This window comes from Quercus lobata, chromosome 12 (assembly GCF_001633185.2).
Source record: "Quercus lobata isolate SW786 chromosome 12, ValleyOak3.0 Primary Assembly, whole genome shotgun sequence".
NCBI lineage: Eukaryota > Viridiplantae > Streptophyta > Magnoliopsida > Fagales > Fagaceae > Quercus > Quercus lobata.
Window position 1 is genome coordinate 37,378,565 of NC_044915.1, and position 70,518 is coordinate 37,449,082.

The window sequence follows — 70,518 nt, forward strand, 5'->3', positions numbered from 1 at the left end:
AATTGGTTTATGCTTTCATTTTTCATAAACCATTTTCCATCTTATCCAAAACTCATCAACCAAACCTCCACCCCTTTGTCTGCCACCCCCCACTAACGTTCCTAATCTCTAGTGGCCGTTGCTGGTACCCAATCACAAATTTTTAAATCTAAATTTTTACTTTAAAAAAACAATTATATATGTGCTTAGAAGATGAGAAAATGTGGCAAAGTAATAAAAAAACATGTCTTTGTAATAAAAAAACATGTCTTTGTAATATTTTTCATGATTGCAACTAAACACTTTAAAATATTTTATGATCGAAAAATATTTTTCATCAAACCAAAAACAACTTGAATCTGGTCTCTTTGTCTATTTGGTAAGATGTCTTTTCACTAATTTTGGGTGACTTGATTCAATGGTGGGGGGATGGGTTATAGCTAAGGTTTGTGGTAGTTTTACGGCGGAGTTGTGTTGTGATTTCTTTGGGGATTGATGGTGACAACAAGGTATTGTATTTTTGTTTTGTTTTTTTAACTAAAATTTTTAATAGTTTTTAATATTAAAAAACTATTTTTTAATGTTTAATAGGAATTATGGTTGATGGATGGAAAAAGAAAAACTAACAATGATTGCAAATACAGACATGGAGCATTAGCACCCAAGATTGTGAAAGGATTTTTAATGTTTAGGGGTTGCTAAGATAGCATTTTGGGAGTATTTAAAGCATTAGCATTGGGGGGTGTAAAGCCCCCAAGTTGCTATTTTACCCACCAAATCCACAAAAACAAGCTCCAACCAGGTTTCTATATCTAAAAAAATTTGCAACCCAAATATAGTACGGTTAAATATAAGAATATTAGCATTTGAGGATGTAAAAACTCAAAACGTACTTTATTTATTTTACCATCTCATTTTACAACTCGCTTCACATCCCAGTTTCTTCTCAACTTAGAATTGCTGACATTTGTGTTGAGCTTGTTGCTAAGCTTATTGTTTTACTTCTCAATAATTACTCGATAAATAATCTCATGCTAGAGCCTTTGCTTGGTGATTGCAGGACCCTATTGAAGAAATTCTATAGTACAACTGTCTAGCACATTTTTAGGGAGGCAAACCAATGTGCTGATGCATTGGTCAAGTTTAGAGCCACCCTTTCGTCGGATTTTGTTAATTTTGTTAACCCATCGCCTGTGATGGAGGATTTGCTAGCTTTTGACAAAGCCGAGCTTTATTGTTACAAACTTATTAGTACTTAATTTATTTCAGTGTGGGTTAACCAAAAAAAAAAAAGAAGAAGAAAAGAATATGGGAAAGAGAGAATGGGCATAAAGAAGAATAAAATATAATAAAATGATTTTGCAACTAGCTAAGGTGAGGTTGGGAATGTACCAACCCACTGTAGCTGCGTTGCAAATTTTTTTACATATGGCAACCTAGTTGTAGAATATTTTTATGGGTTTGGTGGCCAAAATAGCAACTCCCCAATGCTAGTGCTTTAAATACAACCTCCACTGTAACAGTTGCTTGGCTTATTTAATTATTTTTTTGCTTCTCACCTTCCCCTCTCCTTCTCTCATTGGCTGCCTCCTTTTTTTTTTTTTGTTTTTTTTGCTCTCTCTCATAAAGTAGTGTTTATACTCCTGTTGTCTCAGTTTGTTTGTCCTCTATTTCATTTTAAGATGTCCCAAAATATTGTACTGTTTCTAAAAATAAAAGTCATTAATTTACTAATTTTTCTATTATACTCCTACTTTTTTTTCAAAACTTTTTTTTTTTAATACAAGATAGAATTCTACTTTAATCTAATCTAAATGTAAATGTGTGTGAAACTCCCTCCTAGAGATTTGAACCCTGACCCTTGCCCCCCACACTCCACAAGCACTTATACTTGTGAAGTAACCATTGCACCAAGGATGTGCGGTGACTACTTTATTTTCAAAATTATTTGAAAAGAAAACTAACAAATATTTAAAAAAATCAATCTAATTGGGGAACTTTTTTCATTGCTTCATTAAGAATAACTCTTTAAAAAAAAAACTGATAAATTTATTTAAGGGTAGTTTTGTAAACTTATATATTTTTATAAAGCAGACAAGATAATAAATAATGTTCCTTTAAAAAATTTGAATTTTCAAACATGATAAACAAATTGGAACAGAGAGAGTATTATATTATTTGGTAGTTATATTATTTTATTGGGTTGTATATAAAAATAAGAACCGAATGTTGGGTATTTTGTAAAATGAGTTAGTAAAATAGATAATACTCTTGGATACTAGTGCTCTTAAGAGACCACTACCACAAAAATAAAAACTTATTGGATCAAAATGACAATTAACCAAACTTAAATGCGTAATTTGTACTTTTGTAAAATATAACACACACACATAAAAAAAAAAAAGGAGAAAAAAAAAAAGGTTGGAAAAATCTTTCGGCTCGTTTGAAACTCGGCTTCACACCAGCTAAAATAAATTTTTTTTTAAGCTGGAAAGTGGCGATTATATTAGTAGGTGAAGAAAAAGAACCCTAAAACTATAATAGTATATCCTATAAACTGCTCTACCAAATTCAGAATTTCCAGAAATGCCCCTGAGCTACCCCCGCCACGTCTCTTCTACCAGACACCATTTCAATATCCCACGCCCCTCAGCTCTAGCCCACATACATTGCCCCCAGATCCTTTTATAAAAGCCCCCTCTATCTCACATTACTCTTCCTATCTCTTCAGCCTCAGGTACAGGTACCCCTCTCAATTCTCAAACAAACATCTCTCTCTCTCTCTCTCTCTCTCTTAAATATTTTAAGAAGCCAAAAAAACAATGGCTCTCTCAAGCAGCAGTGCTAGCAGCGCTGTGATTCCCACCAAATCCTTCGTTCAAACACAGTCTTTCATCAAACCCCACCAACCCTCCATTTCTGTCAAGCCCAGATCAGTCCCTTCAATCTCGGCCGTCCACGCCGCTGAGCCAGCAAAGAACCCCATCGTCTCTGACAAAACACCGAAGCAGCAGATAACACCAACGAAGACAACCACAACGACGACGACGACCCACAATGCGGGTTCAGGGAAGTGGGCCGTGGATAGCTGGAAGACCAAGAAGGCGCTTCAATTGCCTGAGTACCCGGATCAGAACGAGTTCAACTCTGTTCTTGAGACGCTCGAGGCTTTCCCTCCGATTGTGTTCGCTGGTGAGGCTAGGAGCCTAGAGGAGAAGCTTGGTGAGGCCGCTTTAGGCAACGCTTTTCTTTTACAAGGTGGGGATTGCGCTGAGAGTTTCAAGGAATTCAATGCCAATAACATCCGTGACACCTTCAGAATCCTCCTCCAAATGGGTGTCGTTTTGATGTTCGGTGGTCAAATGCCCGTTGTCAAGGTCCCTTCAAAATCCAAACTTTTTATATATTTTTAGTGAAATTTAAAGTAAATTAAAATCTGGGTTTTTATAAAAATTTAATCTTGTGCATGAATTCGTGCTTTTATAGGTTGGTAGAATGGCGGGTCAGTTTGCAAAGCCGAGATCAGAGCCGTTTGAGGAGAAGGACGGTGTGAAGCTGCCGAGTTACAGAGGAGACAATGTGAACGGAGATGCTTTCAATGAGAAGTCAAGGATTCCAGACCCTCAGAGGTTGATTAGGGCCTATTGTCAATCTGCAGCCACTTTGAACCTTCTCAGAGCCTTTGCTACCGGAGGTTATGCTGCTATGCAGAGGGTCACACAGTGGAATTTGGATTTCACTGAGCACAGCGAGCAGGGAGATAGGTATGTTTTATGGGTTGTGTTAACGGGTATCGGAAGGTACCCGTTATCGGCCCCTTTTCAGCTTTTTGAGCCACTTTTGATAATTTTTTTGACAATTTTTTCTTTTTTTTTTTTAAGTGAGAAAAAAAAAGAAAGGTTAACAAGCACCGTCGGTGCTTGTTAACATTTCCCATATTTTATTTCAGAATTCAGATTCTCTTTGATTTCCTTTATTTTACTTTTTTTTGTTTGTTTGTACTTTTTCTGTTTCGTTTGATTGGTCTTGGTTGAATAGTACTTTCTTGGAACTATCTGGGGCAGAGAAGTGAACGAGTTTTACACCTAATATTTTGGTTTGTTTGCTCGTTTTGACATGTTTTATATTTTTTTCTTGCCATGTCTGCTTGACTGCTTTGATGATCTGCTGTATGCTAATTAGTCGTTTAGAACTGATAAAGTGAAAATTTTCCAACCATAAAAAACATATCCATCCTTATCACTTGCTGCTTTGTTTGGTTGTCGGTTGTTTGTTTAGGTTATATGCAGAATAACCCTCCTTTGGGAGTAAAACAGTGAAAGCACTAGTAAATTTCTTATTGGTCCTTTCTAAATCTGGGCATTTGGAATCATTTCACGTGTTTTTTGTCAGGTAGGTTTTATGTAGTTGTTGGTTTGTGGATGAATTAAACAATTTAGATTTTAGATCCCTGATATCATCCATTTTTACCATGTGAATTTATTGTTCCGAAATTATCCAAAGGAAGATTCTGTTGGGTATTCAATACCTATACTTTAATTGTCTAATGATAATTCATAATTAGATTCCTAAACTATGATGAGCTAAATCAAATTTGGAGATTCAAATTTGGACTGGGTTTAAGCTTACATTATCTTTTGTGATTAATATTAGGCTGTTAATCATTGTCTTGGTGTGGCAGGTACCGCGAACTAGCTAATCGGGTTGATGAGGCCCTTGGATTCATGTCTGCTGCTGGACTCACAGTTGACCATCCTATCATGACAACAACCGAGTTCTGGACATCACATGAATGCTTGCTCTTGCCATATGAGCAGTCACTTACTAGGATGGATTCAACTTCAGGCCTTTACTATGACTGCTCAGCCCATTTTATCTGGGTTGGGGAACGTACCCGGCAGCTGGATGGTGCCCATGTTGAGTTTCTAAGAGGGGTTGCAAATCCACTAGGCATTAAGGTCACTATACTTTATGTTCTTCTAATTCAGTCACATAAACATTGGTTATATTATAATTTGATACTGACAATATTAAATTAAACGGGTGAATGAAAACACCCAAGTCAAGTTGATTTGGATGCTGGCCAAGCTGGTTTTGTTCAAATTACTAAATTTCACATGGCTCTAGCACCCACTTTGGGTTGGATGCTGTTTGGTTTTGATATTTGTGTATCAATGTGTGCAAGATTCTTATAGATGTTATTTGATAATAGTTTCTGAGGTGAATAACATATAGAGTTGTGCTTGTGCTGCAGGTGAGTGATAAGATGGATCCAAATGAGCTTGTCAAGCTCGTTGAGATTTTGAATCCTCAGAACAAACCCGGGAGGATAACAGTGATCACAAGAATGGGTGCTGAAAACATGAGAGTGAAGCTTCCCCATCTAATTAGGGCAGTCCGCAGAGCAGGTCAAATTGTCACATGGGTTAGTGACCCTATGCATGGAAACACCATAAAGGCTCCCTGCGGTCTGAAAACTCGCCCCTTTGATGCCATCAGGGTATGTCACTCATTATTAACTTCTATTTTATCAGTTGTTGGTGGAAATAATTCTTAAGAGTTGCGTGCTGCAAAGTAATGTTTTACTAATGAACCCACTTAGCTTTATTTTTCATAATTAATTGGAAACGCCAACATGTTTTAGAATGAGTTTTATATAAAAGGGAGAGATGGGGGGTTTTTTTTTGGGGGGGTGGGGGGGATATGAATTATTAAGCATCGAAACTGGAAATGAATTAAAAATGTGTCGTTTCCCTGAATTAAATGCAAGAATTTTTATTTTTATTTCTTTTAATCACTATAAAAATAATAGTAGTTTTCCACCCTTGAAGTCATGTCGTTATCTAGACATTAAACCCATTTGGGCATTTTGGTTGCAGCCAATACAATTTCTGTCACAATTTGCCTTTAGAATCAATGCTTGCACTTCATATATGGCCAATTCTATTGCTTATCCAGTTGGACGGCCAGCTTTGAAAAATTGGATAATTAGCTTGGGAAAATAGTCAATTGTCCTAATAGTGGACATTCAATAGCTTTAAGCACAAATAACGTCATATCATATCAATGGGCTCATATGAAACAATTTAATTTAGGTGTGGTAGGTGGAATAGGGACAACTTGTATGATACGTTTGGGTGAAACAGTCAATCCAGGTTTCTTAAAAGATATTTTTGTAAATGATGACTTTGGTAGGTGGGAGTGGGAGGTTATGTTTCTCTATAATGGACCTTGAAATTCATTTTGCATTATAAATATGCTAGATTTTGCCATATAAGATTAAAAACTCGTTTTCCTATTAAAAAAAAAAAAAAAACTCGCTTGACCTGAAAACAGTCTAAGTCAGCTTAACCTATCTAAATGGAGCCATCTAATTGGAGCCAGCCATACCATGGTTAAGTTATGCAATGGTTGCAAAAAAAAAAAATTGGGGGGACTGGGGAGAGGATGGGGCTTATTGACAATTGAAACAGTAGAAGTTATTATTAACTGTGTGTATGAAAAGTTGTTTTAGGCAGTAGAATGCAATTGAACCTTCATTTTTTTTGGACAGGCGGAGGTGAGAGCATTCTTCGATGTGCATGATCAAGAAGGAAGTCACCCGGGAGGAGTTCATCTAGAGATGACCGGCCAGAATGTGACAGAGTGCATTGGCGGGTCACGAACGGTGACATTTGATGACCTAAGCTCACGTTACCACACCCACTGTGACCCTAGGCTCAATGCCTCACAATCTCTTGAGCTTGCCTTCATTATTGCTGAGCGCCTAAGGAGGAGGAGGATCACATCCCAGAAAGCTCTTGCTCTCTAGGCTTCTACAGTGAGGCTTTAAGAGCCCACCAATGTGCTCTTTTTCTTACTATAATAGTGGTTATATTAGCATTAGCACTATCGGATTTTCAGTTATTTATGTTGTGTATTGTGTGTATACTAAAAGGAAGAGTGATGGTTTGAGACACTATGAAAACACACTGGAATAAATGGATAACAATTAATTTATTCCATAAGAATATAAGATATGATTGCATTTTATTATTGGTTGTGTGGTCCAGATAGTACAGTCAACAGATAGTACAGTCAAAAGTTATTTCAAAGCTTATTATTTCAGATTTTTCTTATTTGAGATACCATTCAATTGATTCTAAAAATAAAGAATAGGTTTTTTTATTAACCAAAACTCTTCTGCTTCAATGTCATTGTAAGCCCTTGCCGTAGTATTCAACTTGGTAGGATGGCTGTGATTATTGAAATAGTAATAGCCTACTTTAGGAGAAGGTATTTCATGCATTAGATATTATATATCCTCTCTTTTGACAAGGAGATCAAAACACAGGAATTGGAGGCTTACCCTTCATTGCTTACCAAGATTGGTGATGGTCATTATACACCTTTTGTGGGCTTCATTTGCAGCATTCATTGGGACAGACTTACTCTTCACTTCAAAGAAACTTCTTTCCAACTTTCTTTTCGTCCATGCTATATCACTACGTACTACTACAAAAAGATTAAGTTTCCATGATTCATCCCTCTTGCGGCCTTGCCTAGTTAGAAAGTGACTATGGTCCTTTTAAAAAAAAAGAAAGTGAATATGCTGGAGAATGAATGAAGTGCAGTTCGTGAAGTAGATAGGTTAGGGAGAATGGAGCCATAAGATCCACTTCAAATTAAGAGTAAAAAAATGGGCCGGTTTGGCCCATTTTCACTGGGCCCATGGGTTGGAATGTTGGTTCAAAGAGAAAACCCCAACCATTGCCCAACCTATAGGCAATGCCCATTGGGCCTTTAGCCTGCTAGACATGTGGGCTAGGTCTGATGTGCTTTCAATGGGTTTTCCATGGACTTTTAATGAGCCTTTATTGGGCTTTAGCGGGCCTTTTATTGGGCTTATAAATTTTAACATAAAATTATTATTATATTATTTAACACAGAACACAACATGTCAAATTAAACTATTAAAAATACTTAAAAAAAACCATTGACTAACTTTTGTTGGTTGAAATAAATAAGTGAAATGATATATTCCTTATTCGTATTAGGACGATAATAGTTGCTTCACTATAAAATGTGAACATCCCAACTAAGTTAGCACTTACACAAATTTGCATCTCTCAATCCATTTGTATATATCAAATAACTTTATTCTAAAAATATATATATATATATTAAATATAACTTGTTACAACTAATACCAACTATCCATTTAAAAAATAAATAAAATCGAACTACAAAATAAATATTTATAATGCTTAACTTAACATAACCACTTACAATGTTTCAAGAGTCTCTCTACTCTTGTGTCACATGTTTGAACCTTCCCACCACCCCGCAACGTACCCCACGGTCAGGCTAGTGGGCTAATGGGCGGTATTGTTGGACTAGGTTAGCGGGCCAATCCGGTTGGCATCCATAAGTAGAAAAATTAGCCCACAGCTTGAAGCACTATGCTAGTTGGCTACTCATGAGCTTCAATAGTAGTAGGTAAAGGCACCATTAGCCCTGTGGGCTGATAGACTACTAGGCCAGGTCGTGGACTTTCTAGTGACTTCAAACCTTGATGACGAAACTATTTTAGTTGGCATTATATATTTATTATATGTTAAGGGATCAATTTCGTTGAAACGGTTATTGTTGTCACACCAATGGGATGACTAATAAGAGAAATGCCTGCTAGCTTTTGGCACCCACATGAATCTATCCAAATGGATGTGCTTTTGTGCAGTGAGCGGCTTGTCTCGGTCGTGGGCCTATTGTGTCTTAAACTATTGGGCTTGGGGCCCGCGATCCTCCAATGCCCAAGGCGTTTATGTATAACTTGAAATTTGGCAAGGATTGAATTTATGGTTGGTTCTAGATGTCCATTGCCATCATCATTTTCTATTGTCAAAGCAAGTCTCCCTTTTTACCAATTTTTTAAATGACATATTATTATATATATTGATATGAAATTTAATCAAAATAAATGAAAAATGATCTTTATAGAGTGACCTCGTGTGGGAGTTTAATGGTAAGTGTCAGTTTGCCTCATTATTAAGAGTAATGTTAGTACCACAACTTTTGCCATAACTTGCCACATGATGAGTTGTGACAAAAGTTGTAGTACTAACATTATTCCATGATTAATGTTTTGGTTCAAGTCATCCTTAATATCCATCGTCTATATGTCAATGTGGGATTTGTCAAGTAAGAAGTGATTAATCTAATAATCCTACTTTTTTTTAATTATTTATTTAGAGAAAGAGTTATATATGTTTTGATATTAACATTTTTTGAAAATTAAATAATTTATTTTCTTGAAAATTATCTTATTTTATTATTTTTTGTAGCAATTTTAAAATAAGTTGGAAAATAATTTCTTAACTTTCCTTTTTTTTTTTTTTTTTTTGAGGGAATTTCTTAACTTTCCTTTTTTAGCTTAAGATAAGATAAAATAATTTCTTGAAAATTTTTAACAAGTTAAAAACAACTCAATCTCATGCTAGGCTAAATAAGGCAAGTCAAGTGATAGTTTTTCTTTAACCCATTATTTTTGTACCACCAAACTCCATTTGTTTCGATGGAAAACCTTGTGTAAAGATAGTTTTCTGTGTTTTCTAGTGTTTGGTAGCATAAAAAAAGATGAGTAAAAGGAAAACTATCTTTGGTCAACATAAAAAGTATGGCTTATTTTTAGACATTGTTTTTCATTAATTTTTTTTGGAAAACAACTTTATCTCATAGCAAGCTAAATAAGGGAAGTTAGGAAATTGTTTTTCAACTCATTTAAAATTGCTACCAAACATTGGAAAATGAGATAGTTTTATAGAAAATAATTTTTGAAAAATGACTCATTTTCTAGAAAATATCATTGCTGAAACAAACAGAGTAATATACATCTTCATATAATATTTTCCATCAAAGCAAAAGAGGTTAAAAATAAATCATATCATATACTATATAATAAAAGTTGGGCTTAAAAACCGTGGTTGCGCCAAGTGGCTTCACCAAATTGTATAAATTTTTTAAAAATTAGATATATATATATATATATATATTGGTCTTATCTTCTTCTCCTATAATTTCTAAATTCATAAGAATCTTAATTTGATTACAATCCAAATTATAATCCTTTTATTATTAATTTATTTTTTTTTACTATTTTTTTCATCTTCATAGTCATACACGGTTACATTTTTTTTTTTTTAATCCCAACATGCATATTTAGGAAGAGTTAGACATGTGTATAAGTTGGAGAGTTATAACTTATATCTATTTGATTATTGAGATAAACCAATCTTCATTGTGATTTTTTCCTCTTCACACCGTTTCTTTTTTTTCTTTTCCTTTTTACGTGAATAGGAGTTACAAACACATTAGAATATGCGTACACATCCAAGTCTACTTGGTAACCCCCATAAAGTCATTTATTTATTTATTAAAAAAAAAACATAAATTCATTATCTATTAAATGAATTATTATGATTATTATTATTTTTTGAGATTATCTATTAGATGAAGACTTTTGAATCCTAATTGAGTTAGGATTTCTAATATATATGGAGAGTTTTTTTAGTATATTCTTATATATTTCTACCACAACTGCTTCTTCTTCCTCTTTTTACGGCTTCTACTTTCTTTTTCTTCTCTTTTCTTTTTTTTTTTTTTTGATAGAAAGTAGAAACACTACTTATTATTCTAATTAGCTTGTAACCCCATACATATGCATAGATACACTTAAAGATATATAATAAAATGCATAATATAATTCCTATATATATAATTTAAATACTATTGATAGTCATTTTTATATTTTGTTAACTCTTTAAAAAATGTTATAAGGATATTGTGGGTACCTTGGATGTACTGATTTTTAGCCTTTGACTTTTACACAGCATCCTTGGAGTTCCACATCGAAGAGAACTTCCTCCACTTTCTGCCTTATAAGCTCTGAAGCGAAGGAGTAATGTACCATTAGTTAACTGATGATACACTACTCCTTCGCTTCAGAGCTTATAAGGCAGAAAGTGAGGGAAGTTATGAGGGTGCTGTGAAAAAGTCAAAGGCTAAAAATCAGTACATCCAAGGTGCCCACAGATATTATTTGGTAAAAAATGTAAATTGTCCATGTTTATTTATTATTGTGAAGCACTTTTTTTTTTTTTTTTAACGATTCATTTATTCTAAACTCTTTGGTTTTTGTTTTTAATAACTCATTTGAATGAATATTTATGATGTGGTTCTACATTTGATTCTAAAATTAAGAAATAAAGCTCTTTAAGAATAAATAATTTAAGATACATGACGCAAAATTGAAACTCTAATTTAGAATTATAATTTGAGTTTCTCCCAACTTCACCTATTATTATATATTAGAATATAACTCCGTGCATATGCACGGATACATTTAAAAACAATCACAATTACATATATATAATTTAGAATCTAATTAGATCTAGACTCTTATGTTCTTGCATTCAATAATTTACTTACCACAAAAATTAAAAAATTAAATGGAACACATGCACAAAATTGAACTCCAATTAAAATTCAATTTAGAATCTAATTGAATTTAGACTCTTTAATTTTTGCACCAAATAATTCACTTGACACACAAATTTATAAATTAGACAAGACACGTGGCGGAAAATTAGACTCCAATTTAGAATTTAATTAGATTTTCTTTTAGTTTTGGCTATTAATATATATATATATATATATATATGATTTATAAACTTGAATAAAAAAAAAAGACTCATAAATATAAAATCATTCAATAATTATATTTTTGATGATTTACTTGTATTGGACTCCTCGTTTTTTACACTAAATTAACTCATTGGACACAAAAATTTAAAAACTTAGATTAGATGGGACATATGGCACAAAATTAAACTCTAATTGAAATCCATTTTTTACATTGAATTAACTCACTTAGCACAAAAGTTTAAAAACTTAGATTCGATGGGACACATGACGTAAAATTAGACTCTAATTTAATTCAAATTTGAAATCTAATTGAATTTTCTCTCAGTTTTACCTATTATTATATATATAGACTAGCTTGTAACGCCATGCATATGCATGGATATACTTAAATGTGGGGACTATGGCCCAAAATAATGTATTGGGCCTTAGGCCTTGTCCAAGGACAATAACAAATCCGAGGAGAGAAACACGACTTAGATTATCTACGTTACAAGCCTCATCAATGGGAGACAAAGAGAAGAAGGTCCGAGGAGGAACTCCTCCTCAGACACGGCAGACCCAGACCAGGTGTATACTCAAGCAGTTAAAGTACGCCCCCTGAACACGTGAAAGGGAAGAAGACTCAAAATATCTAGGGAAAAGTTGCCATCACCACATTAAATACACTGCAGCTACTTTTCTGACAGCATTAATGTGGAGAAGATCCCTGAACAGTGATGCCTTGGCTGCTGCAACTCACAGAGGACTGAAAGGGGTGACTGATGGGATGGGTGCTCAAGTGGGGGTCCAGGTGATCAACAAGTGTAAAGTCCAGATGATTAGGAAGAACCTATATAATGTGGAAGAACCCCCATGAAGAGGGGCAGAAAAAAAGAAGAAGAGAATACTGTAGCATGTAAAAGAACCTTGATGTGGTGATCTGTATTTATAAGTAAAATTATAGTCTCCTCAGATGGAAGGTCCTTTGGTAATAATAGCTTTTATTCGTGTCTGATTGCTTCTTAACCCTATGCAAGCCGTTGCTCAACTCATCTAAACCTAGTTTTTTGACCCATACTCAACAAAATTCATTGTATTGAGTTTTTTGGACTAGGATTCTATACAGTTTGGGCTTGGGCTCTTGGGCTCCAAACTTTGTCCCTACATTAAAATATACACATTAAAATGCATAGTATAATAATCTTACATATATAACTTAAATATTATTGATAGTCATTCTTATATATATATATATATATTTTAACTTTTTAAAAAGTCTGTTAAGAATGTTATTAGGTAGAAAATGTAAATTGTCCATTTTTAAATATTTTTATGTTTATTAATTCTAGACTTTTTGGTTTTTGTACATGGAGCAAAATTGGACTTTAATTGTAGAAGCTAATTGGATTTTCTATAAACTTTACCTATTAATATATATATATATATATATATATATTTATATATATAAAATTTTTGTGTCGAATGAATTGTTTTTAGTTATAAAAAAAAGGTTCATAAATATAAAATCATTCAAACTCTCTCTTTCTCTAATTTTATATATAGTGTTAGATATATAATTATGTTTTGTATGATTTATTTATATTGGACTCGTTGTTTTCTATTCTAAATTAACTCAATTGGCATAAAAATTAAAAAACTTCGATTAGATGGAATACGTGCCGTAAAATTAAACTCTAATTGAAATTCAATATTTACACTAAACTAACTAATTTGGTTAAAAATTTTAAATTTTTTTATTAGATTGGACACGTGACACAAAATTAGACTTTAATTGAATTTCAATTTAAAATCTATTTGGATTTTCTCTCAGCTTTACTTATTAATATATATATATATATATTGATGACTTATAAACTTGAATTGTTTTTAGTTCTACAAAGAAAAAGGCTCATAAATATAAAATCATTCAAAAATTATGTTTTTTTATGGTTTACTTATATTGGACTTCCCGTTTTTTACATTAAATTAACTCATTTGGTACAAAAAAAAAAAAAACTTAGATTAGATGGGACACATGTCGCAAATTAAACTCTTATTAAATCCAATTTTTACATTAAATTAACTCAATTGGTACAAAAATTTAAAAACTTAGATTAGATGGGACACATGGTGCAACATTAGACTCTAATTGAATTCCAATTTGAAATCTAATTGGATTTTCTCTCAGCTTCACCTATTATTATATATATATATATATATATATAGATATAGATTAATTCTCTCCCCCATTATCAATAATTCTCCTTCTCTCATAATTTTTATGTTGATTATAAATCTAACTCTCTTTTTGTTTTGTTTTGTTTTTTCTTATTACTTAGGCAATTTGATGTTTGTGAAATCCATAGTAGAATGCTTTATCAAATCTACCATCCACTCTATTGCAAATATGTATTTCTCTTATTCATTTTGTGTGTGTGTGTGTGTGTGTGTGTTTTTTTTTATTTTTTTATTTTTTTATTTTAGGTTTTGCTTATGAGTCATGAAAGACAATTTTAAATCTATGAAATCCATGATATAAATGTCTATAAATATTTACACTTTATCTATTTATTATTTAAGAATTATCAAATTTTGTATTCTCTCTTAGAAGGGTTTCATCTTTTTATTTTAGCTAGTTTGTATTTGTGTTATGTTTATATTTGCCTTATTACATTTTTATTTTTGTTCAAAGAGTTAAAATCTCCTTTATAAGTTCAAAGTTTTTAATTTAATTTTTTTAGACAAATAATTTAATCATATTATTGAAATAAATTGTTTAATTTACATGTACTTTCTTTATTAAACCGTGCATCCCACGAGCAGATCGCGGGCGTGACGCGAAGGTTCGAGGGCACACAGTAAAAGCGCGCACAAAGAAATGAAACACGGTCCGCACGCGCAGAGTTGTTGCGTAAGCTATCCTCTTCACGCGAATCCATAGCCCGCCATCTCTTCTCTCTTCCGAATCCCCGCGTTCACTTCTTTCTTCTTAGTTCTGTTCTTGCCAAATTAAGACACACCAAAACCACATTACACTACAGAGAGAGAGGAGACCCTAAGTTCCGATTCCAATCACAATTTTATCATAATCACAAAACAAAAAGAAAAGTTGAGAGCAATGGACGAGCCTCACGCTCAGAGTTTGGGGCCCAGAGATCGCAGAACCGACGCTCTCGGAGACCTTTCAGTCCTTCCCGACGAAACCGTCTGCGTTATTTTGGAATACCTCACTCCTCGCGACGTTGCTCGATTCGCTTGCGTCAGCAGGTTTTTTTCTTTCTTATATTGTTTCTTCAATTATCATAATTGTAATTTCAATTCACAGTGATCTCACTCGGCATTGACACATTTCTTCCATTTCGTAATTCCTAATTCATAGCTAAACTCGACTTTTGAATTTGAATTTGGACTATTTTGAATAAGCGAGAGCTTGTGTGAGCATAAATTTCATGAAACGAGGTGAGGCATAGCAGCAAGAATTGCAAATTAGGGAGACATAGTAACGATTACTTGCATTTCAAATGGATCCATTTCATGATTCGGATTAAATATTAAATATTAGGAATCTAAAGTTTTTCTAGTATAGACTTTCAACCTATGGTGTCCGCTCCATGATGATTGGCTTTTTATGTAGTCTTCCTCTGCATTTTCAAAATTGTAATATACAAGGAATAAAATCTTAACCCTGAAATGGACTCTGTCCATTTGACTTGAAAAGGAGATGGTCCCTTTCCGACATGCTTGTATGCAGTCTTCTAATTCGGGAAGCTGAAATTCTATTAAAAATTGGCATATATCAGCAAAGCTATTAGGTGTTGAGTCACGTGTTAGAAATCGGGGCGTTAATGGTCTGTAGTGATGAGTGGTGTTTTTAGGAATGTGCCCCAAGTTTCGATATTACAAATCTAAAAGTGTATCTAGTACCACGTCATTCTGTTGGATAGAAAGGAATAAAATCTTTTCCATGAAATAGAGTCTCTCCATTTGACTTGAACTCGAGAGGATCATTTTCCAATGCTTTCCAATGTATTCATCTAATTCAGGAAGATGAAGTTTATTAAAATTGGCATGTTAGAAAGCTATTAAGTGTTGAATAACATGTTAGAGTTTGGTGTGTTAATGGTCAGTATTGATGAGTGATGGTTTCAGGAATATGCCTAAATTTAGGTATTAGTGCAATTTTTATTTTTATTTTTTGTTCCTTACAACGAGTGGGGATGAGGGATTCAAACCCAGGTGCCCCCTATGGAAAAAATTGGCATTTGGACAATGCCAAGTGAAATTTGGTTATGAATTGAGTTCCATGGTTTATGGAATCTTTGTCTATGTATAACTTGCCAAAAAGTGAATGTATTTTAGCGACATAAAAGCAAAATGTAACTCCTGGGTATGATTGAATTAGTTTTTGTGTAGAATGCATACATTCTAAAACATATTAGCTTCGTGGTTATTAATTCATTTCTTGGTCTCATTACTTTTCACTACAGTGTCATGCATTTTAAGATAACGACAGAGATCTCATCAGCATCATGGGTTTTGTTTCAATTAGTGAATTTTGCTGGGTATTTGTTGATCTAGTTGTATGTCACTTACTGCCTTAAAGAAGAATGAAGTTTATGTGGCTGATATCTGATCTCCCTCCTAGTACTATAATTCCTTAATTTTTTTTTTCTTTCTAATATGCAGTGTGATGTACATACTATGCAATGAAGAACCACTGTGGATGAGTCTGTGCCTTAAAAGTCTAAATGGTCCTCTTCAGTACAAAGGCTCATGGAAGAAAACAGCTCTGTATGTGTATGTCTTACAGTTCATGCTATAATTTTTCTTAATATTAGGGTCATTTGTTGGGGTTTGAAGCTAGGTTTATTGTTTTGTTGGTGTCATCAATTATTTTTATTCTTGGGATTTTCATGAGATATTAAAATTTGAATCCAATTTTTTGTTTTATTATGTATTATAAATTGTTGTCATGCCTTTGGACGCAGGGAGCATCTGCCCAGTGAATATGAAGAACCTTGCAGAAAACCACTGTATTTTGATGGTAACAGTTTTCCTACATTGTTCAATAACTCTTCCCAGATATTCTTTTTCTCAACTTGATATTGATTTGCACACAATTGCTTCTGAAGGATTTTCTACTTAAAAATTAAAGAAACTCTGAAGTTGTTAGGTCATTGTTTATAACTTTATATAACTTCTTGCAGGATTCAACTCTTTATTCTTGTACAGAAGATTATACAGGAGCAATACCACATTGAATGGATTTTCTTTTGATAAGGGTACCGTGGAAAGAAAGGAGGACCTTTCTTTAGAAGAGTTTTATCATCAGTACGAAGGGAAGAAACCGGTAATGTGATAAGGGTTCATATTCAATTAATAAGATTGTTCTGATTCCATTGTCTTCCAAATCATTAACTGCAAAACCATTTCTCATTAGTTTTATTATGTCATACTTAAACGGTTTGACCCACTTTTCTCTTCATTCGATTGATCCCTTTCTTGTAATGATGTCACATCTATGGACGCTAACCTCATTTGATGTTCCTTATTTTATATTAATCTATGTTACTGCACTTGACTACTAAATTTCTTTGTTGCTCTGGTGATATGTTTTCCTCTTAAAGAAATTGCCACAATTGCCCACAAACCATCAACATGCTTGCCACCATAGCCACACAGACCGCTTAATCAATTGTCACAGCCACTGAAGCCATCGCTTCACCACCATTGTCAATGCATCTGCACCACCACCACCACCACCACTTCAACCACAATGACATCAGCAGCTTCCTATTGCTAATGATGCTGCCGATATCATTCACATGCTACCACTACTTCTTTTATTGTACCAACACTGTCATCACATTACATTGCTGCCACCTCTACTTGGCACACACCACCATTACCCTGCCAACCACATTTACTAGCATAGTCACCACCAAAACACCTATGCCTCTTGAATGTCTATTACTTTTTTTCCCACTTCCACCATACCACTTATATTAGAACTACAAATACAGACATTGCTAATTCCAATGTAGATGTTCCGACTATGTGTGATTTTAAACATGTTTTTGCTGTTCTTAACTATCATACCTGTCGTATTTATAATTTCCAGTCTAACTGGCTATTCTTTCTCTCTTTTTAATGATAAATGGAAAAGGGAAACTCAAGATGAAATCATGAAACCAGCATATTCTACCTTCTTCTCTGTAATAGATATTTATTTTAGTCATTTCTGAGTCTATTTTATTCACATGGATTTTTGTTGAAACATGTACCAGGTTTTGGTTACTGGACTGGTGGATACTTGGCCAGCAAGGCATGCATGGACAACTGACCAGTTATTGCTGAACTATGGAGATACAGCATTCAGGATTTCTCAAAAGAGTGCACAGAAAATCTTGATGAAATTCAAAGACTATGTCTCATACATGAAACTTCAGCATGATGAGGATCCCCTATATATTTTTGATGACAAGGTGCTCCTCTATTTGTGCAAAACTACTTACTCTTTTATGTTTTTTGTTGTTTCTTTAATGATCTGAAGATATTCTCACTTTCTTGCAGTTTGGGGAAGTTGCACCTGGTTTGTTGAAGGATTACAGTGTGCCTCATCTATTTCGAGAAGACTTTTTTGATGTCTTAGATAGAGATGAGAGGCCACCATTTAGATGGCTTATTATTGGGCCAGAGAGGTCTGGTGCCTCTTGGCATATCGATCCAGCTCTTACAAGTGCCTGGAATACCCTTCTGTGTGGTCGTAAAAGGTAAAATCACACAACTGCTTAATAGTGTTATCTGTGCATTGGTTCTGCCCCACTTAATTCATGGCTGTTATATCTGTCACAGCATATGCCTATTTGTACTTGGCAGTTGATGAAACAGTGTGCACATAGTGAAACTATTTTTATTTTAATTTTTCGGTGGCAGTCCAGATTCTTGCATGTTGATGTGATTCCATAGTGAGAAAATAAAAGCATGTTGACTCTGATACTTCCATTCTATGATTAATTGGAGTTCTGTCTTCATGATTTATTTTTCTGTAGATCATGTGAATTTCACATAATTGTCTGCATAAGTTCTTTCACATTTTGTCTTGCTTCACTGTGATCGAAATTACTGGCTATGATGTAATAAGTCAATCATGTTGAATAGGTGGGCGTTGTATCCTCCAGGAAGAGTACCCTTGGGAGTCACAGTACATGTAAATGATGAAGATGGTGATGTTAATGTCGAGACTCCATCATCACTGCAGGTATTTAATGCAGAAACTGCAGTCTTCATGATTTATTCTTCTATTTTATAGCTCATTCAATTTAGCTTGATTGGCTCTTTTTTCTTTTCTTGTGGATTTGTTTAGTGGTGGCTAGATTTCTATCCGCTACTTGCTGATGAAGACAAGCCAATTGAGTGTACCCAACTACCTGGGGAGACCATTTTTGTTCCAAGTGGATGGTGGCATTGTGTCCTAAATCTGGAAACCACCATTGCTGTGACACAGAACTTTGTGAATTCCAAAAACTTCGAATTTGTATGTTTGGATATGGCTCCTGGTTATCAACATAAAGGAGTTTGCCGTGCTGGACTGCTTGCTTTTGGTGAAGGTAGTTTTGAGGATGCTGACAAGAATATATTCTCTGGTGAAGATGATTATAGTTGCTCAGAACTGACTAGGAAAGAGAAGAGGGTCAGAATTCAGAAAGCTAGAGATGACCCTAATTTTGAAGGGACTATCACCTCTGCCTCTAAAAGATATAATATGTGGAAACAAGGTTTCTCATATGATATAAATTTCTTAGCCATGTTTTTGGATAAAGAGAGAGATCACTACAATTCTCCTTGGAGCTTAGGCAACTGCATGGGACAACGAGAAATGAGAGAATGGTTATCCAGGCTTTGGGTTGGAAAACCAGGAATGAGAGAGCTAATATGGAAGGTAATTTTTTTCCTTGTTGGCCTATTTCTTTACACTCATCAAGCTGAGAGTTGAATTTATTAAATGAGGAAGCAAGCAGTAATATTTAACAAAGCTACGGTGTTAATATTGTACACCATAGATGATCTACAAGCGGAATTGCTTGTTGGTTCCCTTTCTTCCTAGAGACCTTAATAATCACCTTCTCTTAGAGTGGACCCGCTGATCCTACTTATGGGATCTTTTCTGTCATATTGACAGTCAATCAAAACTCTCTTAAGTGACAAATCAGTGTTGGTAAAAGTGCGGGGCACACTTAAGCACGAAGGCCCCCAAGAGCCTAAGTGCAAAGTGTAACTGTGTAAGCACATGTCTAATTGAAGTCAAGTGCAAATTTTTAGAAAATAATGTAATAAATTTGAAATAATTATTAATATAATATAAGAACCAAGGGATCAATAGGATGTTAATTGACGATTTCTATGGCTAACAAAAACAATGCAATGCAGATGCTTCTTGTTTTCGGTAAAACATCTGGGTTAAGAAATGTTTCAAAGATTGTTCGGTGTTGGGATATACATATTTTGTTAGAATTCGAACTGGTTTATGGGTTTCGGGACCAAGCAGAAAGACCACAGGGGAAGGGGAGGAAGGGAGGTTGTGGGTTTTAGGATAAAGCAAAAGACCAAGGGGAGGAGAGTGGGTGGGGTTGTGGGTTTCAGGATAGAACAGAAGGACAAGTTAAAAAACATAGTGGTGCTATCTGTTTGATCAAGCGGAGGGGAGAGAGAGAGAGAGAGAGAGAGAGAGTGAAGCAAGAAAAATAAAAAAGATGACAGAGAAGAGAAGGGAGAGAGAGAAACGTACCTGATAAAAGAGAAAGTTTGTCTTGCTTGAGTCTCCCTTTGTGAGGATGAGTGGTTTGTGGAGTGCAGAGCTGAATGGACTTTTTTTCCTTCTTGAATTTGTGAAGGAGTGCAGGGGTGGGCTTATGTGTATGATATCATACCATAAAATTGACTTTTGTATAACAAATCCACAGTGAATATCAACGGCATTAAGATTTGACCACTACATTCAACATGTAGTTGTTTATTATTAATATTAATTAAAAAGATTCTAAAAAGTGCGCCTAAGGTGTGTTGCTGTAAATGCACCTTGCTTTAGAGGTGTAAGGCCACAAGCTTATGATGCTTCATGCTTTGTGCTTAGGCAAGCTTTTACCAGCAGTGAGACAAATAATTGATTCTTTTGCTTGGACTAATTATGATCATTGAGGTGGCTTGTTTTCCAGGGAGATCTATTTTGAGGGCTACCCTTTATGCATTTTTCCGTGCCTCTTATATTTGCCAGTTCATTTACATAATTTTTAATCCACCTTACTGATTTACAAGTTTGTCTACTAGAAAATTTTTTTTTTTTTTGGGACTTGCCTTGTTTCTTGAAGTGCCTGTTATACTTTTCTTCCTGTCTCTATCGTTTCATTTTTTGCTCTGAAATGTCTTAGGGAGCATGTCTTGCACTAAATGCGGACAAATGGTTAGAACGCCTGACAGAAATTTGTGCTTTCCACGATTTGCCTTCTCCCACAGATGATGATAGGCTCCCTGTTGGCACTGGTAGCAATCCAGTAAGTTAGTTCATCAAATGTATAATCACTCATGGTTCTCTAAAGATACAAATGCTTTCTGTTTTAACTTTCAGATTCTACTTTTGGTAATATGTCCAAAATTTTCTCAACAGGTTTATCTTATGGAAAACCACGTAATTAAAATATTTGTTGAAGGAGGGTTGGAAGACTCACTTTATGGTATTGGCACTGAGGTATGATCTTACATTTAGGTTTTGTCCGATTACACCTTTTATACGAATCTAATTTTGTTTTTTGTTTTTTATACTGCCTGTTAACAGTTGGAGTTTTACAATCTACTACATAAAGTCAACTCCCCTCTGAAGAATCATATTCCTGAAGTTTTGGCAAGTGGGATTCTTTATCTGGAAAATGGGTCTTATACAGTTGTTCCTTGGGATGGCAAAGGAATTCCTGATGTGATTGCTACGAGCAATCTGGTTCCAGAAAGGTGCAAAGTAGATGGATATCCCTTTGGCGTATGGAACAAGAAACAAATTGAATATAGAAAAGCTGGGATGTCAATACATGAATCAAGTAGTTCAGCAAGATGCGCTGGGATATGGCCATATATTGTAACAAAAAGATGCAAGGGGAAGATATTTGCTCAATTGTAAGCTACTAGGATGATTATTATAGTTTCTATTTTTAGTTGCAATGCAGCACACTATTGGGTTTATCAAAGTTCCATAATTGAACTTGATGCAATTATGTTCTGTTTGCAGAAGAGATGGACTGTCATGGGAAGAGACACTAAGCTTAGCTTCCTTTCTGGGGGAGAAGCTCCATAACCTTCATCTCTTGCCTCTTCCACCTCTCGATTATTCAATTTTTTCGGATTTTGAACAGCATTTGGAATTGACCCATAGTAACTGTCATATGGAGGCTGTTCCTAATAATTCAAACATTCAAGTAGAATGGGAAATTTTCATCAAAACTTTAATGAAGAAGAGGAAGGGTGTAACCAGCCGTCTGTCTAAATGGTATGCCTATGCTTTCACATAAGAACATCTATCTGCAATTGTTAGTTAATGAAGATATACCAAAAATGTGAGGCAAACATGGTCCTAGTTTTTATATCTTATTGTTAAACACAACTATCTCCAAACAATGAACAACACTGACTCTGCCGAGTGTTGTTTATTGTTGGAGATAGTTGTGTTGGATAATCCTGTATGTATGCTGGACAGTAGACAGACACATAGACCTTCATAGTTATTTTGCTTATGGTACTCATTGGTACTTACCTGCATATCTTTGTTAAATATGCGTGTTCTGTGGATAAATGCAGTTTTGTGTATGTTACATGAAAGGTAGTTAGACATGACAAATCCCAAATCTAGCTATTAGGACACACTTTTGTCTTGTGTGTTGATTATTTTATGAATTTTTTGAGCTCTATATCTATGTTTTGTGAGTGCTTGCTGAAAATCCATAGCGTAAATTTAGAAACAAATACTGTGTACTAATAACATAACAAAAAGGCATCTTTTGTTTTGCACATTTGTAGGATAAAATAAAGTGGACAGTTCTATTGGTGTCAGAACAGGGTCCAGTAGCAGTGCACATGGATGTCTTGTTGAAAAGTGACTAATATAACAATTGTGGTGAAAGAGAAGTGGCATATATGTAATAGCCTTAAATTGATTGGGTGTGCTCAGTTCTTGATCATTATATTTATATTCTTGAGGGTAGTAATCCCGCATTTGTGGATCTTCAAGGAAAAGATTTGTTGATTAATTACTTTCTTGCTGATGGGGTCTTTGTGTCTTGATATTTTGTCAGTCAAAGGCAATTGACTGTTGGTGGTGGAATGGAATGGAACAGCCTGATTGTTGTTGCATGTCTGACTAACCTAAGTAGTTCTTCGTTGGGTTGGGACTTGGGACTGAGAGTTTCTGTGCTTTCTAAAGCTTAATTAAAGAGAGATTGTGTTCCAGCCAAATTCATTGGATAAAACTAGTGCTTTGTACCGGCTTTTTATTTTTAGGTGTATCTACCTTTTTTTACTTTCAATCAAATATATCCAGAGCAGTCACATGAGATTGTTGTAGTGATTTTCTAATGCATGCTTGTGCCTATACTAATGCATGCATACTGTGCTTTGATTTGCAAGCTCTTTATCATGTACTGCTGAAGATTTAGTTTTTAATTACAACTTGTTATCTGTTTCTTGTATTTTTGAGTGATCATACTCTTGGCCCATATATTGTAATGTAAATTGAGCTACATTTTGCACTTCATATATGGCATCAAAGAGTTTAGTGTGAGACCTCTGATATTCTTTTGTTGCACTTTGTAGGGGAGATCCGATTCCTAACACACTGATAGAGAAAGTTGATGAATACATCCCAGATGATTTTGCCAACTTGCTTAATATATTTGAGGTCCCTTGCCCATTCCAGCATCTTGTTTGATTATTTGAAGGACATTGCTCTCTTATTAAAATATAATTTGATGGACTAGTCTCTTTGTGATAAATGTATATTTACTTATCTTGCTCTTATTTGACTTCAGGGTGAAAATAACCTAAAGAAAGTTTGGAAACCTTGCTCTTGGATACACACGGATATTATGGATGACAATATTCACATGGAATCAAGCTCGGTTACTTTGTGCTTGAGTGAAAATGCTGAATATGCTGGCCTGGTGGATGATGCTTCTAATGGCCATGATGATGTTTTGAAGGGAAAATCATGGTGTCCTAGCTACATTCTTGATTTCAGTGATCTTTCAATAGGTTAGTGCTTTCACTAATTCAGTTACATTTCCATGTGAAGCTATCCACTTGTTCTGCCTTTGTTTAGGCTTCTATATTAGGCATGGAGCTTAGAGGGCCCTAATGACATTACACGACATGACCGATCATTAATTAAATTTAATACAAATGGTTATGAGAAATTTTAGAAATATATCGTGATTGGGTTGAATAAAGGGCTAGGATGCACAGACACGGACACGGGTATAGGTACAGGTATGGGTACGATACAGCAACATGAGCAATTTTTGAGAAATTGTAACATGATGCAGCAAATTGGACACCGTTACGACACGAATACGATACGGGTATAGCACCCCAAATGAAGTGTGTGTGCATCCTAGATAAAGGGTCTATTCCTGCAGTACAGAGGATAATTTTAGTTTGGGGTAATTATTGGGAGAGAAGGGTGTGTAAGCTTTTAAACTGTCCCAATCTTAACCAGAATTCTGGCTGCCTTTACCTGAGTTAGTTTCCAATCTATTAATGCAACTTTCTTTCATTTATCTTGTTGCACTTGCCATAGAAATATGATACAACCTATATATAGAAAAAGTGTGTCCATATACATGAGTTTCTTTTGCTCATTTTGCCAATACTTTACTCTTTGTATCTGATTCTTCTATGTGATTTATTCATTTTGCCGATACTTTATTGATCCTTTATATGATTTGCAGGCGATCCAATTTTGGACTTGATCCCCATATATTTAGATATATTTAGAGGTGATCCAAATCTCCTTACGCACTTTCTGAAGAGCTATAAACTTCCTTTCAGAAGAATGTCAGTGTGTGAATCAGTGGAGGGTGGTGATAAATTTGGACGACTTTCATACCTTACCATGTAAGAAAATGGCCTCTATCTATGTCAATAATGTCATATTTACAATAGTGGGATTTATTTGGATATTTTCATGCATGTAGGTGCTATTGTATTCTGCACGATGAGAATATTTTGGGAGCAATCTTTGGTATATGGAAAGAACTCAGAACGGCCAAGTCATGGGAAGAAGTTGAACTGACAGTATGGGGAGAGTTAAATAACTACAGAGGCTTTCCCTGATAAATTGTCTTGCCTGCTTATCTCTCTTATTCAGAGTTCAACACTATTTTTTGAGGAATCATTTGTTGCCACTGTGTTATATATTATAGCATAGATCTCATCTCATCCTTTTTTTTTTTCTTTAAAAAATAAAAATATATGCATAACAAACACAAAAAGACTGGTAATATTTTGTAATAATTTATTTATTATATTTGTATTTGTAGAGTTGTTAAATTTATTTTATACTACACCCATAATTGTTTTAAGGGAAAATGAAGAGAACATTTAAATTTTTTTGTAACCTCATGAGGATGATGAAATGCTCTACGCAATTGCATGCACCGACTTGAATCTTTCATCCTTGACTTATTTCATATTTTTATCCTACAGCATTGCTATTAATGTTACATTAATGCTAGGGACATTATTTTACTCTCTTTTTTTGTTTTTTAATAATTGGATAGTTGAAGGAGGAGTGATTTGAACCTTAGATGTCTCAATTAGAAACACTAAGAACAAGAAGTGCAAATCAATTGAAACTACTCTTTGCACAATCTTTTTTAATTATAGTTGATGTGATAAATTATAATTAGAGTGACACTAGTTTTCCATAGGCTATTGACATCATTTTTATTAATATTGGTAACAAACTAACAACATACCATCTCAATAATTGTAAAAAAAAAAAAAAAAAATTGTGAAAATTTTGTTGTCCCTAGACTTATTATTAATACTGTCTAGAATGATAATACAACTGGCACATCATTTTTTTCTCGTAGGATTGTTCATCCACTTAATGGCATCGATAAAACTAGCCGAAATCGATCCATATTGGCCGATGACAACGGTTTTTGACGATGATGGAGATCGAAAAGAAAATTGAAAACAACGGATGCCAAGTTCAATGATCAATAGTGAATTTAAAAAATTGGCCATAATTGACCACATCATACCGTTATATGATACATATTTTTATATTTTATATAAGAAAAAATAAGTTGTGCTCTATTTTTTATAATAACATTAAAAAAAAAAAAAAAAAAAAAAACCAACAACAACAACAACAATCAAATACCCCTAGTTCTCATATTTGGACAGACAATGCAGTTATAAAAAAGAAGGTTCTCTTTAAAGACAAAGTGGTTTGACAATCACATCAACCTTCATGGGTGCATTTGAGGCTCGCTAAGCAGGATTTATTTATTTTTATTATTATTTTAGATCCGTGAAAAGTTTTTTGAAGAGGGACTAAGTTCATTGCTCCTGTATGAAAATATAGGAAGATATTAAAAGCAACCACATTTAAAGAATTGCGTACGAACAAAACGATTACCTAGCAATTATAGGTAAATTACTATGCAACATTCGAAAATTCTCCATTACAAGAAACCATCAACATGTAATACGATGAAAAATTCATTGAAATAAGCAAACATAGAGTACTTTCACAAAACAAGGAAAACCATATCAGAAAATTTCATAGATATTCATCTTTTAACCAAAATTTCATGACTCGCGAGAGCGACCTAGCCCAATAGATGCATGAACCTAAGCCGCAATAGATGGTTTAGACGCAGCAGAGAGCCTGGATCTTTTCTTGGCTAAGCTCTCGCTACGACGGTCTCTTTGCTCCTTCAATCTTGAGGCAAGGAGCTTATGATACTCAACAGCAGCTGCCTTGGACTTGGCAATTCTCTTCTTCTTATCTGCAATCCTTGCTCGCTTCCTCTGCAAAGTCAATGGAGTGACCAACCTCTGAATCTTGGGAGCTTTGCTTACTTCCTTCCCTGCCAATTGTACAAGCAGCATTATACTTAAGAATTAAAGAAAACACAGAGCCAACCACCATAGTAACTGGATTACTATTGAACCTTCTAAATCAAAAATTTTTAGAGGCTAACAAGTATATCCAGAGTCTCTAGCCCAAAACATTAACATTGAAATTAGGAAACTTACCAGCTTTTGTGGTAAATGTTCGACGATAGGTGTTGACATACTTTCGAACATCATCCTCCTTTGAGAGATTGAAAAGTTTACGGATCTTAGATGCCCTCTTTGGACCTCTCATTCTTGGTTTCTCAGTGTCAGTCAGACCAGGAAGGTCATTCTCACCCTTCTTCACAATAACCAAGTTCAGAACAGAAAGGTCTTGGCTGACAATGCATCCACGTACAGATTTCCTCCTCCGTTCTCCGTTGCGCCTACCGTGCCCACGGAAGCAAGGAGTTCCTGGCCAGATAAATTTAAATGTTTCATATCATAATCCTTATAATCAGTCTCTAACAAAGCATGTTATTGGCTACAATGAACCAAGATGCTTCTAAGGATTTTGGTAAATAGTAACATGCACTAAAAACAGAAATTTTGGCCAACCTCTGTGAAGCAAGAGACGGACACGGCCTGGAGTTAGCACTCCCTGCTTCATTGGGAATCCTTGCTTGTCACAACCTCCCATGATCTTGAAAACATAGCCCTTAAATTCCTGCAAAACAGATATTTGAGTAAACTAGAACTTGTAGCAGTATTTGACAAATGCAAAACATAATGGGTGCATACCTCTCCAAGAGAATCTCCACTGACCTCCTGTGAAATCCTCTTGTCAAAAAATGCTCGGCTGCAAGATCAAAGAAACAGAATAAAACATGATGAATTATCACTAGCAGAAGCTTAAGTAAAAGAAATTTGCTATTTCAATGGACTCATAATCTAGTTATACTCCATATTAGTTACATATTTGACATATAGCCTCAAGGTAAAAATTTAGAAGTAACCAATAAAAAAATCATTGCTACAAGCTCAAAAATAGCAGGAACATAATTGATAATAATCAAGCATATAGAATGGTACAACAAAATTTGGTTGATAACAACAGAATCTTCAAACTAATGTCTTTCTGGGCTAGTTAGTAACATTTATAATTTTATAATCAACTTACTTAATGACATTTAAACTGATTAGCTAACATTTTCTATAATTAATTAAGAAAGAAAAAAAAAATCTTTTAAGACACTAGTACCTTTTTTCCAAGGCAATATAAGACGTAACAATGTGTGAAAATATTTCTCAATTTCAAAATCTTTACACAGGAAAATACTATGTTTTCTCTGCAAACTGATTATGATGATGCCTTGCGTAATGCTCATTAAGCTCATAATTTTATCTGAACATATTCCAATGATATATGTTGAATTCCAAAATTATGTTTGCAAGAAATTATTGGACAGAGCCTAATTATGAAAAATTGGAATTCAAGTCAGGTCTCTAGATTTCTTTTTCTTGATAGGTAGCTTTCTAGATTTCTATGTTTAAACCCTTGTAAGGATGATGCACAAATATATCTTGCTTAATGCCTGTTACAGTATTACCTTTTACAAGGAAACAGAGGACAGCATTGATTATTTACAATTGAACATAACTTAAAAACTAACATTAAAACCCAAGACACCAGGCCGGCGATATTTGATTGGAAAATTCCTGGGCAGCATTCTACATTAATGATTGCGAAACAGGCTATTTTGGCTTTGGAAGTGAAATTCCGCGATTTTCATCAAATCATTTCATTTTTTTTTTTTCCAATCCCATTTATCTTTTTTTATTACAGACCCTGCTTTTACTAGTTCCAATTTCTTTTTGCTTAAAAAACAGTAATAGCTAAGACAGCTAAAAACAACATGTTAATGATAGATTTAGCTGGGCCAATATAATAAAAAAAAAATGATTTGAGTTATAGAATTCATTCATAGAATTGAAAGAAAAGCAAATCCTATTTGATATGAAAGCTATTAATTCATATGAGAGAGAGAGAGAGAGAGGAACTAACAGCTTCTGGTCATCGTCGATTTCGAGCTTTTTCTGGCATCCAGTAGTTGGGTTTGCGATGTTGAACTGTAAAACGAAAACGAATGTCACAGTTAGTGTCTACGTATTTGTGAGAGAGAGAGAGAGAGAGAGAGAGAGAGCACCTTCATCTTGGAGTGGAGCTGGCTGATGCGGCTGCAAATGAAGAGGAAGTGAGATGTGTGCTTCTTTAGGGTTTTGTATGATGTGCTTCGGAGAGATACGATGTGGTTTTTTTATTTTATGGTTTTGGGTTTTTTCCCAGGGAAATGGGGCCAAGGCCCAAACCTTAACAAATGGATCAGACATCAATAGTGGGTTCGGCCCATTTAAGGACCCATCTCCAATTTCAGCAGTAGCAAGCCCAGTTGGGTGATCCCATGCCATAATAGAAATTGTGTTTCAAGCTTTCAACAACAGATCCTTCAAATATAGTTTAAAACTTTTTTTAATATTAGTTTTATGTAAAGTAAACAATTGGAAGTTGAGTTTAATCTACAATGATCTATCTTAATTGTTATAGACTTGTCACAAGGGGAAGATATGCATATCCACAATTTTTAGGTTCTAATATTTATGAAATAGTATATGATATGATATTATTTGAGTTGTGTTAACAGGTATCGCAAGTTGCCCATTAACAACTTTTTTGAAATTTTCCTGACAATTGTTTTGGTTTTTTTTTTTATAGTTTTATCTCAAATTTTCAGCTTTATAAGTACCGTTTAGTGTCTTTTTTTTTTTTTTTTTTTTTTTTTTTTTTTTTAAGTCTTTTTTTGCACCTTAACAAGCATTGGAATTTTCCCTATATATTTTATTCCTTTTAATTTTTATGTTTTTTTTTTTTGGAACTGCTACAAGCATTGGAATTTTCATTTCGTTTGTTATTATGTGATGGGTAAGATAACACATGCCATCTTGATCTTGGCCTAAAGTAATTACCAGCATATCAAGAAGATAATGACATGGCACCTAAAAAATGAGTCGAAGCTGAGTGACAAAAATAATTGGCTAGTAAAGCTTGACCCTTCAAAGTTTCTGAACATTTATCTCCGAATCTAATCCTGCAAACCTAAAAAGCTAAACAAGGAATTATGCAATCCCATTAAGGAGTACAAATTTCCTACCTCACTTTGAATAATAATTTCTATTGAGGATTGAGGAGAGTAACAATCCAAAAAACACCATAAAAATGAGCTATAAAGACCAATCATATGTATGATCCTTGACTTGACAACAAACTCTTGCCTTTGTTCCTTGAGACAATATTTACCCTCTTCTCTGACTTGAGCATCAAAGAGTCATGCAAATCTCGACAACTCTTCTAATGCCTTTCTTTTTTTGTTATTGTAGGTGTTTGAGGGTCTTGGTTAGGTGATTGTGATCAACTACATCATCACTATGATCGAACAACCTATACTTAACAATCCCCCCTCCTCCCAAAAAAGTAGCAATTACTACAATTTTACATACTCCTCAAGTTTTGAAAAATAAACTATTTATCATTTCTTATTAGTTAATTGGGATTTTAAATTATCAGATATTAGAAACATCTTTAATTTTAGGAAAATCTAAATCTCTATCATAAAATATAATCTTTTCATTTTTTTTTATAACTTCATAATTATGATAGGGGTGAGGAGATTTGGACTATGGATATCTCTATTGAAAACGTTAGGAAAATGTTAGATGAGCTGCAAGACTTTTAGCTTAATCTCTTCATTTTAAAGAAAATGAAAAAGGACAACTCCTCAATCTTGGGCATGGCCCTCCATATTTTATTCATTTGTCACTAGGACAAGTATTAAATGGAAAATTTTGGTTTATTATTGTTGCTTGAAATTTGAATAGTTGGTAAATTTCTCGAAAAAATCTAGGAACACAAGTTATTTGACAATTTCTTATCATAATTGTAATGTGACAAAATCTGAGTGATGGAGAAAAAAAGGTAGGTTCATATATAAGTGATAGAAAACCACTCAAAATATAAACGTAACAAGCACAAAAAGATTGGTAATATTTTCTAATAATTTATTTATTATATTTGTATATGTAGAGTTGTTAAATTGATTTCATATTACACTCAGGGAAAGTGAAGAGAGCATGTGTTTTAAATTTTTTTTTTTTTTTTGATACTGAAAAAGGGAGATTACAAAAGAGCTGGGTTCACCCAGTAGTGTTTAATAGGCACCTGTACTGCCTTTTTAGCAACGTTACATAAAGTTTTAAGCAGCATATGAGGAACAAGGATCATGTGACAGAGGAGACCATTTTGTACAAGAAAATTTAAATCAGCAAGCCTATAGTTAGTTTGCCAATCAGAAGCCTTCCTGGTATTGAAGAGCTTGACCAATCCTCTACTATCACTTAGGAACAAAATACTATGAAACCCATGATATTTTGCTGTAAGGCAGGCATCCACCACAGCTTCAAGCAAAAATTCCTCTGCTGCTCCAACTAGACTACTATTCACAGCAAGGAAGACACTTTCTCCCTGTATGTTGACAGCTTCAAAACCAAAAGCACTTCTATTCCTCTTCTTGTCTCTGAACCCAGTAACTTTGATAATTAATTGTCAAGATCCAGCTGCGGATTGGACTGGAGTTGTTGATATTCTTGGGGGCTGGTTTGAACTGAGCTGTTCTGAGAATGCATCCTTATACCTACAAGATAGAGATTGCGCCATGAGAATTACATTCATAGGATTAGGAGAAATACCCTCATGAACAACTTTGTTCCTGTGATTCCAAATAGACCATAAGGTTGTGAATAATGCTTGCAGATAGTTCATAACATTAGGGTCCTTGTTGTTGTGCATGGTGATAACCCCAGTCAGCCACTGCTGCACAGACAAGTTATTAAAGTCAGAAGAGTGTATGGCCAAAGTGGTGCCATGCCAGCAAGCTCTCGAAAAGGAACATAAAAGAAATAAATGACTGCTGGTCTCCTCATGCTCATTGCAGAAAGGACAATTAGAGTCAGCTGAGATTCCTCTACTCCTAAGATTGGAAAATGTAGGTAAGCTGTCCAGAAGCAACTTCCACACAAAAGTGTTTATTTTCAGAGGGGTTTTCACTTTCCAGAGTTTGGTCCACACCACCTGATTAAAAGGATTATGATTAGAAGGTTGTAATTGCTCAAAGTTAAGAATCTCATAGGCCTTCTTAACATTGTACACCCCATCAGAAGAGTGTTTCCAAACCAATTTGTCCTGAACAGAGTTTGTTTTAGAAATGGGAATTTGAAAGATTTTACTAGCCAAAGAAGAGGGGTAGAGATCTCTAACAAGATTACAGTTCCAAGAGGCAGATGTGTGGTTAATTAAGTCTCCCACAGTTCCAGTAGGAAGTCTATGGTCTTGAAGATTAAGAGGAGACCATTGAACCCAATCTTTATGCTTGAGAGGGATATTATAACCATCCCCAATCCACCATCTTCCTTCCCTCAAAGTTGGACATTCCTGTTTAATGATGTTTTTCCAATACCAAGAATGGTGTGGTTTGGGGCAACAATCCTGAATTGGTCCTCTAGGGAAATATTTTGCTTTGAAGGTCCTAGCTAGAAGAGAATGGGGATTATGATGAATACGCCAGAACTGTTTGGTGATCATGGCTTGATTCATTGTTTTGAATTTTTTCAGACCAAGCCCCCCTAGCCTCCTAGGTTGACAAACTCTATCCCAATTGATTAGATGTAATTTCCTTTCCCCAGTCTCATGCCCCCACCAAAAGGCTCTTACAACGGCATCCATTTTGTTGCAAATGGTATCAGGTACCCTGAAACAGGAAAAAACATAGAGGGGAAGAGATTGGAGAACAGAAGAGATGAGTGTAGTTCTACCAGCTTGTGATAAGAGTTTAGCCTTCCAACCTTGAAGTCTAGAATGGAGCTTATCTACCAGAAAATGAAAGTCTGCGCATCTATTTCCCCTCATCTTAAAAGTCATTCCAAGGTACTTAGTTGGATTCTGAACCAGATTGACATGAAGTGTAGAAGCAAGAGATTCTTTGTCCACAGCAGCCATGTTAGGAGAGCAATAGAGATCCGATTTTGCCAAATTAATTTTCTGTCCAGAGATAGAACAATACCAGTCCAAGATGGCAATCAATTTTGTAACTGACATATCATCCTTTTTGAAAAAGAAAAGAGAGTCATCCGCAAAAAGGAGATGAGTGAATGAGAGACCATTCCTACCAATCTTCACACCTTTTAATTGTTTCTGATTTTCAGCTTGCAATAAGGCAATAGAAAGGATATTGGCACAAAACAAGAATAAATAGGGAGAGAGAGGATCTCCCTGTTGTAGCCCTTGGGAAGGCTTAAAAGAGGATGTTAGATTCCCATTAACAAGCAATGTATAGCTAACAGAAGTCACACATTCCATTATCCACTGAATCCATCTTTCCTCAAACTTCATAACAGTAAGGACAGCCTTAAGAAAAGTCCAGTCGACCCTATCATAGGCCTTACTCATGTCAATTTTAAGAACTCCAAAGCAAGCCTGTTTACCTTTTTTCTTCCTAAGCACATCTATAATCTCATGAGCAATAAGAATGTTATCAGTAATGTTCCTGCCTTTAATGAAAGCATTTTGATATGGTGTTATAAGGCTATCCATGAGAGGTTTGAGTCTATTCACTAGAATTTTGGATATGACTTTGTAAATAACATTACAAAGACTAATGGGCCTAAAGTGAGAGACATCATCAGGGAAAGGAATCTTGGGGATAAGGGTGATGAAGGTATGATTAAGAGGTTTAAAAAGTGACCCTGAGTGGAAAAAAGCTTGAACAGTGTTTATAACATCCCACTTAACAATGCCCCAAAATTCTTGAAAGAAGAAGGCTGGAAGACCATCAGGTCCGGGTGCTTTGTGAGAGCCAAGTTGGAAGACATTGTGTTCAATCTCAGTAGGTGTAATGGGAGCATTCAGAAGGCTTTTATGCTGATCAGAGAGAGAAGGAATGGGCAAGGATTGAAGATCATGAACAATATCAAGAAAGTTGGACTGATTATTGTTACTAAAACAATTTTTGAAATGCCCGACCAGAATACTTTCAATGTCCATCAGATTATTAGTAATGTTTCCATTAGGATCTTTGATTTGTACAATCCTGTTTTTGGCTCTTCTTTGCTTGACAACCGTCTGAAAATATTTAGTATTCCTGTCTCCCTGTAGTATCCACTTAGTTCTAGCCTTTTGTGCCCACATTAATTCTTCCTTATTCATAAGGTCTTCCAGTTCACTTCTAAGTTGCCTCTCCTTCCTAACATCCTCAATAGATTCTAAGGAATTTTGAATTTGCTGCAACTGAACCTGTTTAAGCCTAATATCCCTCTCTACCTTCCCAAAAACTGATTTGTTCCATTCAGTAGCAGTTTTCTTGACATTTAGGATTTTATGCCTTAATTGAACAGCCCTAGAACCCATTGACTTAGTAGACCAGGCTTGTTGAATCATACTCGTACAATTGGGGTGTTTAGTCCACATAAACTCAAATCTAAAGGGTCTGGCTCTGAAGGGGGTTTGGAGTTCAAAGTCCAAAAGGATTGGGCCATGATCTGACCTAATTATTGGGAGATTTCTAAGGGAGTAGAGAGGGTACATGTTGATCCACTCCACTGAAGCAAAAGCCCTATCAATTCTCTCCATAACAAATTCATTCCCCTCCCTGTTATTCATCCAAGTGTATTGCTGTCCTGTAGCAGCCAGATCACACAAATGGAGATTAGAAATGACTTGTTGAAAAAGCTTTGCACCCACAATAGTGCCTTGTGAGAAGGAAAAATTTTCCTCATTGTTTAAAACCTGATTGAAGTCCCCTATACATAACCAACAAGGATGGGCAGAAGCTTTAAGGGAAGACAGTTGTTGCCAAACCTCCTCCCTTTTATCATGTTCAGGGTGTCCATAGACAAAAGTAATAGAAACAAAAAAACCTTTATCATCCAAAAGCTCAGTGTGAATCAAATGATTAGAAACAAAATTAATCTTAAGATTAGGTCTATTCATCCACGCTAAAATCAGGCCCCCACTAAAACCCACTCTAGGATCTTCCCATCCATCTGAAAACCCACATCTAGTCCACACTTCTTTCCCTTTGCCTTCTACTAATTTAGTTTCCATTAGAAACATAATATCAGGTTTAAATTCATGGGATTTTTGTTGGCATTGTAGAATTGCAGAGGGCTTGCCCAAACCTCTGCAATTTCAGCTTAGGATCCTCATGGCTGCTGGGGAAGCTGATTAGGGTCAGCTTCCCAGCACCCTTTTGGATAAAATGGAGCTTCTGCATTTGTATGACAATCAGAATCAATATTAAAAGATGGAGGATCAATGGTATCAAATTTGGTACCTTCCTTTGAGAAGAATCCACAGAGAAGCTTTTGGCGGATGTTTCTCCCTAGCCGGCCAATATCTGTCCTGAATCTCTTCTTAGGAGGTACTTGACTGCTAACCAAATCTGACCCACGCTGCAAATTAATATGTTGACCCGGATCAGAAGCAACTGAAGCAGGAGAAGGTGGGCCAGGACCAAGGTTTGTAATTGCTGTATTATGAATGTTGCTTAGCCCAGTGTCTAAGCTAACTGTACGATTGTGGGCAGACTCCACCTGTGATTCATCATTCGCTAAGTATTGGGTCCAAGACTCATCCTAGCCCAAGTCATGAATCCTTCTAATCTGAGGCCCAGTACTTGAATCACCAACTTCCAATCTAAGTCTATCTCTATCCACTCCTTGGACTAAATTGTCAATAAGAGGATCAGGTATCACAGGTATTTGTCCCCTACTCCATGCATCTCTACGTACCCAATCAGGACAGCCTTCATTTAGCCTGTCTAAATTGAACATAAGAACAGTCTCATCACTATCAGTATCAGAGTTGGACCTCGAAATCTCTCTTAAGGTGCCATTAGTCATGAAAGGGCCATGTTCTCCTATCCAAGTCCAATGCAAATTGGATTCTGAAGGTAAAGCACACGGAGGGCGCAGGGTAAAGGTAGCAGAACTCTCAGGATTATGGTCAAGAGGCTGAGAGGTATGCAAAGTATGGTTCGGGTTATGGTTAGTAGAATTGACAGGATTAGGAGGATGATCAGGGGAGGAGGCAGGGGAAATGAGGGGAGATTGGGAAATGGGGATGATTACTTAAAGAAAGGGATAAAATTGCTGAATTAAGAGTTGCATGTTCATGTTCAGGTTGGGTGTTGTCCAGAGGAGCTTGAGATGAAAAGATACCTGGTGGAATAGGGATATGTGGAGTCTCTAGGTCAGGAAACAAGGGTAGACTTTCATCTCGGAGGTGTTTAGGGTTGGAGGGTGTTGCATGTTCATGTTCAGGTTGGGTGTTGTCCAGAGGAGGTTGAGATGAAAAGATACCTGGTGGAATAGGGATATGTGGAGTCTCTGGGTCAGGAAACAAGGGTAGACTTTCATCTCGGAGGTGTTTTAAAAATTTTTGTAAACTCGTGAGGATGATGAAATGCTATAAAACGCCATTGCATACACCGACTTGAGTCTGGCATGCTTGACTTATTTCATATTTTTCTCTTACAACATTCCTATTAATGTTACATTAATGCGAGGTACACTTTTTCACAATCTTTTTTAAAGAAAAATTAATTCAATAGTTGAAAAAATGACGAATTAAACCATAAATATCTTAGTTAGAAATACCAAGAAGTGCAAATCAATTGAACTACACAGTTCTTTGCACAATCTTTTTTAATTACAGTTAATGTGATAAATTGTAATTAGATTCATTAGTTTTCCACAGGCCATTGACATCATTTTTATTAATATTGATAACATCATACCATCTCAATAATTAAAAAAAATATTGTGAAAAAATTGTTGTCCCTAGACTTATTATTAATACTATTTAGAATGATGATATGACCGACACATCATTATGTTCTCGTAGGGTTGTTCATCCACCCAATGTGTCAGTAAAAATAGCCAAATTGATTCATGTTGACCAATGACAAGTTGTTTACAATGATGGAGATCGAAAATAAAATAAGAAAGCAATGGATGCCTAGTTTAGTGGTCAACAACTCAATAGTGAATCTAAAAAATTGGCCATAATTGACCACTCATCCTAACGGGGATGGATATCTCATTGATTTAAAAATACCTTTACATTTTTAGAGCACTAGTATTGGTGGTGCTAAAAAAATATATTGCTATTTTTAGCACCACCAAATACAAAAGTGAGACTCCATTGGTGGAGCTATAGTCAAAATTTTTGGTTTCTTTGCTACAGTACACAACTAAAAGATGGCTGTACACAGTAACTCAAAGGTTAAAAAAAAAATTATTCTATGTTCACACTACTTTAATTATTTTATTGATTTCTTTTCTTTTCTTTATTTTTTCTCTTCCTTTTCTTTCATCTCTGTTCATCCGTCTCTCTCATTTTCTTGCTCTTTTCTTTTCTCAAAACTCTCTCCTTCTTCTCAAAATTTTCACTCAAATTCTTTTCTTTTTCTTCTCAAATTTTCTCTCTTTCTTCTCAATTTTTTCTATGCTGTGTGAGGGTCTCTTCTTTTGCTGTGTGGGTGTGGGTGTGGTTGTGGTGGGTCATCGGCGTCGTAGTCATGCTGTGGGTATGGTGAGTCATCAGTTCCAGGTCATGTTGTGGGTGTGGGTGTGGGTTTGTGCCGTGGTGTTTGTGGGTCTTGCCGTGGGGTTTGTGTGGTGGGTCATCAATGTTGTGGTCATGCCATGGGTGTGGTGGGTCATCGATTTTGGGTCATGCCGTGGGTGTGGGTTGCCGTGGGTTGGTTGTGAGTTGATTTTCTTGGGTAGTTGTGGGCTGATTTTGGTGGTGGGTTGTGTGAAGTGGTGGCTGATCGGTGGTTGTGATTTTTTTTTTTTTTTTTAAATGTTGTTGTGATTGTTGTTTATTGAAATAAATATATTATTTTATCGTAGTTGATATATTATTTTAATTTGTTGTTTATGTTATTTTATTGTGTTGAAAGTTAAAATTAAACTACTAATATTGAGTGTTTTATAAAATGAGAAGGTAAAATAAATAAAGTAGCTTTTGATAGAGCCAAATAGCAAAAATTATGACTCCACCAATGTGGATGCTCTTAGATTTAAGTAAAGACAGAACTAAAGAACAATCCAATAAAAATACTCATTTAATTCTCACTAAAACGGTTATTATAACTTCTCATCAATAAATTGAAGTGCTGCAATATATCTTTATTTTTTATGAATTGCAACCTAGTTGTTAAAACAAAACATAAACAATTGTCTTCTCTTTCCCTCCTTTTTGTTTATCTTTGAGGCGTTGGCATAAGCAATTTTCTTAATACTCAATTTTTTTTTTTTTTTTAATGTATTCTTCCTCATATATTTGTATGTTTGTACATAGAAATACCCAAAAAAAGAACAGTTGATGCAATATAAAAAATAAAAAAAAATTTAATTAATTAATTAAAAAAAGATTTGAACACTTGTCAACATTGTGGACAAGTCCATCAACATCTAGGAACATAAGAGAAAGTAACTTGACAATTGTTAACCGAATACTTTTGTCTGTAAATATGCATATTTGATTCCATTCATAAATCTGTTTTCTTCCCCATGAGTTTAGAGTGATCTAATATTAGAAATAATGGGGGCTTATTTCCCACCAGCTTGAAGTTAAGGATGGGTTGTTTATGCAGTCAATGATCAACTTCGCATACCCTTAAAAAGTAATCCAAACGCACACACATGAAAAGCCAAACAAAGTTTTTGGGAGGCCAATATTTCATAGGATTTCCAGCTAGGAGAGCTCTAGATGCCTCTACCAAAAAAAGTAACTTCCATGGATATTAATAGAGGTGCTAAATATTAAAAACTTAGATTTGATAAGCAGTGAGTTCCATTATTAATTTTCTTTTTGGCATGTATTTATCTCTCTTTTCAGGAAAATAAAAAGAACAATCATTAGTTAAAACTTAGAAGCATCAATTGATTGCCAACAGGCTTTATAGTCCCATTGACACCTACCCAATTCACAGCCCTTGTGCCAGTGGTTTGACCCGCCTCCCCTCCCTTCCCCTCCACAAGAAAGCATTAACAACAATCAAAGATCTAAAGAAATGCATACGAACAAAACAATAACCTGTCAATTATAGGTAAATTACTATGCAACATTAAAAAAATCTCCATTACAAGAAACCATCAACATGTAATACGACGAAAAATCCATTGAAAAAAGCAACATAGAGTACGTTCACAAAACAGGAAAACAATATCAGAAAATTTCATTGATACTCATCTTTTAACCAAAATTTCTAGACTTGAGAGAGCATGGACCTAGCTTAAGAGATGCATGAACCTAAGCCACAATAGATGGCTTAGATGCAGCAGAGAGCCTGGATCTTTTCTTGGCTAAGCTCTCGCTACGACGATCTCTTTGCTCCTTCAATCTTGAGGCAAGGAGTTTATGATACTCAACAGCAGCTGCCTTGGACTTGGCAATTCTCTTCTTCTTATCTGCAATCCTTGCTCGCTTCCTCTGCAAAGTCAATGGAGTGACCAACCTCTGAATCTTGGGAGCTTTGCTTACTTCCTTCCCTGCCAATTGCACAAGCAGCATTATACTTAAGAATTATAGAAAACACAGAGCTAACCACCACAGTAACTGAATTACTATTGAACCTTCTAAATCAAACTTTTTAAAGGCTAATAAGTACATCCACAGGCCCTAGCCCAAAAAATTAACATTGAAATTAGGAAACTTACCAGCTTTTGTGGTAAATGTTCGACGATAGGTGTTGACATACTTTCGAACATCATCCTCCTTTGAGAGATTGAAAAGTTTACGGATCTTAGATGCCCTCTTTGGACCTCTCATTCTTGGTTTCTCAGTGTCAGTCAGACCAGGAAGGTCATTCTCACCCTTCTTCACAATAACCAAGTTCAGAACAGAAAGGTCTTGGCTGACAATGCATCCACGTACAGATTTCCTCCTCCGTTCTCCGTTGCGCCTACCGTGCCCACGGAAGCAAGGAGTTCCTGGCCAGATAAATATAAATATTTCTTATCATAATCCTTTAAGACAATATAATCAGTCTCTAACAAAGCATGTCATTGGCTATGATGAACCAAGATGCTTCTAAGGATTTTGGTAAATTGTAGCATGCACTAAAAGCAAAAGGTTTGGCTAACCTCTGTGAAGCAAGAGACGGACACGACCAGGAGTTAACACTCCCTGCTTCATTGGGAATCCTTGCTTGTCACAACCTCCCATGATTTTAAAAACATAGCCCTTAAATTCCTGCAAAACAGATATTTGAGAAAACTAGAACTTGTAGCAGGATTTGACAAATGAAAAACATAATGGGTGCATACCTCTCCAAGAGAATCTCCGCTGACCTCTTGTGAAATCCTCTTGTCAAAAAATGCTCGGCTGCAAGTTCAAAGAAACAAAATAAAACATGAGGAATTATCACTAGCAGAAGCTTTAAGTAAAAAAATTTTGCTATTTCAATTGACTCATATAATCTAGATATACACCATATTTGGTTACATATTTTACATATAGCCTCAAGGTAAAAATTCAGAAGTTACCAATCAAAAAATCATTGGTACAAGTTCGAAAAAAGCAGGAACATGATTGATATTAATCAAGCATAGGTACAACAAAAATTTGGTTGATAACAACAGAATCTTCAAACTAATGTCTTTCTGTGCTAGTTAGTAACATTTATAATTTTATAATCAACTAGCTTAATGACATTTAAACCGATTAGCTAACATTTTCTATAATTAAGAAAGAAAAAACAAACGGAAACACTAAAGCGCATGGGAAGTGTATCAATGCTGACCCAATAGAGGCCAAAAAATAAAAACTTAAGTCACTAGTATCTTTTTTCCAAAGCAATATAAGACGTAACAATGTGTGAAAATATTTCTCTATGTCAAAATCGTTACAGGAAAATACTATATTTTCTCTGCAAACTGATTGTGATGATATGGTGCCTTCTGTAAGTGTAACGCTCATTAAGCTCATAATTTTATCTGAACTTATTCCAATGATATATGTTGAATTCCAAAATTATATTTGCAAGAAATTAATGGACAGAGTTTAATTATGCTAAATTGGAATTCAAGTCAGGTTTCTAGATTTATTTGTTTAAACCCATGTAAGGATGCAACAATATAACTTGCTTAAATGCCTATTAGCTTTTACAGGGGAAACAGAGGACAGCATTGATTATATACAATTGAACATAGCTTAAAAAACTAACATTAAAACCTGAGAAACCAGGCCGGTGATATTTGAGTAGAAAATTCCTGGGCAACATTCTACATTAAAAGCATAAGCAAAATAAAATAGCACAAGGTGACATGCACAAAATGATTGTGAAACAGGCTATTTTGGCTTTGGCCGTGAAATTCCGCGACTTTCATTAAATCATTTCGTTTCCTTTTCCAATCCCATTAATCTTTTTTTATCATAGACCCTGCTTTTACTTGTTCCAAATTCTTTTTCCTTAAAACACAGTAACTAAAGACAACATGTTAATGACAGATTTAGCTGGCCCCAAAAAAAAAGAGTTGAGTTATAGGATTCATTCAAACAATTGAAAGATAAGCAAATCCTCTTTGGTATGAAAGCTATTAATTTTATTAGTACACAAAAAAAATTTTGAGTCTGTAAGTGAGAGAGAGAGAGAGAGAGAGAGAGGAACTAACAGCTTCTGGTCATCGTCGATTTCGAGCTTCTTTTGGCACCCAGTAGTTGGGTTTGCGATGTTGAACTGCAAAACGAAAAAGAACCTAACAGTTAGTTTCTACGTATTCGTGTGTGTGTGTGTGTGTGAGAGAGAGAGAGAGAGAGAGAGAGAGAGAACCTTCATGTTGGATGTGAGAGAATGGGGCGGAGTGGAGCAGATGCGGCTGCAAATGAAGATGACACAAAAAAAAGGAAGCGAAGCTTGTGCTTTCGTTAGGGTTTTGTATGATGCGCTTCGGAGAGATACTATTATGTGGTTTTTTTTTTTTTGGGTTTTGGGTTTTTTCCCAGACGAATGGGGCCAAGGCCCAAACCTTAACAAACGGAGTCTGGCTCTTAGAGAGATCAGACCTCAATAGTAGGCTCAGCCCATGCCATATAGAAATTGGGTTTCAAGCTTTCAACAACAAATCCTTCAATTATTGGTAATAGAGTTTAATTTTTGTAATAAAATTGTATGCAAACTATTAGTAATGGATTAGTTAATGAGTACTAACATTGTATAATTTGAAAACTTTTTACAGTGAACTTTTTTTTTGTATCTAATTATTCTTTCGAGTGTATGCAGTCCTCCTCTCCCGTCTCACACACACTAGGTTATTACATAAAAGAATCTCTTGAGACACCAAGTTATTCCATGAAAGAATCTCTTGAAGGTGATCTCAAGATATTAACAAGAGATTTTGAACTCAAGATCATATGAATATCATTAGATTTTAAGAACCACTTAGCCAACACCTTGAGTTTTACAGTGAACCATTTTAATTGTTAATGAATGTAAACACTTGTCACAAATCAAAGATAACTACTTTGTATAACCACCATTTTTAGGACGTAACTTTTATGATTATTATTATATGATATGATAAATATTTTATCCCTTTTAATTTTCATATATCTTTTTTTGATAATCTTAATCTTGCTTTACCTGTCAGTATGTGATGGGTAAGATAACACCCGTCATCTTGATCTTGGTCTAAAGTAATAACTGGCATCTCGACAAGATAATGGCTTGGCGCCTTTGAAAACAAGTCAAGGCCAAGTGAGAGAGAATAATTGGCTAGCAAATTTCAACCCCCTCAAATTTATTGGACATTTACCTCACAATCTAATCCCGAAAACCTTAAAAGCTAATCAAGAAATTATGCAGTCTCACTCTCATTCAAGAGTACAAATTTCATGCCTCACTTTGAATAACAATTTCCACCGAGTAATGAGGAGAAAAACAATCCAAAAAACACCTTAAAAGGAGCTATAAAGTCCAGTCATAGATATGGTCCTAGACAAAAAAAACCCCTTGCCTTTGTTCCTTAAGAAAATATTTATCCTCTTTTCTGACTTAAGCATCGAAGAGTCATGCAAACCTTGACAACTCTTCTAGTGCTGTTATTTTTTTTGTTGTTGTAGGTGTTTGGGGATCTTGGGCCTCTTGGTTAGGTGGGTGTGATCAATTACATCATCACTATGATCAAACAACCTAAACTATATTCCCCTCCTCCATCCCCCCCCCAAAAAAAAGGAAGTTATTTACAATTTTATGTACTCCTCAATTTTTGAAAAATAAACCATTTTTCATTTCTTATTAGTTAAATGAGATTTTAATTCTCAATCATAAAATAGAATCTCTTCATTTTTATTTATTCTTTTGATGACTTCGTAATTATGGTAGGCGTGAGGGGATCTGAACTTTAAATATTTTCTTTGAAAACACTAAGAAATGTTAGTTGAGCTGCAAGACTCTTTATCTATTCTCTTCATTTTAAAGAAAATAAAAAGGACAATTCCTCATTCTTGGGAAGGACCCTCCATATTTTCTTCATTTGTCTCTATGACAAGTATTAAATGGAAAATTTTGGTTCATCATTGTTGCTTGAAATTTGAATCATTGGTAAATTTCTCGAAAAAAAAAAAAAAAATCTAAGAATACAAGTGTGAGGGTCCTTTTTTGGACAGTGTCCAGGTCCAAGTTGAAGCAAGGACCCTCAGCCTTTGAGTTGTTGTTTAAAGAGACTGGGCTTGGTTCATCGTAGCTAGATGAACTGTTTACAAACCAAATGGTGCACAGAGCAAAAATCCTACAATACGTACATACTATTAAGCAAGATTATATATGTATTGAACAGCAAAAAATAGTAAAGGAACAATGTAATAAAGAGAGAGACAAATATATTGTTAAGGATCCTTAAAACACTATGAAATATTTCATTACTTTCTTTAGTTGTAAATCACAATGTGCTTACTAAGACGTGTTATAAGGTCCAAATAAGTTCAAAAATTACAGACGTAGGTGATTATCTAAGCTTTTAAGACTTGCAAAGTTTGAATCCCTGTGAATCAAAGTATATTCTATAATGGCTGTTTTCGGATACCAAGCGATATTTCTCTTTCTTTTACTACTTTCTTTGAGTTTTTGACAGAGTTTTCTTAATGATTCTGTTATGATTCACTATTGCTGAATGCCCCTTCAATGATGGCTGTTTCTCCTTTTTATAGCGTCATTCTAGGGTTCCGAGATACCACTGATTCCCCTCATCTGCTCTCTTGGATACCAAAGCCCACGTTGTGCCAGCCAGTCTGATGATTGGTCATTTCCTTGTTTCTCATAGTTTTCTTCTTTTGGTGCTGTTTCCCTAAAAGCTTCTTGTTGACTTTCCATTCTGGGGTGTCCTTAGAGAGCTGACCTCGAATCTCTCTTCCCTCAAGGCTTCTAAACCTTACATTTTCAGACTCAATTTTTTGGCTGTCCTTCTTTTTGTCATTTTTCCCAAGTGAGCCAAATTTATTTCTACCAGGTTGAAGGTTGTGTGGGTGCTTTTTTCTTAGCACACAGGCCCAAGTAGAAACAAGGATCCTGGGCACTTTAACATGGATCCTGGGCCCTTTACTTGTTGTTTTGGTGGACTGGGTTTGATTCACCGCAGTTAAATAGGGCTAATTACAAACCAAGTTGTGCGCAAGTAACATAAAGTTCCTCAAGACGAAAATGTAATTCCTCCTAAGTAATTAAAAAAATACCATTATAAGTGTTTTAGTGTCATAAAATAACCATTTACTCTTACGAAATAAGTAAAAGAAGTATTCATAATATTCATAGTGAGAAGGAGATTGAAATAGAATACTTAAGGCTTATATTTTATTGTGTAAACATTTAAAAGAGTTCCTTCACTTGGTACCCCAGACGTACTATCGTGGTACCCCGGGCGTACTGGGCCTGTAAGAATCCAGAATGCTGATTCTCTGAACTGTACGATCTTTCTTCATGCTTAATATGCAATGGAGTTTTGTCCTTTCCCTTACCTTTATAAGTTCTATATAAGAACACATTAAACAATACACATATCTTCAAATAATTGTTAGTTTCTTAGATTAGGATATACATTTTAATACATATACATATATGTAAATGAATTTTATGAAAATGGTTCAACCAGGAGGATCCTGGCCCCAATTCTCACAGACTTAGTGCTTTTGCACAAGACTTGTGGGATTTGGAACTCAAGTCCAAGTGGCTTTACTTGGGCATTGCCTTCTAAGATAGTTAGGTGAGAATGATTTTTGTGGGAGAGAGTGATATTTGATGTGTGCATGTTTTGACATATGTTTCTTTGGAGGCTAAGTGATATTTTGAATGATCTCAAGGATATGGGACAAATTCCTTCACCTTGGCTCCTTTATTTTGTTTCTTTCTTTCTCTTCCTTGCTGGGCTATTAAAGCTCTAAGAATATTTGTTTTGAACTTCTGGACTCTTCCTCTGAATCCCCATTTTTCTTCCCCTCCCATCCCCCCCCCCTTTTTAGCTATGCCTTAACGTTCTTTTTATAACAGACCCGGTTTGGTACCTCGAGCAAGGACGCCCCAGGTCTGCTGGGTAAAACCATGTCCTTTGGAACCTGAAAAGGTGCATTGGGCAGAGGTTTAGCTTATTTAGGCAATTATAACTCAAAAAGGGCATTTGGCTTTAGTTACAAATAAAAGATTCCTTCTTGGAAAGTCAGAGGAATGGGTGGGCTGTTCAGTGTACTGTGACAGTTTTGTTGAAAATGACAATTGAGAGGAAATTGTGGGGAGGTGTCATGCACATGGGGGAACTGAGTTTTTCATTGGTTCTTGCATTCCAAGCAAATATATGAACCAATGGAAACCCTCGGGATCCTCCTTTCACAAAAAATCACTCTCCTACCGACCAAACCATTCCTCCCTTACTATCCACTCGGGATCCCACGGGCTTGGACCATGGGTTACAAAGATAATACCTGATTTTTTGCTGAATTTTTAGTGGCTTTTTTGCTGGAAATCTGAACATACATACATAGGGCCTTGATGTTGATTCTTCTTGCTGCATATCCTTTGGCTTGACCGGGATCCTTGTTGCATGTCCTCTGACCGGGATCCTTGTTGCACGTCCTTTGACTTGACCGAGATCCTCTTCTTTTTTTTCTTTATTATTATTATTATTATTATTATTATTTCTTTCTTTCTTTTTTTCCTTTTTTTTGGAACTTTGGGTCTTCATGGTCCTTCTTAACTTCATGAATTGTGCCTTCTTTTGTTAAGGCCCATGGTCTTTCCTTACTTTTCATGGAATGGGCTTTCTTATTAAATTTTGGCCCTCAACAAAGGTTTTTTCGGCTACTTCTCTTTATAGTTCTTCTTTCTAGGTTGCCTAAGGTACCAGCTCCTTGTTCATGAATTATTACTGTCCAAGCCTTCTGGTTCCTTTTTGCATCATTGGGTGATTGAGAATGACGTATCTGTCCTTTGTTCTTTGTGTTTCTTGGTGCTCTTTTTAAACTGTCTCAATCTCATCCTAGTTGTGCTGCACGTCCTGAGGATCCCGAGCCCATGGCAGCCTCTAGGTATCTCGACCCAGTTCTTCCCACTGGACTTCCTTTGATTTTCTGATCTTAACAGGCTGGGCTTTTTTCCTTTCTTCCCTTTGTTTCATGGGTCCTAAGGCCTGTCCTTTCGTGGGTTCTAGGCTTTAAATCTTTTTTAATGGACTAAGGCCATCATTTTCTCTTGCGGTGAGCTTAACCCTTTTATATGAGGTTCACCCACTGTGCTATTTTAGGTCTTGGTGTTATAACTTTCTAGACCTCAACATTTAGCCCTTCGAGCTCGTGGGTTGCCTGCAGCCCACGCGTGAGTAAAATAGAGCTTTAAATTTTGTAGGACTTCCTTCTTCACTATTTTAATTAACTTCAGGGTTCCCCTTTTCCTCCCTTTAGGATCCTGACTTTCTCGCTACTTTTGGGTATCTTGGTCTTCTTTGCGTGTTGTACTTCCTTTTTTTTTTTTTTGTAACCCCTCTTTACAACAGAGACGTGGTAGTTGAATGTTGGAGTAAAAAACTTCATCTGCCCACTTTCCTCGTTTTCCATAACTCCCATTAATAACTGCCAATTAACTCTCCTTTTCAAAATTAAATTTCGGCAACTAGTCGCCTTTCCATATATCGTCTTCTCCAACTGCTCTTTGCACCATTATTACAGCCAATTCATATTTTCCTTTCACTTTCCAGAGTCCTTTATTCTCAAGCTTATCTCTTTCTTTCCAATTCAATCTGCTTCTCTGTTTTCTTCTTTTGGTCTTTGCTCCTTTGACTTTCCTATTTCCCAGTACATTTATTGTTCTATGGCTTCTTCTTCCTCACGAAAAAGGAGGGAGCGTACTCCCAATCCTTCCAAGGGTGAGAGTTTCTTTTGGGTCTGCTTAGGGTGAATCACAAGGGGTTACGGATCGCCCAACTTTCCCTTTACGGGACCCTTGGTACACCCCCAACCTGTTTTTTCCTCTAGTGTCTCACGGTGAGGCGCATCTTTCCCCTCATATCTGGGTGTTCTCTGGTCAGTTTGGTTTTGCTAGTTCCACCCAGGTTCCAGATCCAAGATAGGTTTTAGATCTCTAAATTAGGTGAGGATCTTGAAAGGCGGTTCCTATTTTCTTTGACTTCATTCTTGGGAAAATCACCAGCTGGCCCATTTGGGTGGACAGGGAACTTTCTGATGGGGAATTTGTTGGTTGTCTGGAGCGTGCCTGAATCTTGAAAGCAGTGGCAATTTTCAGGAACCTTGAAGGTTTTAAAGACGCCAAGGGCCTCAGACACTTAGTATACTGTTGGTGCCCTTCCCTTTATACCTTCTTCTTTTCTGTTGGTAAGCTTACAATCACCTTGAAGGATGTGGTCAATAACTTCCTCCTCTCGGTGTTTGGAGATGAGAATCTTTTTTACATCAATCTTTCTGACGAGGATCTCGAAGTGGAAGACAAATTATTTAGTCATTTTAGCGGGCGTACTACTTCTCCTGGTTGGAAATCGGCCAGAATGGGCAAGTGGGTTATGAATCTTTCGCGAGAAAAGGACAAGGCAATCAGGTGAGCTGGGTTCCTGGCTCTCTGGCTTAGTAAGTTTCTGTTTAGTGAGTTCCCCAGTATAGAGTTAAGTCTGTTTTCTTTCCATTGGCAATTAAATTGGCTCGGGGTGCTCAGTATCCCCTAGCCCCCATGTTCTTGGGCCATGTTTACTCTCAATTGGATCTGTTTCATGGAGATGAAGTTGAAGACGATTCTTGTTATGCTATCACCTCGTCCCTCCACTGTGCCATTCTCCTGGTATTCATGTGGAGCCGTTCTCTTGTTACTTTAGCAAAATGTAGAAATTTGAAATTTGTGAAAGATAAATTCCAGGGATCTCCTTACGTAATCAAGGGTCTGTGTGGTAGTTCTACTGACATTCACCCCATCATTTTTCGTTGGGCTAGTTTGAAAGGTAGCGGCCTCAATTTGGTTGAATTATTTGATCAAGCAGGGCACTTAAATTGGCGTTCTCCCCGGGAGTTTAGTCTCGGGTTTGTTTGTGACTCTGTATTGGCTTCTTTTCTCAACTCTCCAGGAAATACCTTTGACATGTGTCCTAGTGATGAAGGCAGTTCAGCCTACTTGGCTTGTGTTAGTCCCTCATGGCTTCCAGTGCCCTCCTCAAGTGGCCCCAGGTACACCCACTACTCAGCACATCGGGTACTTCAGCAGTTTGGTTTCAATCAGGACATGCCGCTAGTGTTTAAAGATATAGTACCTTCTATCCCTTCTCTGTACCCATTCCTGAGGCTTCAGGCCTTCTCTTGTTGGTCGCGAAGGAGTTCTCAATTTGTTGTACCTAACTTATAGAGTCTTTGCTTCCAGTGGTTCTGTTGGCTACTGGAGAAGAGTTAAAAAATCCTTCTCTGATTATGTTGGTTCTGGCAAGATTGGGAAGAGTTCCCAATTCTAACATTTTTTCTACTCCTACCTCCAATAGGCGCCTATTCCTCCCTACTACTGCCATTATATTTGTTGCCAAAAGCAGCAAGACAGGATTCTCGGAGTGGCATGCTTCTAGGGGTGGTTGGGTGTGTTGTGTGCAAGATTTTCCAGAGACTTGGTCAGGGTGTGACTTTATTGTTGGTACTTCTTTTGGTGTGCCAATTAAAAGAGGGACGATAGAGGCAATTGGTGCTGCCACTCCCATAGGCAAAGGTAAAGAAAAGAAGATTAAGTAGGAAAAGGTTAAAATAGCTGAGGTTGAAGAGAGTGTTGAGGGTACCGAGACTAGCCCTGAGACTAAGAAGAGGAAGACTGCAAGATCTCAGAAGCAGTTGGTAATTTTTGAGGAACCCGAGAGAGTAAGCTCCCCTATAGTTGGAAAGGAAGTTGGGCATCCTTTAATTCCAAGGACTCAAGTGAAGATTAAGGTAGAGTCTTCTCTCTCTCAGGTTCTTGTGAGTTCCTCAACCCAGGGTTCTTTAAGGTTTTTTGATTTTGTACCTAAATCTCCCTTAGGACCCTCTGAGCGTACCTGTAGTAGACAAAAGACCATTGGAGACTCTGTAGAGAGAGAGAAGGGCAAGGCCTCTTTCGTTCTTCTCTCATTTATTTTTGTAGTAGCTTATTATCAGTGTCTTTCCCTTTCTTCTTTTAACTAATGAATGATTATTTTCTTCCTTGCAGTCCAAACGCAAGTCAAACTCCAAGAGAAGCCGGAGTTAGTCGTCTGGTGATGATGTGGTATGACCCTCTTTCTATTCGTGCCTTTTTCTGTTTGCTTCCATCCTTTTTTGGTGCTGTGCACTCATGCATTTTGTGATGTTCTGTCACTTGTTTTTTTTTCTTTTCCTTTTGCAGGTAGAGGTACCTCCTCCCACGATTGGTGGGACTCTGATGGAAGAAGTGATTGCAACTCCATCTGCTGTTTACCCAGTCATGGAGAAAGAGCCCCCTAGTGGTGGTGTGACTAAGGAGGTTGGGCAGCCAATGCAAGATGTCTAATCCATTCTGCCTTCTATTCGCCTGGCTGCTCAGTACCCTGAAACTTCCCAGCCTCCTATTTCCCAAGATCCCCAGCTCATGCAGACTTTCAGTCCTACCAAGACTGTGTCATTTGAACTTGTGACTGAACCTGTGTTAAGTAAAGAACCCTTGGGGGGCGCGTCTCCATCCATACAAGCAGGTAAGCCTCATTCACCCCTTATAAATATGCTTAACCTTTTCTCTCTTTTATTTTTTTGAGAGTTCCCATTTTCTCTTCCTTTTTTAGGTCAAACCAATGTTCAATTTACCCCTAAAGCCACGTTTTCCTTGGAATCAGAGGGTTCTGAAGGTGCGTGTTGTTCACCTTTGTTGTGCTTCCTCTCTTTCCCCCCTTTTTTATGCTTTTTCCTTGCCTTTTCCTTCTATGGCAAAGCCCCCAGTGTCCTTACATTCCTTTAACTATTTTGCCAAGGTTTCCTCACCCTTTCTTCAATGTGCTGTGTGTTCTTTCACAGAGTCTTCCAAGAAATCAGAGGAGCAAGAGGAGGAAGCTCTGCCATAGGAAGTTGATACTGGTTTTTTTCTTTTCTTCTTTACTTTTCTCACCTTACATTTCTTCCTTGGTTCTTTCCCTATTTTTGAATTTTGTCTGCTTTTGTAGGTGTTGACACAAGTGTTAAGGGTCCTGAGTTCGTAGTTCTTGAGGTAGTTGTGGAATATGCTCTTGACGTCCAGGTTGCTAAATCTTAGGCGAGGAGCCCCTAAACCATCCAAAGGGTTGAAAGCTCCCTAATTCCTTCGAGTGGAGATACAACAATAGGGAAGGCTCCAAAGGTGACTATTTTAGATCCTGTCTTAGGGCTTCCTGCTTTCCTGACCTGTTTTGATCTTCTGGAGTTCAACAACCCCCCTGCAAGCTATTTTTATCGCTTTGGGCCTCCTTATGGTAATTTCCTATGCTTCTCTGTGCCTGCGGAGAGTCTGCCATTGCTGGAAGGGTTGTTCAAGATCCATGGAGACTTTACCAGTGGGTTTAGGGGAGGTGTATTTTTAGGCAATATTCTGATGGAGCTGTTATGTGCTATGTTGATCTTTTTGAGAGATTCCTCTCTTGACTTCTTATTTGAAGAAAAACTTTTCGAATGAAGGGCATGGTGCAGGATCTTATAGAGGCAAAGTTTAATCTGTCTTTCTTGCTAGAGCATTTGCGTTCGCTGGCCCATGTGTTATTCCAGGGGCAAGCTTCCAAGAGTCTAGATGCCGAAATCGCTTCTACTGAGGAGGTTTTAGCTTGTGCTCACAGAGTTTTGTAGGACTTAAAGGTTAAAAGGCAGCGAGTTCTCTCTTCCCCAGCTGTTCCTGCTATTTCTCCAGACAGCTCCTTGCTGACCAGCCTTATTCCTTAACTTTTTTTTTTAGCTAGTTTAGATATATAATTTTTTTTAGACAATTTGGGTTGTATAAGTTCTATCTCTTTTTGTTGAACACTATTTCCCATTTTTTGTGACACAAATCTGTATATATATATTTTTAAGACTACTTCTAATGTGGATCTATTCTTTTCTTTTTTTTTCTTTTTTTCTTTTTTCCTGCTTTTCTCTTCTTCTTTTTTTGCACTGAGTCTTGGGCTATGATCCCTACAAGTTTTGTTGTAGGTCCTGGATCAGGTACCCTGGTGGTTGTTTTGCTGCGTAGGTACTGAACTGAGTACATTGGACGCTTTCTTTTTTTTTTTTTTTTTTTTTTTTTTTTTTTTAAGGTCCCAGGTCATGAACTAGGCAGATCCCTTTTGTCAAGTACTGGGATAGGTATCCCGGGCGCTTGCTGTTGCCCATGGTCCCAGGTCATATACTTTGAACTAATTGTGGTGTGAGTCTCATTGGCCCAGGTACCTTCCTAAATCTGCCCATATTTGAGCTTTGTAATATTAGCTGTAGCTTAAAGGAAAATAAAAGTAAATTTCATTTAATCAAAGCAAAGTTGCCATCTAAGGAACACAAAAAAGATTGTCACAGATAGTAAGGATCACAGAATGTCCTTCTATCATGGGTTCTTAAACAAAAGGTACTTTGAACAAAATTTATAATAAAAAGTAAAGAACGATGAAACATTTAGAAGGTTGGAGAGTTGGCAAAAAGGTCTCGGTGTACTGAGGTCTCTCCCTTTTCATGCGTAGTACTGTTTCAACTACTTCCCATTTATGGGATCTGTCAGGACTGTCTCATCTTCCTTTGTGAGGTAGTAATACCCATTATCATGGGCTTCTCTGATGATGTAGGGTCCTTCCCATTTTGAGGCAAATCTGGAGGGTCCTGGGAGGTTTCTCTTTACATGCTCTGCTATTCTCAACACCAGCTGCCCCTCAGTGAAGGCCTTTGGGTGTACAGTCTGTGCATATGCTTTAGCCATCCTCTGCTGGTACCTCTGGCTTCTCCTTCTGGCTACTTCTCTTTCTTCCTCTAGTCCCTCCAAATCTGCCAACCTCCTTTCATTATTTGTGTCCTCGGTGTCCTCTTGGTTTTCTTCAAGCACTACTCTTGGTGTAGGGACAACTAACTCCACGAGACTGATGGCTTCTGCCCCATAAATTAGGGAGATTGGTGAGAATCTTGTGGCTGTCTTTACAAACCCATAAATTGGGGAGATTGGTGAGAATCCTGTGGCTGTCTTTACAAAGCTCCTGCATGCCCAGAGTACATCTGCCAAGTGGTCATTCCATTTTCCCTTATACTCGTGTTTCACTTTTTTAAGGGTCTTCAGCATCACCTTGTTAGTGGCTTCAGCCTGACCATTTCCTTATGGACAGTATGGTGTAGACCTTTCATGCTTGATGTAATATGCTTTAGTCAGGTTCTTCATGTCTTTGTTTATGAACGAGGTCCCATTATCACTGATCAGCCTCCTGGGATCCCAAACCTTGTAATGATGTGCTCTCGAATGAAGTTTGCCACGGCTGCTTCAGTGGCTTTTTTCAAAGGGATAGCTTCTACCCATTTTGTAAAGTACTCAGTGGCTACCAGGATCCATATGTAACCATTGGAATGAGGGTTTATGGGCCCTATAAGATCAAGCCCCCAAGTGTGGAAAGGCCACGGTGTCGCCATATCTTGCAGCACATTTGAATGTGTGGATTGCATCTCCAAGTACTTGGCATGCATGACACGTTTTAAGCAACTCCTCGGAGTCCTTTTTCATTGTTGGCCAAAAAAACCCCAATAGTAACAACTGCTTGTAGAGTCTTCTTTTCCTTAGGTGACTTCCATAATCACCGGAATAGACTTCCCTAACTACTTCTCTGGCTTCCCTTGGCCCCAAGCATCTCAAGGGATCCCCACTGTATCCCTTTTTGAATAGGATCCCGTTCTGTAAGAAATATCTGACTACCAGTTTCTTGAGCTAATGGGCCAATGTCCTGTCAGTTGGTAGGATCCCGTGATCAAAGTATTCCATGAATGGAGTCCTCTAATCTTCCGCAACAAAAACAGCATAGCTTTCTTCCTTATCCACTGAAAGTTAACATCTTTAACAACTTTCTTGTACAGTTGCAGCCTCCTTGTTCATATTTGGCCAGTAGTACCCCATGCGCTGCATCCTTCAGTATAGATTGATTTTTTCTGCAACCCCACAGACCTGGCTGTGTAGTTCTTCCAATCTCAGCTTTCCTTCTTTTTCGTTGATACATCTGAATAGGATCCCTCCAAGCAGTCTCCTGTATAGCTCCCCTTCTATCAGAGTGTAATCCCTCAGCTCTTTGATACTTCCTCCATGTCCTGCCTCTTTTATTTTTTCTTTGATCTCATTCCTCCAATCCTACTGCTCTGGTTCTTCGGGGAACATCTTTTTGAGGATCCCAATGATGGAATGTTCCTGCTTACTTACTCTTATCAGAGTGTCTCTTTCTTTAAATGGTACTTGGGATCCTATGGTTGCTAGTGCATCAGCGAACCTGTTTTCACTTCTTTGGGTGTACTCCACGCTAAAAGTCCGGAATTCCTTCTCCAGCCTTTGTACCCAAGTTCTGTAGGCTGCCAGACTTTGCTCCCATAGTGCAAAGTCACCTTTCACCTGGGAGACCACAAGATTAGAGTCTCCTAAAACCCTCGTATGTTTTACTTCTATGCTGAATGCTATGGTCAACCCAGTCAGGTATGCCTCGTACTGTGCTATCCTTCCTGTTAGGATTGGCTGATGTAGGAATGCTTTTATGGGATGTGACTTAGTCACCAAAAGGATTTGGTGGGCTGAGAAGTACCGTTTCAGCCTTTGGGATGCATAGATAACCACTAGACATGCCATTTCTATCTTGGGATACCTGGTCTCAGTATCCTTAAGTGTCCTACGCACGTAGTAAATGGGTTGCTCATTTCCATCATCGTCTTTCTGTGCTAGCAGGGCTTCTATAGCCTGGGAGTTTGATGCTAAATATAGCAACAGGGGTCGCCCACGTACTGGTGCTTAGAGGGTGGGAAGATGATTCATGATCTGCTAGATCCTCTGAAAGGCTTCCTGCTGCTCAGTTCCCCAAGTGAACTCAACCCCCTTTTTCAACAGTTTGGATAAACCACTTGTGACTGAAGTCAATCCTGGCACAAACCTCTTAATGTAGGAGACCCTCCCCAGGAAGCTTTTGAGCTCTCTTATAGTTGTAGGCTTTTCCATTGTTGCAATGGCTATGGCTTTGGCTGGATCCACACTTATACCTCTGTGATGTACTAGGAACCCTAGAAACTTTCCAGCAGATACCCCAAAGGCACACTTCATGGGGTTCATGCGTAGTTTGTACTTCCTACACCTTTTAAAAACTTGTTCAAGTATCTGAAAGTGCCCTGCCCTGGTTTTTATTTTACCACAATATCATCCGCATAGTCTTCCCTTTCCTTATGCATCATGTCATGGAAGATAGCTGTTATGGTTCGCTAGTACGTGACCCCTGCATTTTTTAGGCCAAAGGGCATCACAATGTAATAACAATTCCCAATTGGAGTCCTGAATGCTGTATTCTTTGCATCTTTGGCAGCCATGCGGATTTGGTTGTACCCACTATACCCATCCATAAATGAAAACATAGAACTTCCTGCAACTGAATTCACAAGGAGGTCAACATTAGGTAAAGGGAACTCATCTTTTGGACACGCCTTGTTCATATTGCAAAAGTCCACACAGTACCAGATTTGACCATTCTTTTTCTTCACAAGTACTATGTTGGAAAGCCACTTAGGGTGCTAGATGGGCTTGATAAAACTAGCTACTAGCAGCTTCTTGACTTCTTGGGTTATCTGAGCTTCTACATCAGTGTGAAAGACCCTGGCTGGCTGGACTACTGGCTTGACTCTTGGGTCTATGTTAAGAGAATGGACCACTAGTCCTGGATCCAGACCAGGCATCTCATCATAGGTCCACGCAAACACATCCACATACTTCTTGAGTAAGGCCACTAACTGCTTCTTCTCTTGTGCTGTTAAATGACTACTGGTGAAAATAGGCTTTTAGGATCCCAGTTCAGCTCCCAAGTTTATTTCTCTTAATTTTTCCTCAGGCTAAATTTGCACCTCCTTAACTGGGTCCTCTAGGATTTCTTCTTAAGCCACCATACAATCCGGTGGTCCGAGACCTTCTTGCATGATGCATTCAGGGTCCGCGCACCTTCATAAACGATAAATTAACATTCCTCAAAGTTCTCGTACTACTACACATTCCCAGGATCCTGAGGAGCTGAGCTCCCTCTTTTGCCTTTTTCTTTCTAAGAGGTTTCTCAGGTTACGGGTACCCCCTCCTTCTTCTTCTTCCAGGATAGGTGCTCCTGGGGTCCCCGGTGTGGGGCTCTCATCATCTGGCTCCAACTCACTATAAAACATTGTTTCCACAAAGTTCACTTTTCCTTAGCTAAAAGGGTTATGGTTAGCAGGGATCCTTATTGGCCTCCCATTCAATCTCCCTTTAACACATTGATGGTACATGAAAGGAATAAGGCGGTGCTTATGGAGCTATGGGCGTTCCAACAGCACATGGTAAGAAACTTCTAAGTTGATCACGTGAAATTTGGTTAGGGCTACTATTGGGCCCACCCTCAAGGCCAGCTGCACATATCCCTCAGTTGATTCTGCTAATCCTCTAAACCCTGTTATCTCTATAGGAGCTCCTAGGATCTTTCTAGGATCTTTCTGCTAGTCAGACCCACGGCTTCCAGGGTACTCAGGGCTATGAGGTTAAGTGATGCTCCTGTATCTACTAATGCTCTTCTGACTTGAACACCGTTTATGGTGACCATCAGATAGAAGGGCTTGCGATGGTCCAGATATTCAACCTCTATGTCCTCATCAGTGAAGGTTATTACATTGGTTGTCTCCAAGTAAGCTCGACTAACATAGGATTCTGCTATGAAACATTCCATTCCCGAATCTGTTGTTATACTCATGAGGGACTCTGTGGCCACCCTTCTTACTTCTGTCTCAAATCCCAACTGGTTGAATAGTGATTTGAATTTAGGATTCTTCTAAAGGGTCTTGACTGTGCTTGGATGGAAGGATCCTTCAGATTCTTCTGCTTCCACTGGGTTCCCATAGACCACCACAGCCACCACTCCTTTTCCCTTGTGGTTGGGTAGAGGGTTCCTTTGCACTTCGGGTTCCTTTTGAGTGAGTTCCAGGGTTCCCTCCCTAAGCTTCTTATGAAAAAGCCTATGGAAGGTCCAACAGTCCTTGGTAAAGTGCTTGACATAGTTATGAATCCTGCAAAACAAAGGATTCTTCATTTCTTCCTCAGTTGGTGACCGGACACGGTAAATGGCCTAACAATTCCATCTCCAATCCATTTGTCCAAGACATGGTTCAATTCCTCTGCAGTACATGGGATCACGGGTGGTTCCTTGAACACTTTCCCTTCAAGTCTCTTCCTTTTCTCTCCAACTGTCGCTGTTATAGCCTAGGGTACTGGCACTCTCTTTATTCTCATAGTCTGCGCTGTCCTTCTAGTTCTTTACAACAGGTTAGCAAACTGGGTTACGTATAAATTTTTGAGGTTGAGCTTGTAATCAAAGAGCATGTTGGATATGCAGGTCTCCATGAGCTCTTTTTTTTCATGGTTTCCATAACAGTCCAGAGAAACGTCCTCAAACCTTTTGATAAACTGAACAGGATCCTCTCTAGGCCTTTGCCTCACCATTTGAAGGCTTTGGAAGGTGACCTTGTCCTCACTTGGGTAATACTTCGCACAAAACCTCTCCATCATTTCGTCTCAGGTCTTAATGGACCCAGGCCTCAGCGTAGTGTACCATGTATATGCTTTGTCCACTAAGGACTTAGCAAACTCCCTTAGACACAGCTCTCTGTCTCCTGCGTAAGGGCCCATAGTGTGAATAAATCTCCTCACGTGTTCCACAACACTTCCATTCATTCTATCAAGAGGATGGAACTTTGGGGGTTCATATCCTTTGAGATATGGCTTACCAAGGAGTTCGAGTGGGAGTGGGTGATCCCGGGAAAATTGCTTGGGAATCTCCAAAAGTTTTTCCCTTTCCTGCTCCAAAAGGACATTGATATCTGCCAGCGTTAAGTATTGGGGGTTGGCTCCCCCTTCTACTGTTGACCTTCCCTCTGGTTGGGCTCTGTCCTGGTTGACCATAGGGGGGACATTATCCCTGATTTCCTGTGTCCTGCCCTCTTTGAGGAGGCAAATCTCTTGCTGCAAATCTTTCAACATTTCTGTAATTCGAGCCATGGGGTCTGGCTCCTATCCTGCGCGCCTTTGTCCTAATACAACCTCCTGTTCTACTAAAGGCACCTTGTTCCTCTGTTTGGAGGCCACTTCATTTTCTCCTACGGGCTTAGAGGCTGCAGGTGGCGCATTGGTGCCTTTGCCGTTCCTTGGTCTTGGAGCCATGCTCTACGAAGGGATTGCTTCTTCCCTCTCATTTACCCAGTCCCCAATGGAGTTGCCAAAATGTGAGGGTCCTTTTTTGGACAGTGTCCAAGTCCAAGTTGAAGCAAGGACCCTGGGCCTTTGAGTTGTTGTTTAAAGGGACTGGGCTTAGTTCACCGCAGTTAAATGGGCTGTTTACAAACCAAGTGGTACACAAAGTAAGAATCCTATAATACGTACATACTAGCAAGTAAGAATATATATGTATTGAATAGCAAGAAACAGTAAAGGAACAATGTAATAAAGAGAGAGACAAATATATTGTTAAGGATCCTTAAAACACTATGAAATATTTCATTACTTATTTTAGTTGTAAATCACAATGTGCTCACTAAGACGTGTTACAAGGTCCAAATAAACTCAAAAATCATAGACTTAGATGGCTATCTAAGCCTCTAAGACTTGCAAAGTTTAAATCCCTTTGAATCCAAGTATGTTCTATAATGGTTGTTTTGGGATACCGGACGATATTTCTCTTTCTTTTACTACTTTCTTTGAGTTTTTGACAGAGTTTTCTTAATGATTCTGTTATGATTCAATATTGCTGAAAGCCCCTTCAATGTTGGCTGCTTCTCCCTTTTATAGCATCATTCTAGGGTTCTAGGGTACCACTGATTCCCCTCCTCTGTTCCTTTGGGTACCAAAGCCCACATTGTGCCAGCCAGTCTGATGACCAGTCCTTTCCTTATTTCTCATAATTTTCTTCTTTTGGTGCTGTTTCCCTAAAATTTTCTTGTTAACATTCCATTATGGGTGTCTTTAGAGGGCTGACCTTCAATCTCTCTTCCCTCAAGGCTTCTAAACCTTACCTTTTCAGACTCAGTTTTTTGGTTGTCCATCTTTTTGTCATTTTTCCCAGGTGAGCCGAATCTGTTCCTGCTAGGTTGAAGGTTTTCCCGGCTTTTTCTCTTTATAGTTCTTCTTTTTGGGTTGTCCGAGGTACCGGGCCCTTGTTCATGAATTGTTACTCTCCAAGTCTTCTGGTTCCTTTCTGCATCATTGGGTGATTGAGAAGGACACATTTGCCCTTTGTTCCTTGTGTTTCTTGGTACTCTTTTTGAATTATCTCAATCTCATCTTAGTTATGTTGCACGTCCCGAGGATCCCAAGCCCTTGGTAGCCTCTAGATATCCGAGCCCAGTTCTTCCCACTGGACTTCATTTGATTTTCTGATCTTGACAGGCTGGACTTTTTTCCTTTCTTCCCTTCGTTTCATGGAGGCCTATCCTTTCGTGGGTTTTTGGCTTTAAATCTTTTTTAATGGACTTGGGTCATCCTTTTCTCTGGTGGTGAGCTCAACCCTTTTATATAGGGTTCACCCACTGTGCTATTTTGGGTCTTGGTGTTATAACTTTTTAGACCTCAACAAGAAGTTATTTCACAATTTCGTGTTATAATTGTGATGTGACAAAGTATGAGTGATGAGGAAAAAAATTATGGATACATGTGTAAGTGATAAATAACTACTCAATATGCTACTTCAGAGTTGTGAAATAATTGTTGTGAAATAATTTATGATCGGGTTCCTCTCTAAATTTCTCTCTTCTGAACGCTCGTGATGTAACAGGCCAACTTGTACGGCATGGGTAGAGTCTAGTTGCAAGTTGCAAGCATGACTGTTTCAACAACCATGACTTAAAGAGCTCATTATCAAAAAAGAAAAAGAAAAAGAGAGACAGAGATAGTGAGAGAGAACTAAATTCAAACACGTTTTCAACAGTGTCCTATGAAACAGGCTACGCAGCGATTGGATTTGGTAGATGATGCTGACAGCCTCATTCTACTGTCAATCACCACCGACCAATCAAAGTGTGTAGTTCCTTCGAGACTCACGACTCTGTTTACTTTTCATTCTGTTAATTTTAGCTGCATTAGCTACTGAGCTGTTTTCTCCTACTACTTTTACGATTGAACTAGACACTTTTTTTAGAATATTTCCACAGGAAAACAGTATGAATATAAGCAGGAACAAGCTAAAGGATAAAATTTACAGCAACTAAACTCATAGTCGCAACAGATGCATTATACTCTTTCAGAAAATGGTGACACAGAGTTTATACATGGCTACTTTATGTTTAACCATGAGGGCTCATTTTTTTTTTTTTTTTTTTTTATTTATTTTAAAGAAGTCAACATTTGTATTGCATAATCAACGCAGGCATTTCAATGAACACACTTTCGACACTCAAACTCATCGAGATTCGAAAGGATTTATCATCCCTCTAATTGAAGGACCACAGCATATTATGTGTCATGACAAATGGCAAAGCCAACGCGAATGGTGACAGAGCTGTCCACGTTCTACCATATAATTCAGAAGAATCAATTATTTTCCTTCCCTTCTATAAAACTCATCTCACAACAATGTGGGGTGAGAATAAAATAAGGGTTGTATCTTCCAGATTTCCACTGGTGTAGATACTATAATAATTGATCATCATAAAAAGAAATAAAAAAATTAAGCATGTCTGATTCTAAAACTCTTCTCTGAGGGTATATTAACCATATACTAATTACATATGGACCATATGGTGTCTGAATCATGCCCATACACGTCAACACGCATAGGATGAGGCTACCATTATAATATTTCTCACATCATTCTATAATATGGTTTCAATAGGACCTTCAACTTCATTGCAATAAAATAAAAAACAGAACGTAACAGAAATTATTATGAGAAAACTATGAAAAGTAAGTAATGCAAGTGACACTTGAAGGACCCTTTTTATCTACCAAATGTCAACCACAGATTATACAACAGGGAATAGTGGATCCAATACCTCAACAAAGCAAGATCTATATTTACACTTCCACTCATAGTGGGCACACAAAATCACCACTCATTTCTATATCTTCAACATCTGCATCACCATCCAAGTCATCAAGATCCATGCTGCTGCCTCCAAGCAAAAGCCCACCAGCCTTAGGCAAATCAAGAGTTTTACCTGCCTCTTGTATTATCGCCAATACTTCCTCAACACTCTGGGATGGATTATTTACATCATTGCTCTGCCAGCTTCCTCCTTCCGCGAGTTCTACAGGCAAGTTCTTTAAGAACCATGGGTGGATTTTAATTTCTGGGATCGTTATTCTCTGCAAAGGTACAAGTAAAGACCATGAGGAGAAAACCAACCTATAAATATACATTGTAATAGGATGAGCTCAGGCAAGAATAAACAACTGATTTGGGCAAGAATTGACAACCACAGCACAAAATTATTGGGTTGATAATACTCAAAATGTCACCAATTCATAAAAAGACCTTAAGGGGAGGACTAGCTATTGAAACTTGAACATTTGCAGTGACTAAAAAACATGTGTATTGTCTAGTTAGTGCTTATACAAATAGGATAACAATAATAGTTAGGTATGAGAAGTGCAGTGAGACCTCATACACTAATTTCAAGATTTCAGGCATCATCAAATTTGGTAAAGACAGGCAGGCTATCTGTTGGGTAAGCCAAACCATCTAGCAGCATTTACAGAACCAACATTTCAATACCAAAATGAAACCTCATTTACCTTTTCTGGGTTAGCCACAAATATTCGAGATAGAAGATGTTTACATTCCATGGAAACTCTGACATAATCCGGAATTGAGTATTGGACACTAAGTATCCGCTGCCATAGGCCACAATATTCAAATTAAGACTTCCATATAGAAAAAGAAAACTTCCATATATATTGTATTATCTTTATCTTATGATTATTCTAATGGGGGTAGAAAAATAAGCCAATGGTGAAGGGGGGCAGTTTGAAAAGTTCATACCATATAACTTACCCCAATTGTTTTTCTGAAGTTTCTTGGATCACCAGGATCTTCAAAGGGATATGCCCCAATGAGCATCACATATAAGGTAACACCACAGGACCAAACATCTGCAATCTATAGTTCTTAAGGATTAGCTGTAGAAAATAGGTGTCAAACGAAACAAAAAAAAAATGTATTCATGCAATGAACAAGTAAAAAAACAGAGTATCACCTTTCCATCATACTCTTTCTTAGACAGGACCTCAGGTGCAATGTATGCTGGCGTCCCTACAGTAGACTTTGGTTGTGAATGCAACACAGATGACTAACAAAATGATGTAAAAGCATTAGTAACCAAAGAGTAATGGACATAAGGAGTCTGATATAGCCCTGCTGTATGGGTGAATGCAATTACCTTTGAGTACCCAAAATCACATATTTTAACACGTGGTGCTGTGCTTCCATCTAAGAGTGTATTCTCAAGTTTAAGATCTCGATGACAGATTTGCTGCAACACATGAATTTTCTTCACATTACACACTACCAAAGATCATAGATAAAGAAATAACAATTTGGATTGAAATGTTATAAAACACTCTTAGAGAACGGTCAGAGTTCTTACCATTGAATGACAGTAACTGACCCCTGATATCAGTTGTTGAAAGAAAAACCTTGCCTGATTCAAATGACCAAAGTAAGGAATGGAATTTCACTATGATTAAATGCTTCTAAAAGCAAGATAGACTTAATTCAAATGCAAGTACATATTAAAATTGGAACGATTAGAGAATCCCATGGGACATCCAAAAGCCCCATATTTTATCATAAAATACCTCATCCTCACTAAATCTTCCAGCACTGCATATCCTCTCAAAGAGTTCACCTCCAGCAGCATACTCCATAACTATCGCTAAATGCGTTGGTGTTAGCAGGACCTGCAACAATCAGCCCTGTAAGCCTTTTAAATAAAATTTGATTAAAAAAAAAAGGCAAAAATGCCTTTTTGTTCCCTATATTTTGGCAATGTTTTCAATTGTTCCTCAAGTTTTTATAACTTCACTTTGGTCCTTATATTTTTAAACTTCTCATCATTTGGTCCCTGCCATATTTCACTTATATAAAACGCACAATTTTTAAGTTAGCAGTGCAGTCCATTGATCACATATGCATTCTCTTTGAGACGATGGCAGGGACCAAAATGACAGAAAATTTAGAAATATTAGGACCAAAATGAAGTTATAAAAACTTGATCTTGGTGACCAAATTGAAAACATGGGAAAAATATAGGGACCAAAAATGTGTTTTTGCCCAAAAATACACACACACACAAAGCCAAGTTCTCACAACAACTAGAACATCCTACTAATTAAAGCATAAAATGCTCCAAACAGCATAATTTAGCATCTTCCCCTAAACCCAACAAACATTCTGAAGATGAAACTTAATCTACGTTCATGGTGTATCATTTTCTAACATAATTCTCAAAGTACTTGTACCTGGAAGAAAGATGGAAAGAGAAGGTAGACTAAAAGCAGCTTATCTGATTATTGCTATCTATCATCTCATATTTTCTTTTAAACCTTATCGTCAAACATATATCTAGGCACTAGCTTCATTTCTAACATATACGCTACACTTTTCTAGCTTAGACTTATAGAAATTGGTATAGAATATTTACAAGTGGCTAAAAACTAAAAGTCAGGGTACAGTCTAGGAAGCAAGAACAAGAATCATATGTTAATTGACAGATACCAAGTTTCATTCTTTAAGTTAAAAACGAACACCCAGAAGAACTAGAAAAGAATATCCATAAGTACTTGGTTGAAAGAATATCAAACCTCTTTGAATCTAACAATATTAGGATGCTTCAATGATCGATGGTTCATGATTTCCCTCTGCACGTGTTCATCAATCTGCAACATTTAAGAATGCCCCTCAAGTCAATCAACCCAAAACCAAAAAAGCCATATCTAAAAAAAGAAAAGAAAAGAAAAAGTAGTGAAAAAAATGTCAAAGGAGATGAATAAGCAGACCTTCTGGCCTCTCTCAATGAGCTTAACAGCATAGAGTTCTCTGGTCCTCTTATCTTTAACCAGCTTGGCTACTCCGAAATTCCCAGACCCAATATTTTTCATAATCTCATACCGTTCCATGCTTTGTTAATTTCAGACAGAAAACCAGCCAAAGCAATCTCTCTCTCTCTCTCTCTCTCTCTAGGCTTCTACGTTTACTTATTGTCTTGGTAAACCTGAGAGGACCAATACATTAAACTAACCAGTAAGATTGTGTTGTGGAGTTTAGGCCCACTTTAGGTGTAGAGTATGGGTCACCACTCACCAATCCCTTTTTTTTTTTTTTTTAAATATAATTTCAAACTTACGGCGACCACTTTACATAATTTTTTTATATTATCGGACTGAGATATTACTTAATTTTTTTTGTGAAAAAAATAAAAGATCAAATTTTAAGTCTCTTTATTCTTATTATATAAGTTGAATTAATCAGAACCGAACTTTATCAGTTAACTAGGACGGCGAGAACACAATCTTAATTCAACACAGCCAGAGACTGACTGCAGTGAAAATATGAAAGAGAGATATGACACGTGGAAGAAACGGTGGAGATTGAAAGGGAGAATGTCGGTCGGGCAGCGTGGAAGGTGGAGAACAATTCTTTCCCCCGACAAAAAAGAAAAAAAAAAAAAGAGTAAAAGACGAGCGAGGCAGACCCACAATTGCTACACGCCAAATATAGAAGAGGGTAGTATGAAATTACGATTCCTTAACTCAAAAGTTCGCTACTTTGTGATTCAGGCCCACGTTTTTTTGGTAGGAATGGGTCTGCCTCATGGTCCCAGAGTTTAATACCCCATACTTTGTCTAAGGAACTACAATTTTCTATATTTTACTTTAACCAGAAATACCAGATAAGAATGTTTGGGGTTATTCTAAAATTGTTAACCGTATATAAAATTTCTAAAATTATTCTAGTATTTATTACTGTATAAATAATTGAAAAGCAAAATACAAAGAATTTACAATAGAAATTTCCAAAGTTCAAGCCTCTTGTTTTCCGTTATAATTATTAAATTATCAAAAAATAAATAAATATTTTTAATAAATTTATTGTATAATTAATAAAAATAAATTGAACGAAGTAAAATATGAGCTAATAAAAAAAAGAGATATTAAAAATAATGAGTGAGAGGTGAATGTAGCATGAATTTTTTATTTATATATGTGTATAATTATACTATGAAAATTAATATTATTTATTAAATTTTAAAGTATATATGTATCTTAAGGATAGTTAATTCTCGATATGATTCGTGACTTAATAGCTACACATAACATTATTTCATAGTGAATTCTATTATATGAAAGGAATTTATAGAGTGACAATAGTTTAGAGTATAGATGTCACTAGGTCGTATCTATCAAAGCCCTAATCAATTGTTCAACTTGTGACAATTTTTGAATGGCAAATGAATGAATCAAGCACGATAGTTACAAGCTATTGATGTCCATTTATCACAACATGGAGATTTTAGGTATCAATTTCTCACACGTAACCACTAAAAACCACATTAATTATAAGGGAAAAAAGCAAGTCATGATAACCCCAAAACTCAAACACCCAAACACAAGATGTATTTATAGAGAGAGAAAATCACAATGGTCAAAAAACCCTTTGAGGCCTAGCCCACCAAATTAATCCACTAGTAAAGATTATTGTGAATTGCAATACGATACACTTATAAATCACAATGGGTTTTTTTTTTTTTAATTAATTTAAATATATGATAGGGTTGATTGGATAGGATCTGCATAGGAATAAAGTAACAACTTTCTCTCAAGTTCTAAAACTCGCTCAACCAAAATTCAAGCGAGTTTCAAGTGAAACTCTTTGTTCAATTTTAAAAAAGAAAATTTTATTTTTCGCCTGAAATTTGTTTGACATGACAATCTCTCTTAAGCAAAAATATTTAAACAACAACTCCACTTTCAGATGCTAGTCTTCTAATCTCATGTGCTATACTTCGATAAAAATCAATACCAGTTGATGATTGCAAATATAATTGAGATTTGACAGAGTATGCCAACACTAGAAATCATAATTTATATATATATATATATATGAGTTATGTTAACAGGTACCCTTAAGGCCTTAACGCATTTGTTAATGAACCATTTTAAGAAAGTTTTAATACTACTTTTATAAAAAAAATATTAAAAAAAACTATAAAAAAAATTAGTTACTTTTTTGTTTTCTCATAAAAAAAAACTTCTAAAAATATTTTCTAAATCAATACTCTTTAAGTTATTCGATTCGATTATAATATTTCTTGATCTTATGACTACAATCTGTTGTTTATTGTCCAAAGTGGTTACATCATCTGATATATTTTGTTGTCATGCCTCGTATGATCATATCGGTGCCTCGTACCCACAAGCCACAGCCCAAACAACAACGAGGTTTATCCAAAAAGAAAAGAAAAGAATAATAATAATACAACAATGTCACACTCAAATTACCACTTCCCTGGTGGCAATGGCAGCTGTACGTATAAAATGGTGAGCTTTCAACAACATTCATTTGCTTGTTGGCAAATATTTGGCAAGATTTACATCACTAATTTGCTCCTACTTGTCTTTTATAGGCCAGGCCAACCCATCTGACTCGTTCCTGCGTTACATATATTTACACCATACAACCCATCTAGGGCCATCCTGTAGTACTCAAAACTTCACAAAAATATGAGCATACTGCATCGTGCACACTACTACATCCCTGTCCAACCCGACAAAAAGTCATATTGGCTAACAATTGGGGGGCCAAGGTAAGGTTCTCCAATAACAACTAGATCATTTGGTAGATCTTTTTCCTCAAGCATTGCATAGCCTGGGCCAAAAGGTGGAGGAGAAACATTAACACTTCATCACATGATTTAGATAAAAGTAAAACAACATGGATTAGTAATTACCATGAAGAGAAGGAATAGGAAGGTCTGAGAAATAAGTAGAGCGCCTTTCAAGCTCTTCAGAGTATGGTGGAGACAACACATCCAAGATAGCACAAGGAGTCAATGCAGTGAAAGAATGAATGTTACCACCACTTCTTGGATAAAGGACAGAAGGTTCACACGGAGCCTTGAAAATGCCATCTACTACAGTGGCCGCCAGTCCAGCTGCACCCACCATTTTAAGTTAGGATTCTTTCAACTTCGATTCTATTCGTTTCATGGTTCAAATTAAATATTACAAATCTAAAATTGTACCAATTAACTGTGAAATGGACCCATATTCTCGTTTAACAGGTTTCTAATCAAAAGTTAGTAAGCATGCTAAAAAAAACAGTGCTGATGTTATTGTTCGTACAGAGCTTTAATTCCTATAGTTTCTTACATGTTCGGCCTCCAGAATTTGTCACTTTCACCCAATCGTAAGATTTGATATAAACAGAACCGTAGAGGAGCTTGCTTATGACTGTCATTCCAGGGTGATCATGAAGAGGAAATGTCCCCCCTGCTGGAAAGCAAAACACTCCCATCTGCTCATAAAAACAAACCACCTCAAAACAATAATTCTTCGTAATCAAGCAATGAAGCAAGGAAAACAAACACTTATTCTAGTAGTGTATTATCTAAAGACTAAAGACTAAAGCATATGACAGATCGAAGTAAAGGAAATATATGTGGCTGAGGCATAAACATTTTTCCACTTACAGAGAAATTGTCACATTCATGAATGTGAATATAAGTGATCTCAGAGACGCTTTGCCCATCAATCAATCTCTTGTCACTTTTTGGACTTGGTGTCGGAGACTCACATGAGCCAAATTCATCAATCCCCACGTCTATGGCTTCAGTTATGTCTGCATTAATTCATCATTCAAACAAATTTGTTATAATACAGTAAGAGTTAATAAACAAGAACATGCATGAAGATTACAACAGCTAAAAAGCCCAATATACCTAGGAGATTTTTCAGCCATTGAATTTGTTTATAGGTTGGAAGCTCCTTCTGAGAAAAAACAGCATTACAGGCATCATATATCAATTGTATTTTGCTTCTCTCCGTTGCACACTCCATCACTTTTTTTTGTTTTTGGGTTAGGAAAATTAATTCGTGTGTTGGGATTCTTATCTTGTCAGTTTTGCGTTCACAGTTATCCTTAAATAATGAGAGTTAGCCATAGGAAGACTTGGTACTAAGTTATGTCAACCAAACCAGGGGCGTGTATATTGACTTTCACCTTACAGTGGGCTTCTTTTATTCTAATTGGAAATTTTGGTGCCATTACACACGGCGGGCCTTAAATCAATCAAATTGTACACACTTGTAAAATCTAATTGTACACAATATTTGCCCTCTGTTTAAAAGTAAAAGTGGGCTGTAGACAATTGGAAAGGGAGAGTCATTTCCAATTGGCATTTTTCTCGGCTTCTAACGTAACTTAGAAAACAAAAACATTGCTTTGGGCCAAAAGTACTTGCTTTTGTGCCGCATGGGAACGTCATACATCTCTAGATGCTGACCACGGAAAAAGACTACTTCACTGGCATTTGGCAACTTGCCAACTTGCCATGGCCCAAAAAATATCCATATGTGATTTATATAGTTTTAGGGCCATAAATTATTCCACAACTATTTTGCTATAAACTCTGACATGACAGATTGTTAGTAGGTAATTATCATTTACAGATGGACCAACAATTTTTTCTTCATCAATCATACTTTGCCACATTACAATTGTGGTAAAAAGTTGTAAAAAATTTTGTGATCTTAAACTTTTCCATGTCTAACCAAAAAAAAAAAAAAAAAAAACTGCATCCGTATCAGTTGGTACTGTTATGGATTTTGCAATATGGGTACCAGTACCACAAAAAAAATTCACCATTGAAAAGACATGTGATTAGGAAAATAAAACTTATGTTACTGTCGTTTATAAAAAAAAAACTTATGTTACTGTCAAGAGCTAGACTATGCTAAATTCAATTCCTCCTTTCCTGTTGTTATATTTATCAAATTATTAAAACAAAGAAGTTATATTAGTTGTGGTTGTGGAGTCACTAAAAATAATGTTATACGGACTACAACTTCACATTTAATAAGTTGTGAAATTTGTTTAAATCTACAGCATTACTCTTGTTTAAGGGCCTCAATAATTTTAAATAAGTTTATTGACACAAAATTTTCTTAATTATTGACACGATTTTTTTTTTAATTGATACCATTGTTATGATTGATATATAATAAAAATAGTATCATTATGTGAAAGTGATGTTTCAAACAACACTTATCATCTTACACTAACATCGTCCTAGATATACTTACGGTATTGCTAAAAATAATAATAAATTAACTTTGCCGTGAACTAGAGGGTATGGACTATGGACTTTACTAGTTGATTTAGGAGAACCCTGTTTCAAAACTTTCTGTTTTTCTTTTCACACCATAGTACTATTGCTCTCTCATACTAATAGGGTAAAAGAAACCCATGTGGAGTCCACTGATTCCATTAGGTGACTAAGCCAGATAGGATGACACTGGAAAATGGAGTGTGGAAATAATGTCTTTCCCAATTCATTGTATATCAATGCAATTGTCTTTTTATTGAAGGCTTCCATTCATTCCTCAGCTTTAGAAACCAAATAAGATGTTTCTATTTATTTTAAGCATAAATTGGCAGAGTTTTAGAGATCTCTATGTGTTTAATTCTTTAATTAAAATGGTAGCTTTTGAAGATTATTATGTTTTAAAGTTTATTTAATAGTTAATACTAGTGATAGGTATGTGCATTGCACACTTTTCAAATTTTTTTTTAATAAATTAGTATTACTATTATTGTGATGCATGGAAACTCATAAGTATTATTGTAAGGGCCAAGCTTTGAACACTCGTCCAGACGATGGATGGATCTAGGCCCAAAAAGCCCAAAAGAATGAATTTGTAGAAAGTGGGTTAGAAAACTGGGTTAGAATGAGTTGGATCGCGAATAAAGTGGGCCTAGTTGACCGGAACAGGGAAACAAGTATAGACACCCCATTTTACAACTTGCATTTAACCAACCGATAGATCTTCAGATTTGTGATACAAAACAAATCTTGATACTCTAACAATCATAATGATATGTCATGGGTTTTGATTGGACCATCTGATTAAAAGTAATCATACAAACAATTTTCAATGATCATGGCTCACTTACACGATGGGCCTAATCACGTTCTATTTTAAACACTTAATTTTGATTGGTTTTCACACAAGAATTAATTTATAATTAATTAAGTGTGATTTTTTATTGGATTTCATTTTTTTTCATTTAAAAAAAAAAAAAACAAAAAAAACAAGTTTTCCTTTAGGGCATCTTATCTGCTCTTTTGAAAAAAATTTGGAGATAGGAAAAATTCAAAAAAATGCAAGAACGTCATTATCTTCAGCAGCAACTTGAATCGCATTTTTGGCCTGGAAAACATTGAAATTTGATTTTCTCTATTTCTATAAAAGTTGTAGATAATTGAATTTCCTTTCAAAAAACATCAATCCCGAATCAATTGGAATTTTGAGCAGCAAGTTATGGCCAAAATACGAAACAGGTGCAGAAGATAACACAAAGTCAGCATTATCTTCAATTTTCTCTCAAAATTTCAAATGGGGATCAACATCAAATCTGTTCAAGCCTATCTAATAAACTTATCCTTTCCCTTTGCTTCAGAAGAAAGATTTTTGAAAAATAAATTGGATAGAGAAACAGATACATCCTGTGAAAAAATTCAAAAATGCTCAAAAAACGTTATTATTTTCAGCAGCAATTTGAAACGCATTTTTGGCCTGGAAAACGTTGAAATTTGGTTTTCTCTATTTCTGAAAAAGTTGTAGATAATTGAATTTCCTTTCAAAAAACATCCATCTTGAATCAATTGGAATTTTGAGCGGAAATTTAGAGCCAAAATACGAAGCAGGTGCAGCATCATCTTCAACT

General features: G+C 36.5%; 6 protein-coding genes across 7 annotated transcripts in view; 2 read left to right on the forward strand and 4 right to left on the reverse strand.

Annotated features, from left to right (window-relative positions):
- The first annotated feature begins 2,632 nt into the window (after positions 1 to 2,632).
- LOC115971165 (phospho-2-dehydro-3-deoxyheptonate aldolase 1, chloroplastic-like) lies at positions 2,633 to 7,014 on the forward strand. The gene is made up of 5 exons (XM_031090897.1): positions 2,633 to 3,356; positions 3,466 to 3,743; positions 4,661 to 4,937; positions 5,234 to 5,479; positions 6,533 to 7,014. The coding sequence occupies exons 1-5, from the start codon at positions 2,802 to 2,804 to the stop codon at positions 6,788 to 6,790; spliced, it is 1,614 nt and encodes a 537-aa protein (XP_030946757.1). The 5' UTR covers positions 2,633 to 2,801; the 3' UTR covers positions 6,791 to 7,014.
- Positions 7,015 to 14,574: 7,560 nt separating this feature from the next.
- LOC115971361 (F-box protein At1g78280) lies at positions 14,575 to 25,334 on the forward strand. 2 transcript variants are annotated; one of them, XM_031091239.1, is made up of 16 exons: positions 14,575 to 14,907; positions 16,327 to 16,437; positions 16,629 to 16,684; positions 16,848 to 16,990; positions 17,928 to 18,125; positions 18,214 to 18,413; positions 18,802 to 18,901; positions 19,007 to 19,582; positions 21,069 to 21,191; positions 21,305 to 21,385; positions 21,473 to 21,804; positions 21,917 to 22,174; positions 23,494 to 23,578; positions 23,709 to 23,931; positions 24,627 to 24,792; positions 24,873 to 25,334. In XM_031091239.1, the coding sequence occupies exons 1-16, from the start codon at positions 14,759 to 14,761 to the stop codon at positions 25,009 to 25,011; spliced, it is 2,940 nt and encodes a 979-aa protein (XP_030947099.1). In that variant the 5' UTR covers positions 14,575 to 14,758; the 3' UTR covers positions 25,012 to 25,334. The 2 variants fall into 2 exon arrangements, with proteins under 2 accessions (XP_030947099.1, XP_030947100.1); XM_031091240.1 differs by having other exon boundaries at positions 16,327 to 16,431.
- A 974-nt stretch (positions 25,335 to 26,308) lies between these two features.
- On the reverse strand, positions 26,309 to 29,062 carry LOC115971238 (40S ribosomal protein S6). Its single transcript, XM_031091023.1, has 6 exons — positions 28,956 to 29,062; positions 28,814 to 28,878; positions 27,550 to 27,607; positions 27,367 to 27,475; positions 26,950 to 27,222; positions 26,309 to 26,780 (listed from the first exon to the last, which is right to left on the reverse strand). Exons 1-6 carry the CDS (start codon positions 28,959 to 28,961, stop codon positions 26,542 to 26,544), a joined length of 750 nt encoding a protein of 249 aa, XP_030946883.1. The 5' UTR covers positions 28,962 to 29,062; the 3' UTR covers positions 26,309 to 26,541.
- A 9,904-nt stretch (positions 29,063 to 38,966) lies between these two features.
- On the reverse strand, positions 38,967 to 41,808 carry LOC115971239 (40S ribosomal protein S6). The gene is made up of 6 exons (XM_031091024.1): positions 41,697 to 41,808; positions 41,539 to 41,603; positions 40,192 to 40,249; positions 40,009 to 40,117; positions 39,583 to 39,855; positions 38,967 to 39,414 (listed from the first exon to the last, which is right to left on the reverse strand). The coding sequence occupies exons 1-6, from the start codon at positions 41,700 to 41,702 to the stop codon at positions 39,176 to 39,178; spliced, it is 750 nt and encodes a 249-aa protein (XP_030946884.1). The 5' UTR covers positions 41,703 to 41,808; the 3' UTR covers positions 38,967 to 39,175.
- Positions 41,809 to 60,393: 18,585 nt separating this feature from the next.
- Positions 60,394 to 70,518, reverse strand: part of LOC115971236 (serine/threonine-protein kinase SAPK2) — a 23,419-nt gene continuing 13,294 nt past the window's right edge. Inside the window, exons 2-10 of the mRNA XM_031091021.1 lie at positions 63,570 to 63,742; positions 63,375 to 63,449; positions 62,370 to 62,471; positions 62,159 to 62,212; positions 61,952 to 62,044; positions 61,769 to 61,861; positions 61,567 to 61,671; positions 61,308 to 61,406; positions 60,394 to 60,878 (exon numbers count right to left, since the gene is read on the reverse strand). Of these exons, the coding sequence (XP_030946881.1) occupies positions 60,600 to 60,878; positions 61,308 to 61,406; positions 61,567 to 61,671; positions 61,769 to 61,861; positions 61,952 to 62,044; positions 62,159 to 62,212; positions 62,370 to 62,471; positions 63,375 to 63,449; positions 63,570 to 63,689 (1,020 nt within the window). The 5' untranslated portion in view covers positions 63,690 to 63,742 and the 3' untranslated portion in view covers positions 60,394 to 60,599. The remainder of the gene's footprint in view (positions 60,879 to 61,307; positions 61,407 to 61,566; positions 61,672 to 61,768; positions 61,862 to 61,951; positions 62,045 to 62,158; positions 62,213 to 62,369; positions 62,472 to 63,374; positions 63,450 to 63,569; positions 63,743 to 70,518) is intronic.
- Positions 66,029 to 67,791, reverse strand: LOC115971240 (plant cysteine oxidase 1-like). Its single transcript, XM_031091025.1, has 5 exons — positions 67,511 to 67,791; positions 67,262 to 67,410; positions 66,942 to 67,086; positions 66,521 to 66,724; positions 66,029 to 66,438 (listed from the first exon to the last, which is right to left on the reverse strand). The coding sequence occupies exons 1-5, from the start codon at positions 67,626 to 67,628 to the stop codon at positions 66,320 to 66,322; spliced, it is 735 nt and encodes a 244-aa protein (XP_030946885.1). The 5' UTR covers positions 67,629 to 67,791; the 3' UTR covers positions 66,029 to 66,319.

Coding starts and splice junctions, on each gene's coding strand:
- LOC115971165 (XM_031090897.1), top strand. CDS start 2,802: ATGGCTCTCTCAAGCAGCAGTGCTAGCAGCGCTGTGATTCCCACCAAA. Junction 3,744..4,660: donor CACAGCGAGCAGGGAGATAG/GTATGTTTTATG, acceptor TTGGTGTGGCAG/GTACCGCGAACTAGCTAATC. Junction 4,938..5,233: donor CAAATCCACTAGGCATTAAG/GTCACTATACTT, acceptor CTTGTGCTGCAG/GTGAGTGATAAGATGGATCC.
- LOC115971361 (XM_031091239.1), top strand. CDS start 14,759: ATGGACGAGCCTCACGCTCAGAGTTTGGGGCCCAGAGATCGCAGAACC. Junction 21,805..21,916: donor GGGAAGATATTTGCTCAATT/GTAAGCTACTAG, acceptor TTCTGTTTGCAG/AAGAGATGGACTGTCATGGG. Junction 23,579..23,708: donor ACTTGCTTAATATATTTGAG/GTCCCTTGCCCA, acceptor ATTTGACTTCAG/GGTGAAAATAACCTAAAGAA.
- LOC115971238 (XM_031091023.1), bottom strand. Junction 27,223..27,366: donor CCGTCTCTTGCTTCACAGAG/GTTGGCCAAAAT, acceptor TTATCTGGCCAG/GAACTCCTTGCTTCCGTGGG. Junction 26,781..26,949: donor AACATTTACCACAAAAGCTG/GTAAGTTTCCTA, acceptor TACAATTGGCAG/GGAAGGAAGTAAGCAAAGCT.
- LOC115971239 (XM_031091024.1), bottom strand. Junction 40,118..40,191: donor GCGGAGATTCTCTTGGAGAG/GTATGCACCCAT, acceptor TCTGTTTTGCAG/GAATTTAAGGGCTATGTTTT. Junction 39,415..39,582: donor AACATTTACCACAAAAGCTG/GTAAGTTTCCTA, acceptor TGCAATTGGCAG/GGAAGGAAGTAAGCAAAGCT.
- LOC115971240 (XM_031091025.1), bottom strand. CDS start 67,628: ATGGAGTGTGCAACGGAGAGAAGCAAAATACAATTGATATATGATGCC. Junction 67,411..67,510: donor ATGGCTGAAAAATCTCCTAG/GTATATTGGGCT, acceptor GAATTAATGCAG/ACATAACTGAAGCCATAGAC. Junction 67,087..67,261: donor ATGAATGTGACAATTTCTCT/GTAAGTGGAAAA, acceptor TTTTATGAGCAG/ATGGGAGTGTTTTGCTTTCC.